Raw genomic sequence first — 72,089 nt, 5'->3', positions numbered from 1 at the left:
AATATATCCAGAAATATCTGCAGAAAGGAAATAATGTTAAGATAAATGGCTATAAGCATGGAGATGTGTAATATATGCAAACAAACTGCATGCTTTTTGAAATAATATGGTTTAAACAGACATTTATTTGGACAGGTTTGGTAGAAACTGACAGAACAGATATTGAGTCTCTTGTGTTAAGAAACAGTAAAGGAAAATTGCCAGATTTATACACTCCGATAGAGGAGTATGAAGTAGTACAGCAGAGCTATTAAAATCACGAGTGGCATGCAAATGGCAAACAAGGGTTAACTGCTAACTTTTATCTCACAACACAGGAAAGCATTTCTGAGACAACAGCAAGCACTTCCGAGTACAATGCACAGTTAAAGGCTGACCCTTTTTTGTCACAGGGATTCAAAAAGGTTTCCTACAAACTCATTTAGGAAAAACCCAGCAAGGGCTACAAAACACAAAGACCTCAGCTGCAGATTCCCTGAGCTCCAAATCACCTTAAGGCAACAAACTGCAGCTATGTACCAGAACTACAGAGGTATGATAGCTAAATGTCATGGCAGCTCTTAAGATCACAGTATCTCCTTCACATTCAGCCTTCAACTACATCAGCTTCTCTACTTTTGACTGAAATTGTCACTACACCACTCTTAGCTCCTAATTCTTTAAACATCACTATAGGTCTATAGCCCAAAAGTCATTAACATCTCCTATAAAAGCAGCTCACACCATTCCTTGCTTGCATGTACTTGCTTCTGTCTTTGATGAAGACCAAGGCTGTGAGATGAAATCTTTGAGTTTTGCTTTAGGAAAAACAAGGAAGCAAAAAAAGCTACAGATTAACGACAAACTCCAGTCTAAGACTTCACTACTAATTTCCTGTCACTCTTTCTCCAAGATTTTCTATACAACTGAACAGTTTAAATCACCTACTTCCTATTACCCCAAGTTTGTTTGCCTGTTTGATATTGGCTTTTTTGGTCATTTTGGTTTTGAGGAAAAAAATAAAAAAAACCAAACAAACAGCAAGCTGGTGGACTTTCAAAATTAACCGTCATTGCTACAGCTCCTCAAAAATACAGCTTTCCAGTACCTCCTTTCCAGACAATAGAGATTTACTTGGGCCACTCAGCAAGTGCTCTCTCTTTCACAGAGCAATCACACTCCAGATTTTAAATCATCATTTTACTAAAGAGCCCTGTTCTCTTTGCAAAAAAAGTTAACCCATGGTGAGTCAACCTAACTACTTTGTCAGCAGTGTCTACCCAAGTTGTCATATACAGCAGGAAGTTACGTGCAGTGAAGCCTAGCTGCAATCATTTCAACGTCTAAATTAATTACAGTGCTGATCAGAAAAATCAAGAAGATCATATTTTTGCAGAAATATTATATGCAATATTTCACTGAGGCATCAGAGGTATATACATTTCACCATATAAATGCCTGTTTCCCTCAAAGCATTTAATTTCACATCTATTCTCCCAAAACTTGCCTTTGCAAAGAAGTATAGCACCAACAGATTTCAAATTATATTATGGGTTTTAAACATACATTTCCTTATTCAAGTGAAAGAATAAGTTATTTATGCTGAATGAATACTTATATTAGTTCAACTGCAATACATAATTCCTGCATTAGAGCTGAGCAAGCTAAGACAGATTTACTAGTTACAGTGAATGAAACTCCCTAAGATATTTAAGTTAGTTTTCAACTACTTCATGCAGGCCATGGTCCAGAGACATTTCTCCCGGAAACAGTGACAGCTTAAGCTGCACCTACCCTCTGCCATTTGCCTCCGACTGATCCCATACCACCTCCTAAGCTCCAGTACAACTGCTTGAAGTGTCACAGCAGGACCAGGAAACTCCTCGGGGTTAAAAAAAAAAATTAAGCCAGCAGTGCCACCAAGAGAAATGTCTGTGGAACCACAGTCTCCAAAACCTCTAAAAATGCTGCCATGGGAGGGTCAAGCTAAAAGCCTTAATGCTTACCCTGCACCTTCTGTGCCCATGAAGCTATGAATTGAGTACATGAATTAGGTCAAATCCAGTTTCTCTATGTAAAAGGAGGAAATTTCCTCATGAGCAGATTAACATGCTCCATTCCACTCAATTGTGAAAGTCAGTAACAGCTGTTTAAAGTAAAATAATGATATTTTAAAGAAAATTACTAGAAAGCAAAACACATCAAAATCCACAAGGTCCTTCTAGTTCCCCTGCTCTCACTCCTATAGCATGAAAGTTGGTTGATGTTAAACCCACATACCACTAAAAAGAGTAGCTTTCTGTATGAGTCAATATAATGAAGCAATATAGCATTAGCTTAGCTTAGAATTCGTCACTATCGTCAAAGAAGAACCTGGTTACAAGCAGACCAGGCTTAAGACACTACCTAGTAGGGACAGGAGGAAAACCGTCCTTGCAGCAACACTGAACGTCAGTGCCCAAAGCACGAAAGTGGCCAATAACAGCACATCATAGCAGTGTGTCTTTTGAGACAAACACCTTGGTGTCAACTTGAGGTAAACTTCTCATATGATCAATACTTACTTTGCTCCATCAAAAGCAGAAGCAGCTTACCAAGTCCTACGAAAAGGGAAGGTCAAGCCTGATTCCAGCAGAGAAACTCAAGATCACCAGTGGAACTACGCATCTCTACAAATCACTGACAGTAGGATCAGAAGAAGGTTGAGCTTATTTTCAGCCAAGTTTTAAAAGGACCACATTTAAAATTCATTCAATTTGTCATTAAAGAACAGTTCTGCTGTTCTCAAGCAGGTTTTGAGATGTTGGTATGTGCACAGAAATAATAGCTTCTTCTAAAATAACTACTCATTCTTTAAAACTCTTTACAATGCCTATGACCTGCTGTGTGTTGTTTTTTTGTTGATTTGTGTTGATTATTTTTTAAATACCTCCAAAGATTTACACAAAGTTCTGGACCAAGAGAATTTTGATGTAATGCAAATCTGGAATAATACACTGTTTGTATGGAAGGCATCTAAAAGGCAAAAGCAATTATTTTTCTGATTAAGAAAATACTTGATATACCTTTCTTAGAGCCTCCTGAAAGACGTAAGTACAAGATCAAACTTTGCTTTTCCCGTATTTAATTTCCTTCTGCATACTTTGCAACTATGCAGCAAATTAATAAACTGATAAATGCCTAGCTCAGGACACCTAAATTCTGTTTGCAATCTTGACATTCAAATAAAATTTCCTCAAAATCCACCAGTGTAAGTATGTATTTACTTGTTGATCTGCATCATATTCAGGATTCTATTAGTATAAAAGAAAAGAAGAAGGGCGGGCAGAGAATAAACCATTGAATCCTTGCAGCCAATTACATCAGAACACTTGCCTGTTTGATCTTATTGTCAATTACTATGAAAAAGATGCTCTTTCCTGACCACTAACTTCACTTGGCAACTTTGGAAGACAGATGAAGTGACATTCACAGGCACAGGATGACAAGCTCAATCTTATTAGAAACACAGAAAGGAAACAGGAAGTTTTCTTCACTCCTGAGCCAAAAGAAGATTAGTTGACATGCACCAAAACTTGCAAGACTCTTGTTGGCTTCACTACTGGTACAGAACAGTAGAAACAACTGAAAATTGTCTAAATCCTTGTTGCATTTTGAGCTTCTCCCAATCCTTTCAAACCAAATTCAAAACACATACAAAATGCATCTTACAACATCCCTCCTCTGGATCCAGAGGCAATACTGATGTGATAAATTCTGGCATGTTTTCAGCATCATCTCCAATTGCTGGAGTCAATAACATGACAAGCTCCTCATCAACAACTTGCCCTTCATCTTTCACCCAGATGCTGGTACAGAAACATGGAGCATTTTAAAATTCCATTACCCACCACCACGTTATGCACAACTAGTTTAAAGCTTGTTTCTGTATTTACTTTGTACAGTATTTTTACTGGAGAGTTTTCCACATCTTCCAGTTTATTTTAAGGTTAACAAGTAAAAGCTGCACAGCATGTACTTCTACAATAAGGAATGAAAAAAACAATTTAATTTTTAATCAGATTAGCTCAAATGTATTAAGAACATTGTTTCTCTTTTTAAGTGGAAAGAAAAAGCACGCTGCACTAGAAATTAATATATGGCAGAAAACAAATGTAACCCACAGAAGTGCAATTCTGTGCCTGTATGACAAAGCCATATGCCATTCATAAAGTTTGGGAATGCAGAAGCAGGAAGGTTACAACAATTACAAGTCAAAAAGACTGCACAAGAGCAGATCCACACACAGTGAAAGCAAGTTTAACTTCATCATTTAATGAAAAGCTATCAGTGCATGCAGTACTCCTCTAAAATATCTTATTTCCAAATTATCAGCAATTATTTCAAATTATTTTCATGTTACGTAGAATGGAATACTGATTAAGTTTCCATTACATTTTGTGAACTTCCATTTTACTGTTAAGTGAGGGCAAATTCAGCTAAAATAGGCACACAGTCTGCAGCCATTCTCTTTAAATGTTTTTAACAGAAATACTAAATATTTAACAATTCCTTGTCTGCAAATTAGCAAAGATGAGATATTTAAAAAATACAGTTTACCAAAACTGTTAATGTCCTGTTTTCTCTATTATATCTTAATAATTTTACTGCAAATAAAAACCAAAAAACTGCTTCAATCTATCACTAGTATTTAGTGGTTTATGAAGGATATCTAACACGATGATTTATTACTATAATGTATTTCCCTATGAACAATTGCTATATGTTACATCTGCCTATCATAAAACATTAAAGACTACCAAAGTACTCACTTCTTAATTCTGTCTTCCAATTCATGAATATCATGGCAGCAAAGTTCCCACATCACTAAATACACAGTTACAGATCACTGCAACTTATAGCTATACTTTTTATTAAGGGTTGCACATTATGTGTGTAGAAGCTTATTTCCATTTTGTTTTTCATGTGGAGAAAATATACAGCTGACTATATGATTATATTCAATGTATAACTGCAGGACCACGAAAAGTCACACAACTCTGAAGCACTTCTGGTAAGTAAAATCATTTTAATAATTCGGTTTATGTTAAAAAAAAAAACTACTCCTCTAAATAATCACTTCTTAAACACAGTGTAACACCTCTGCTATTACCATGTCAAATCTCATCAGCAGTGATTAAATACACATTTTGCAATGTGTGATCCAGAAAGCAATTCTTTTTGGGACAGCAAACCCAGGGAGATCATATGACATTGACTCCACCTCTTTCCTCCTGTCCCTTTCTTTATTTGACCAGAGTTATCACTGCAATCAGAGAGCACACAGGCTTTTCCAAGCAGTTAGCAGCAGCAAGACAAAACAGAGTTCCCAGCTTCTTCTAGCAACACCCACTGTTACTTAAGCAGAAAAAACAGTTATGAATTCTCACAACGACTAGTGAAACACACACACACACACATACACACACAAATACATGTACATACGTTAAACTTCTTTTTGCTTGTATTTTTATTAATAGACAAATGTTTTTCATGCAACAGGAATGTTCAGGAATGGAAGAGCAAAAGGTCTATCAAGTTGTGACTCAGACCATGAAAATCATCAAGAAAACTCCTGGATTAAATTTTATACATTGTACATATTCTATAGGTAGAGCAGGTATTTTAAAACATCTGTAAACATTACACAGTGACTAAGAACGAGGCATGGGTTCCAAATCCTAGCAAGAAGTATCTGTCTGTAATGGCAAGGGCATTCATCTTCAGGAAGACCAACAGCACTCACACTCAGTGACAGTTGTTCTCACCATATTCCTAACTAGTAGTACATTAACAGGAAAGCTGAGGAAAGCAAAATTTCAGTAAAATAGTGGAAGACACTTTGACACTGTTCTTCTTTAAAAAAAAAAAAATAAAATCAATCAATAAATCCTTTTTACAATGAAACAGAGACCATACATCAGCTATGTTGCAATCATAAAACATACAAGTAAGGAGTCACTCAACATAATTTCATGGAGTAGGAGAGACCTATCAGGAAGAAGATACTAGATAACTGAGTTCTTTTCTATATTTTCTTACCACAACAACAATTTCAACAATTAAAGTATTAATTACTTTAGTTATGAAAATCACAAAGCATACTTAGGAGCATATGAAAACTGGAGTCTTCATTTGCCTGCTCACAAGCAGAAAGCAGCTAGTCCAGCCTTCAAGTCTGGAGTTCCCAATTTAATGAGTAGTTCTATTTACAGCAGAACTAATGAAGCTCCATTTCCTGCAGATTTGCTCTTACAAGCTCTGTGGCCACTTAAGATTAATTAAGTCAGTTGCTTCTAACCTTGCCCATGTCTCGGTAAGATCCTGCACCTCATAAAACTCTCTATTCATCCATATATTCCCATATCCACACTCATGCCTGCACTCATGCTTTTGTTAACACTCAGCTCTTTCTCATGCCTTTAAACCCACCCTCACATACCATCAGTTCCATCAACTACTCTGTACAGTGCTAAGCAAGAGGCAGCATATGCTGTGGCTGGTTTGAAGCTTGGGACATGCTGGTTGGCCAGCTGGAGACCACCTCTTTGCCTTCAAGAGGAGCACACAAAATGCCATAACCTCCTCACCTTTGCGGGGTTTTTATGGGAGGAGAGCTCTCACGTCCCCTCAGATGTCAGCTTTCACAGACTGGGGGAAGATAATCTTTCTCAGACCTCTCCTCACTCTTATGTTGATTGAAACTGACTAGGGGGGTTCATACTTATTAAGGAATGAAAGACACAAAGACAGTGTAATGATACTTTCTTCCAAAGCCAGGATTAAGAGACAACTTGGTTTTGGTTGGTTGCAAAGCAGCTTGAAAATGCCCACTGCTGCCCTACTCCGTTTCTGCAGCTGAGGGCATATTCTGTACTTCTGCCATGTCCATCCACTCAGAGGGACCAGATATACACAAAATAGACAAAAAGTCAATTTCAAAATTTTTATGCTGCATCCTATGGCAGCAATGAAACTGTCAAAAGAATTACCATTTCACTCCACTGATGAGCAGCAGAAGGGTCTGAAGCTATTCATAGGGAAGGCCACCTCCAAAACAAAAGCCACAAAAGGATAAGAGCAGCACTCATCTATCTCAGATAGTGCACATGGAGACAGGGCTAGTGGAAAAAAATTATCTTGCTCTCCATTGGGGGAAGGAGAAGAGAATACTCATGTTAACCAATATCAACTAACAAATGCAAAAGGAGAGCCTAACCCACAGAAAATACCTGTTGCTAGCAGAAACCTTATCATTTCCTCCTCTATCCACTCCCTCTGCGATTTATGCTTGTTCATGCCTTAGGGACAGAAAACAGGTAACACAAAAACCAAATATTGCACTTAGAGGGGCAATGACGCTCCAGTAGGTAAGTACTAATCTGTGACTCATTAGACCTAGATAGTATTTCCAAAACCTTCCCAGGCTTACAGCACTCCTAGGTGACCAGAAATTTATCTACACAGCATAATGCAGCACTGTGTTGCTAGCTTGAATACCAGAAGGAATATGGCCACAATAGCACCGCACTGCACTCAGGCTGAAGTGCAGACTGGAGCATTCATGCTGCTCCTCAGGTAGTTTGGATCTATCCAAATAGCACTCTACTACAACATACAAACATACCCTTAGTCATCCTGCCTCAGAAAACAGCTATAACGCTACAGCTCTTCCTTAAATTACTAAGAACTGTAATGAAAGAGTATATGAAGATAAAAGCACTGAACAAAGTTAGGAAGAGGAGCAAGTACTTACGATAGGCAGTGAACGTTATCCATTTAACATAACAGATACAACCCCTGAAATGCCTTGGTTTTAATGCTCTTTCTCTGTCAGCTCTGCCCCTAGAGTTTACAAATTATGGCTCTCACTTGTAAATGTTAGTAAACAGCTCCTTAAACCTTACTCAGTGTTTCCATAATTGTATATAGATTCTAGAGAATACTACCCTGCAAGAACAGCATCCAAAATAGGTTCTAAAAATAAAACATTCTAGACTATTCTCACATATAACCAAAGGTTGAAAACACAGGCCATTCTATAAAGAAGGGCACGAACAGCATGCTACTTGAATTATAGCTGGGGGGAGAAGGGGACATAAACAGCTCACAATATAGCAGAAAAAGTAGCATTTCAAGTGTCACATACATTCTGATTCTAAAACAAGGCTTAAAGCCTGGGATGTATGAAAACAAAGAATTCTTCATTTTTGTGAATCGCACTTTCCACAAGCAATCAATAAGCTCCAAAACCAGGCAATTGCTTGCTTGATGAGTTTGTAAAAAAGGCAACATTCCACTCCGAACTGTGCTCGGCTGTGAACGCCTCCCCCTCACCATTAGCAATACGGATTGCCCAGCACAATTTGGTGATTCCTTTTTTCAGCCTAAGGAGTGCCCATTTACATAGTCGTGATATTTTTAAATGTGCGTTCAGAAGCACCAAATAATGTAAAAATCACGGCAGAAGAGAGCCACAGCAGTAGCGTAGCACTCGCTTGACCACAAAACTCGCAAATGAAATAACGACGAAGTCCACGGAGCACAATAAAACTCCATTTTATAGATTATGCATTCAGAACACTAACCCAAGGAAATCCTGGTCGTGTTTTCCCCCCAGCGAGAGTGTCTGAGCACAACAGAACACATCCTGGTTCCTTCACTCGCCTCCACGCACATTCCTACACCCCTTAGTAAAACAGTGACAGCGGACATAAAAGGAAGGGAAACAATGACATTCTTTCAATAACAGCTATCACTACCGCGTCCAGCACGTTAGCCCCCGTCGGTCAGTGCTACGTGACGACGCTTTCTGCATTCCCCTAGAACAGGCGCATGAGCCCTCAGCCCAAGCCCCGCTGCTCCAGGAGCAGGCTGGTTTTCCCTCGCCGGCCAGGCATTCTCCCTCTCAGTGCCACCGCAGCCGGACGCAGCAGCAAGGCCAGGGGCCGCATCCGCACGAGGGGCACGGGTCCAGGGCCGGCGCCGACCCCCGCGCCGCGGCCGCACATGCCATGCATAAACACGTCTCGCCTCGACCCCCGGCGGCGGCGCGGGCTCCACGTCAGCCGTCCCCGCCACCAGAGCGCTGACACGCATTCTTCCCCCGCACCACCGCCCCCCGGGCGAAGGGCTGTGTCACGCCGGACCCGCCCGGGGCGTCCCACCGACCTCCTTCGCCACAGGCCCCGCGCCACCGCCTCGGCCCCACCGCAGCCCCCCGGCCTGGCATGGGATGGGACGCAGCTCTTACCGCCAGGTCGGGGCTGTGGGAGTCTCGCTGCGACACGGCACGGATGACCCCGGCCCGCCAGCGCCCACTCTCCGGCGGCTCCTCGCCGCCGCCGCCGCAGACGCACAGGAACCGCTTCCCCACCAGCTCCGGCCGCGTCTCCACCGCCACCGCCATGGCCGCCGCCGCGCAGGCACCGCAACCAGCCACCGAGCCCCCTGCTCTACGGGCCGCCCATGGCGGGAGCGGCGCGGAGCGGGGACAGGCGAGGGGCTCTTCGCCTCAGAGGCGGACTGGGTGGGCGCCCCTCGGCCGGGCCGGCGCCACGGGGCCGCTCCGCCGCTGCCTGCAGTCTGACACAAACACCCGAGGGGCGGGAGAGGGCCGGGGGCGCTCGCTCGCGCTCTCGTTCACCGACGCGCTGCGGCCCCGACCACTCCGCCCACGCAGCCCACTGCCATGGAGACCGTCACCACGCGCCGTCTCCCTCCGCCAGGCAGCGCGCGGGGAGGGGGCGAGCGGTCGCCGCTGCCGCACGGCAAAGAGTCCGACCGCGGCGGCACCGGCACCCGGAATGGGCCCGCATCGGGACCCTGCGGCAGCGCCTCCCGCCACCGGCAGGGCGGGCTGGGGGTCCCGGGCGTGCGCGGAAGTTCTGGCGCTGCAAAGCGACTGTCTCCCGCGGAGGTCGCCTCCCGCCAGGTGAGCCCCGGGCTGTCGCCCCCTGCCCAGCCCCACGGAGGGGGAGCACTGCTGTCACCTGCAGACCGCGGCGACCGCCCACTCCCACCGCCCCGTCTCGCCGTCTGCGGCTACCGGCACCTGCACACCACCGCCCGGCTCCGGTCCCGCGGCGGGGCTGCAGGCACAGCTTCTCCCAGGTACGTCCTCCCAGGTGGCCCGGGGCTGATCCTCGCCCTGCTCTAGGTGCATCGCTCCGAGAGCTCGGGCTGGGGGGACAACTGCAGGAGCCAGGTACCAGGAGCCCCATAATTCCGGCCCTCCACGGGTCGGGAGAGTTCGGAGAGGCACTGCCCTTATCTGCAGCGCCTTCTTCCCCCAGTTTAGCTTCTTATTAGCTAAACAAAGACAACCATCCAGCTTTTCCTATTGCAAATAAGGCCATGCAATGCTACGAGAACACAGTGTTTGTTTGGTCCATCATAAATAAGCCTTTACAGGTATGAACAACACTTCAGAGACAGTAGACATTATTTAACACTGAATGCAAGTGAACAGAGGACATCAGAGCAGCCAGCTCAGAGACTCACATGTACTTCAACCGAGAGAGCTTGGATTATAACACATAACAAAGCCATGTTCTGTAGCAGTTGCTATCACCTTACTGTTTTCTGTATTGAATTCTGCAGTCATGCTGTAGTAATGCTATATTTGCTTTCTGAGAGTTTTTCCTTCATGCTATCTAAAGGAGTAGCTTTCATCACTGCTATCCTTGCTCTGAGGAGAGCAGGTTAATGATCTCTCATCTAGCACTAGAAGGCAAATTTGAATAGTGCATTTTTTAAAAATAGGTTATGAGTCTAAAGCAATAAATCAAGGGTGCAAACTTAGCACATTCCCATATATTTCAGTAAAACAACTTCTGGTACAAGAGAAGTTAATTAACAGGCAAAAAAGGATCATCATTCACCATGACAGGTTTGTTCACAGTATTCTAATAGCTTATAAAACATAACATTTATACAAGAACCTAAATGTGCCTGTCATCCCATTGGCAGTAGACTAGGGATGCAGAGGTATGCTCTTTAGCTGTAAAAGACACCACAGCACATTTGAGCTATATGAGATCTTCATCCACATGTGAAAGGTAATGCTACAATCAACCCAAGGCCCTCATTTTGCAGAACAAGCAAATATTAGCTAAGTACAGAGCAGTTATTCATAAAGGGTATAAAAAGAAGTTAACAACTAAATAAATATAAAACTCTTTCAAACTAGAAAGATTAAATCCCCTCTTGTTTAGCCAAAGAATAGTTTGAGATTACCAAATTATACACTTAAATAGCGTGCAAACCATAATATGAAAAAGTTACCCAATTCTAGATTGACCTTGTAAATTTGTCACGGAACACCAACATGTTAATACAGTATTTTTAATTTGTTCCAAAAATTCATGTCACAAAGTGATGATACCAGAATCGTGTTTTACAGAATCATTTTAGTACAGATTAGAATTCACTAAAGGCTATTGTATCATTTTGTAGTTGTTACCACATTTCCTGAAATTATCAGTAAGATCAAGTAACATCAACCTTAAGGTGTAAACTCCCACGGTTGGCTGTCAGTTCACAGATGCCTGGTGAGAAGGGCGAGACCTTTGCCCAGCTCCCTGCCGCAATGCTGAGCACAAGGCTCCTCAGCTTTCCAGGTAGACCAGGAGAAGCGAGCTTAAGGGAGAGCCTCGGCATACTGTCAGGGCAGCTGCACTTCCTGGTCACCCTGCAACTCAGCTTTATTCTGTCAGTTATTAAGTTCTGGAGAGCTTTTGTTACCTGTATGTGCTTTAAGAAGGTCAAAATTCCTGTGTTCAGGTGGATCAGCACACAAGAGACCCATAGGTTGCTGAACACATTTCCCACCTTCGGCAGCTTACTTTCTTAGCCTCTGTTCACCATTTGGTCTTTGCTTCCCCCTTTTCTGCTTGTTTCTCTGCAAAGTGCTGGAAAGGGGGAGAGTGGTAAGAGTTGAGGATGTGAATAAGTCAGCTCAGAACCCCCAGCTGCAACAGAACATAAAGTAATGGCACTGTGGCCCAAGGCCTGAAGAGAATCTAGAGACTAACTTTTAGATAATCTGTGCTCTATCACACTTCAGTAGGATTTCTTCTTTTCTCAGAAGTCTTCGCAGGTATCAAACCAACACATTAATTCCCCTTTCCTTCCTCCTCTATTTCCTTGATAAGTATTATGCAATACTTGAACTGAAAATTCCGAACACCAAAATTCACAGGATTAAAGGATTAGGGATGGTATGAATTGATGCATCTTCTTAAGAAAGTGGCATAAGGAAGCTTCTTCTCATAGATTACTCTAAGAAGGCCAGAGGAATCATCCTTTTGGAGCTCAGGGGCAATGCCCAGAGGCAGGCACCCATGGACAACAACAAAACAGAGCTGACATTTTTGGGCTGAAGAAGTCCAGAAAACACCAATGCAAAATGCCTCAAGGCTGAGCCCCAGGGAAGGAGGGCTCTTCTTTGGAAATGGACTGTGAGGAAACTCTGCCATTGCATTCCTATGTGGCCCCAGTGCAGCTCTGGCAGTAAATATGATGAATATTCAACTGAGTCACCAAGATTTACAGGTAAAGTAAAAAAGTTCAGCCATCCAAACAATGGAAAACCAACAGATACTAAATATGATCTGCTCGGTCCATCCTCTCACCCGAACTGCACATCAAACTGATGCTAACCACCTGAGCCCATCTGAAAGAGGCAACCAGGTCATGGCAATAGGAAGATGGGTGAAACAAGACTGTGTTCTATACTTTCAAGTGTCAAGAAGAGATTTACATTATTTCAAGAATCGCTGCATCTTCCTTTTCTTTTTTTTTAATGTAAGTGAAAAAATATTGATGGTGCTGTTTATATCTTCAAAAATGGCTTCTATGACCCCACCTCAGCTGGGCATTTAATAATCTGAAAAAGCTGTCATGCATATACTGTATTGACAGCAGCCTTAAATTGCACAGATTGCTAAATAAAGGGTTGGGGTTTTTTTGCAGATATTTTCATTCCCACTTCTCCAAAAGCATACATATTGGTCAGTTGGTCAGTTGCAAAATTAAGGTCTTTACTGAGAGCTATTTCTAACTTTCAGATTAAAATTCAGCACAGCCTGTATTGACAGTAATTGCGTCTTATCCATATAGATAAATACTGCATTTAGAAATAATTATTTCCACTTTGACAGAGGAAGGCAAAACTGTCACAACCTTTAAGCAGAATGAATATTGAACCAGCTCTTCTTAAAATTCTATGCTATATACTTTCAGATCTGTTTTACCTTTCCTTGGGAGATAGCAAACATCAGTTTCCTCTAAAGTCATAATTCCTCAGAAATTTGGAAAGTCATATTTAATACTTTCCAGAGCTCAGTATCAGAAATTAAGAATTTATATTTAATAGAAATTTGCATAATTTGGTTCAAAAAGTTTTCTAACGTGAGAATTCATAGCCAAAAGAAAACCAGTTTCCCTCAAACATCAGTTATTTCTACTGCAAAGATAATGTAAGACAGTTGGAAATCAAAAGTTACCTTCTACATTGAATCCAAGGGCTTTTCTTAATGCATCCTACCAAAACCATCTTTCTTGAAAAGAGAATTACTTCAATGGTGAGACAGTCCTTGAGAACTGAATGGGGTACAAGGGCCAGTGGGAAAATATGATTAAAGACAGCTATTTAATGCAGGTGCAAAGTTTGCATTAAACACCTGGGGGTACAAAGGTAAGTAACAGTAGGAGTCATGGTTCATGGGATTATTTCCCCAGCTCTACCACTAACATCCCGTATGGTGATTTACTATTACTTGCATCACTGCCTACAGCCACAACTCCATCTGGGGGTGTCAACTGGCCACTAACTGATCTTTTCCTGTGTTTTGGCTTTCTCACTTGTAAAAAGGCTGTAAATTTACTGCTATATTTACACCACAGGTGAACAGAGCACCCACCATGCCTGGTATTGCCTTCGGAACTTCCTTGATACCATCCTGGCTGTTGCTGCAAGCACACAAAGGAGAAAAATTTAAGTTGATTGCATTTGCAAATCATTCCAGCCATACCTGCACTAGAAAACACTGCAGTTCAGAGGGTGCTACTCCATCAGTGCTTACAATAGTAAGGAGCACTGCTGAGCTTCCATGTGATGTTTCACAGTGAGTTTATAGCCTAGAATAGATAAGCACTCACAGCACACTCAAATTCCTACATTACTGTCTGTTCCAGTTAATGATATATTACTAAAAGGTGTCTAAACAAATTAAATAAATATGGTTTTCAATACATCCCCTTCCTCAGAAGCTTGCTGACATCTTAAGATATTAACCTACCCATATTTCCTCTCCCTTCACACACGCTCCCCTTGCCCCCAAGCCCCGTATCATTCCCAATCACTTACCATTGCCTCACACTTGAGCTGGTAAAAGAGCTCACAAACATCCCACATCTGTCTTAAATACGCAGTCAGCCAGCTTAGCCCAATGAAGCTGCAAGGGCAGGTTTTCCTGAGCCTTAGGACTTCTACCCTGGAACTGCTGAGAGGCACACACCCCTTGTCCTCTGCAGTGGAGGTGACCACCTTCCTCCACATTTAACAGCTGCCACTGGTTCTGGAAGTAAGTATTTAACTGCAGCCTGAAGACAGAATGTTACTGGTACTAAACGTCTTTCCTACTACTGATGTGTTTATACTCTATGGAGGTGAAAAGTAGAGGGTGGGGAAATAGCAATAACAAAGCTGTTAATCTCCACCTTTTCCTGAATATCTCTATGCTTAACTTGTTACATGAAACTTAAGGACCCTACCTTGGCATTATCAGATAACGTCTCCTTCTAAAACAACCTCTTTGAATTTGCTTGGAGAAAAATGTTCTTAGTTTCTTCCAACCACAGATGGAAGATGCCATTTCCTAGTTGACTAATGGTCACTCAGCAGAGGTGCAAGTACTGAAAACAAGGATGATGCACAGGCCGAAGCAGTATAATGTTTTTGTGTCTTTTTTTGTGGCCATCCTAGTAATGTGAGATATCCATTCAAGTTTCTTCCTTACATTTCAGCAAGCTATTGATACCAGCTTGAGGCTTTGGTACTTCTTCTGAACCAGACTGAGCTTTAGGCATGTCTGTCGGCCCCTAACAGAGCTTTCCTGGGACAACACACACTGCAACACCCAGAACAAAGAGTCAGAACTGAGAACAAATTCTTACTTAGCTGAGGGGATCTGGCTACAGAACAGAACTCTAGGAGAGGTTGGGCATATTCAGAGCCTGAGCAGTCTCAGCAATGCTGATGTTCCTCCTGAAAAGGCCTGCCTTCCAATGGATTGCTCCCAGCATTGGTGCTCCTTTTTCCTGTCAATCTGAAACCATCATGCTTAAAAATGAATTAATCACTTTCCTGGGAACCTTTGCCTCCAGTAGTGCTTCCTCCCACTTGCACCTGTATAAAGGCCAGTAAGTGCTTGGTACTGCTGGTAGGGTATTAGGTAGCAGTACTGTTTGGTATACAGAAATGCCTGTTTCTCTCACAGAGGTCTCTAGAGCACAAATTTTTGTGGATTATCCAGTGTGTGAGTGCATTTTTACCTAATGTTAAATGTTTGGTTATTGTTATCTCTCTGTTTTTGCAACTAGTAGGTTTATAAGGTTAGCAGATGGGCAACAGTAAAAACGACAAAAAAACAACTCTGAAAATATAAGTAACTGTGAAGGCAGTTATTACTTCTATGCTAAAGTCTGCTAGAATCTCATAGAAGAGCTACTTACTGTTTTGGATGAAAGGTGTTGAAGTAGATCACTTTATGAGTAGATACTGTTGCTGATGGAAAAAAAAATAGCACATATTCAGCACTGAAATAAATATATAGATCGTCTTTGAATTAACTGGGAGCTGGATCATGACTCTTATCTTCATTAGAGATCACTGGTGTATTGTGTAGTAAAGATAAAAAAGGGAAAATGAGCAACTCTGCAATCTTCTATTCCAAGTGCTTCAATCCACCACATGTGGGGTACCATAAGAACCTTCAACCAACTCTAATTTAGGAGGCAGAACCATTATAATCTGATTAGTACTCTGTAGGTAACTTTCTCAATGTTTCTATCAAAGCTTCTTACTTATCTTTAAAAAAATCACTATTAAAAGCTGCCATCCTGGTGATTTCTTACCTACTAAGCTCTAGTTTCTATACGAATTGTGTTGGGGTTGTGCCCCCTTCAGAAGCAGGGGCTCTTGCAAACAGCAGCTTTAGACTGAAATCACTTTGATGTTGATGTTACTTACTCTGACATAACTAATACAGGTTGTGGTTATGGTAAAGAAATTGCTTAGCATGCTGCTACACAATACACACAATAAAAAGCTAATGGGAACTTTTAGGGTCTAGAACAGCTCTAAAGCCTAGTTGAATTTAGCTATCATTAGACTACGCATTGCTAAGTGACAAAGATTTGACAATGTCACTTATGGCTACTTCCTTGTTCGGAAAAAACAAAACCAGGTGATTGGGTCTTTCTGAAACTGAAGTAGAAAGAAAAGCTCATAATCATTTAAAAAAAAAAAAAAAAAAAAAAAAGAAAAAGCTTTTAGCTAACTCTTCTTTTTGTAAGGTTCTATAATAATATTTATCCTCACTTTCTGTCTGTCTTAGCCTCACTCTTACTACTCCGCTATCCCAATTCCTTTGCATTTTCTTAATGCAAATTTAGTACTTTCCCTTTATGTTGATATCATTAAGCAGAATTGTTTAATATCAGCTTTGTCTAAACCAGTAACTATCACATGTGGTAACTATGAGTTTCTGTGTCAGGACAGGTTAACAAATTAGCGTTAATTGTGTCCTGCAATTCAGCAATAGCTACTATCTAACAATTTTTACCTCTTTGGTACAGATTGTCTTTATATTTCATAGTGTTGTATAGCACAGGATGTAAACAAATTGTGTTATAGATTCTGTGCTGATCTTCTTTTTCCTGGCATTGTTATCTCAATTAAAACTCACAAATTTTCTAGTGAGCCAGTAACTTCTTCGATTAATTTACTGTTCTCATTAGGAGTGTCCTAGGGTTTGTCTCGCATTTGTTAAGGCTATACTCAAAATTGGTCTTGGAAAGGGTTCTCTGAAAAGGCACAGACATACATAAACAGAGAGATGAGAAGGGAGTTGCTCAGATGTGCTTAGTCCTCAGCAGTTGCAGGTATCTACATTACTGCTATTTCCAGTGTAACTAATGCTCAATCACATTTATTTATATCATTATTTTCCTTTTGCATATGGCTTCTGGACCTGAATTTTCTATTAATTCGAATAAATTAGTCTCTTCAAATTTTTAGCTATACAGGGACTTATCTGTTTCTGTCCCATGCTATTTTGTAGTATGATATGCAGGAATCCTAAAGAACAATATCTGTAGATTTATAATATTCCAAAATGCTCTTACTATAACACCTGAAGTAATTTTAGCAAGGTACGTGTAGGTGGTTGCATGGACACAGACCTGAACGCAAATTGCACAGGTCTCCAGGAGACCAGCAGTTTCAGCGAGTGGTCTGAAGGTGGGCTTGCTCTCACTGTTGAGTCCTAAATCCAGTGGATGCCAGTTACTGCACTACCCTTTCTACATTTAGATATTGATCATGCTTTAAGAGTACTAGGCCATAATACTTGTTAGCTCTAATATTAGAAGTACCTGAAGTGAGGCAAAAGGAAGAACAGCAATTGAAGATAAGTCTCTGCATCTCGGTCCTCTATTTTTTCCCCTCCCTGTTATCTTTTCCCTTTTAATCAAAATGCTGTTTCAAGGTAACTTTGCTATTACTGAGTTGCAGCAGTAAACTATATTGGAATATTCATTATTTGACCACATCTAAAGAAAGATGACCCCAAATTACAAAACATTGAGTTGCAACTGTAACTGCATTAAGAGAATACAGTGTGCAGAAAATTCCCCAGCACAAGCTGATCTGTATCTAAAAGCACTAGGTGTAACATGGACTTCAGAAAAGGCCAGCAAGTCATTTCTGCTAGCCCTGTAATCCCAGTGGTGTTATTTACCTGGAGCAGACTTCAGATGACTGCACAGAGATTTGAGATGATTCAGAAAGGTGACGGTCTGAGACAGGTGGTGAGCCAGCCTGTGTGGCTGTACTGATGTCCTAGACTAGGGAGCCATGTTCCCTTTACAGGAAGAGGAGTCAAATGGCTCTTATTAAACCCATAATTTGTGACTCTTGTATACCCAAATGTAATGCAAATCTGCTGTCCTTCTTGTTTGAAATTACTGACAGCAGAAGACAGAATGGAAGTTCAAGGAAATGGTTATAATAAGCACCACCTCAGAGCCTCATGCTGACTTCAATTTTCTTATGTCTTTCCCTGCTTTGAACTCTCTAAGTTGTGTCCCAGCAATTTAACACTTGTGTTTTGTGTTAGGTGAAATCTTTTAATATAAAAAAAGTCTGAAAGTGCATGTTTGGTGGTAACTGCTAATTCAGTTGAGACTGAAGTCATCAATACAAGAGATTTTAGTAGTAGTGCTTACAGTTGTGATGCAACTCATTGAAAGGAAAATAAAGTAAGTGTAAATATTAATGTCTTCCTTCCAGCATTTGCATTAGCTAAAAGACTTGTTCTATGCCAAGGATGAGAGAACTTGTGTATTTGATTTATATTTGAGAGCCCAGTGGGTCAACTGCTTAAAACAACAAAGGTGACTTTAATTCAGCAGATCAACACAATTAATTGTTGATCATGCATCTTTGTGGAGTTAGTAGTCCTAAGTACTTCAGAGATCACCTGCTGAGGTTCCTGAGTTTTAGGTTGCACTTTAGGGATGGTGCTGGTGGGGTATTTTTTTTGCTGGTGATGGTTTGTGGTTTGTTTTTTTTGGGGTGGAGGTGTATGTGTGTTTGGGTTTTTTTTGTTGTTGTTTTGTTTCTAACCCTATGTGTTTCTTTGAGTTTCATGCATCTTGGTGGATTGTTTTCTAAAATGTGGGAGAGAAAAAAAAAAAAAGAGCATGTGGAAGAACTGTGTCCATACAGGAATATGGTGGGAAACGAAGGTATAAAAAACCAGCTTCTGATTCCTGTCTTTGACATGTTGGATGGTGCCTTTCAGTGTCACTTTTGATGGCTAACAGCTCTTTCTAGCAACTTCTGGGAGACAAAAGGTATGCAAAAAAGGGTAAACCTTTGTGGGAAGAAGTTTTGATTTGTCTAGACAGAGCTTCCTTGATGTAATGTAGATAATTGCTCCTTAGCCTCCTGCAGACTACCTCTACTAGCTCTAGACTAGCTCTGAGCAGCTACAGCAGCAGTGTATTTATGCCTATTAAACCAGAAGTTCTGCCTGTTGTTTTTCCTGCCTTCATCACTTTCCGCTGCTATAGTCCAGCTATGTTATACCAGGACATTAAACATTCAGCAAACAGAATGTCTAGACAGGCTGAAGACTGTCTGTGCTCCCTTTTTCAGAGTCAACTTTCCTAAGAATTAAAAGGCTATTTGGAAAGAGAAAATGGCAGAGTTCCTACTATGAAACATCTTTAGGCATCTTCTGAAGTGAGCATGGAGTAAGAGACTCTGGTAGGGATTTCTAGCAGTGCACAAAATTCCTGGGCAAACCTCCCCCTCTTCCCCAGAGAGGCTTCAAGCATTTGGTAGTTATTGCTAATGTCTTAAACAGCTTGCACTTGTGTTCTAAGGACACAATACTACATAGAAATGTACCCTGTTAGCTGGTAATGTCCTGTTTAAATAACAGAGGAAAGGACTAAAAGGTGACTTCCTTGCCACAGAAGACAGGAAAGATCTTTTTGAGGTAGAAACAAATGGTTTCCATATAAAGTACGGGACCTGTGGACCAACAGAAATATTTTGCTGTGCCTATATGCTAGTTTTAGCAATGCTACATAAGCAAGCAAAGTAACTTTTTCCCATATAACCTTTGTTCTCTTCAGTGCTGACCTTTAGTCACTCCGTATAGTAAAAAGCAAGTACTTGTTTCCTTCAGGGTGGAAATTAATGTTGTCTCTAGAAGCTTTGTAAACTGAAAGTTCAATACAAAATAAGGGCTGATGATCCTGTCACTGTTAATCTACCTGCACACTCTGTATGTGCTATAATGTCATAGAAAACTTAAGCTTTGATTTGAGGCCCCAGAACAAGGCTGGGAGGCTTTGCAAGAGGATGGAGGAAGGGAGGGCAGTTACCCTGTGCAGCACTGGCTGCTGAATCCTTGTGCTGCTTGCGGAAGGGAGGACACAAGGGTGCTCCTATCCAGCCATGCCTTTGGGATCCTCCCCAGCTCCCCCTTCCCTGAGCAGCTGAAGATTCCTGGGAAGCTTTGTGATAACCTTCTTAAATTCCAGTGAGGTTAGAACAGCATCCTTGTGTAAGTGCTTAGTAACCTGCACTCTTTAAAGCAAAGCAAATTTTGATGTGCTAAAAAAAGATGAGCCCTCCAAGAACAAAGCCTTCAGACCAGTGGCCAGGGTATTGAGAAGCAGCACACAAGATGCCCAGATGAAAAAGGACAAACAACTGAATGTGAGCACCCACTAGATGGAGTGATTAAAAGGTGATTACATTTTTACCTGTATTAATGACAATAAAAGGTAGGTGGCAGATTTGCTATCTTATGCCATTCAAAGTCATATAGAGTTAACGAAAATTTGGTTACAACATTCAGTACATGAAAGTACTGAAAAAGAAATGTGGGTTAGAGCTAGAAATCTACCATAAAGCATCTGGGGACTGAAAAAAGTCATTTAAAGAAGGTTGCAGTTTAATTTGTCAAGAGATTGAAAGGTGATTTAAGCATGCATAAATCCTTGTAGAGAGAAAATGAGTACAAAAGAGCTCTTTAATCTATCACTTAAGAGTATAGCAAGAACCAATGACTGGAAACTAAAGACAAACACAAAGTTTAAAAGTATGTGCCCTTTTTCCTATAGGGAAAAGCAATTCACTAATGACAATTAAGAAAACCCAAACCAAATAACAAAACCCTAAAGTTCTGATGCCTTCAAATTAATGGCAGCGCTGCTCCTAGAAAACAAAGGTTATCTGACACATTAATGATTTCTGGATTTCTGTGTCTTGGGTTTAAGTCATATGAAATGATTTGATACTCCCTTACAGTTTTAAAATCTGTAAAATGAGACCCCTTCCCCAACTCGGGGGAGAATGCAGAGAGAGGATAATTCTTGGGAGAAAAGAAACCCAAGCAATGAAGAGACAGAAAACATTGCTCCAAGAAAAAAAAAAAAAAGTATTGTTTTATAAAACAGCCTCCTTAAATGCATTTTTTGGTCAATAGTTTTGACTACACCTGTCATTCATAGGATGAACAAGGAAGGCATAGCAAAGTCAGCTGGCTGAAGACTAACTTTTTGTTGTACGTAGGAATTGCTATCCTGGCTCACAGGGTGGTCCTCCTGAGTAGCTCTCCCAGCTAATCATGCAGTTATGCCCTGGGAGGGTGGGAGAGGGAGAGAAAGAAAGGGGAACCTGACAGCTCAGTGTCCTTTGGCAGCCTTTTGACTTGCTGGATAATATATGATGTAGTCCTTCAGTTCTTGGTACTGATTAGGCTCCTCTGGAGCAGTGTATGGGAGTTTGGGCTCTGCATTTTGATAGAGGTGGATGTAATAGAGAGAATCTAAAGGTGTAGAAAATGTGCCATAAGGAACTTGTCTTGTTTCTTCAAGGGAATATGTAACAGCTTAAGTACTGGTTTCAGTTTTTAAAGTTGCTGCAAAAGGAAATTAACACTTTTCCTTTGACACTTGAAGGAGACAGGATTAAAAGCTCCTTAATATCCCTTAACTGCTAACTTCTTGATACAAGGCAAAGCTTCCCGGTAGGGTAATGAAGGACTAGTAAACATAGCTAAGAAAAAGCATGTAATCTCTGTTGAAAGGCTTCAGGAACAGGTAGGACAAAACATCTATCCAAATGACATGGGGTGACCCTGGTTTTGTTATGATGCAGTTAAACTTGGGGTCCTTCCTGGCTGTAAGATTCTTTTTTTTTTTTTTTTTTTTCCTGCTTCTTTTGGGCTGATGGCCATGGGGTGGTGTGCACTGTTTAGCTGGAGGCTATGACTTTCTGCAAATGGATATTGTGCTGAACAAGGTTCTAAGTGTTGCCAAAGAATGTACATCTCCTCCGGATTCTAAGTAATATCTATCAACCAGTTTAAAAGGCAAACATTGTTCCCTGATAAAATGCAGCTGGTGTGCATATGAGCTTAGTCAGCAGACTATAAAATAGCATAAGCTTTCCATAGTGATCAGAGACATCAAAAGCAGAAAGTGTATCTAAAAAAAAAAAAAAACAACCCTCCAGCAGATTTATAATTATTAAATGTGATGCATCACAAGTAGTGATAGAATACAGCTGACTTGATTTTACCCAGACAGGAAGAAATAATATGGCTTTGGTCTGTGACTCTGTATACAGATTTCAAAACTCAGAGAGAGCGTGGATCATCAGATACCAGAGTATGTGTAGCCCATCATTTAAAATGGGTTTGCTATCATAAGGGAGGCATATCTTTACTGTAACACACAGCTGCAACTTTTGAACAAATTAACAGCCTTAATACCACTCTACTTGGGAACAAGGGAAGATTAAACTATGCAAATCTGTTCAGTGAACTGCCTTAATGAGATGCACTGGTGTATAACCCTGGTGTGTGGTTAGACTTGCCTACAGAGTAATGCTTGCAGGTTCATGTGCAGTACCCGTCAAAAACCTTCCTGTTTAAAACTTAAAACAGAAGTAGGGGAGCAACAGGAACAACACTGCTGCTTTATGGGAGTCTCTCAGGTACTCTCGATCTGGAAATCAGCTTATTTGTTACCTCTGCTTGCCCTTGTGGGGCTGTATCCTGTATGATTTCGACTCCAAATGGAAGCAATAAGGTAGGATGGACATATGACTGCTGCCAGGAGAGCAAGTCTCGGATGGAGCTTTTCTGAACTTTCCCCTTCCTCTTTAGATCACATTTCCTTAAGAAAAAACCTAGGGGAGTGCTCTTCTGTGTCTGCTGAGGAAAAAAAGAAACCAGAGGCATTTAACCCATTGCAACCAGTCTTTAAAAACTGATAAACCAATCAACAGTTGCATGAGAAGCCTTTTCATAGCATGGTGAATTTTCTTAAAAAAAAAAAAAAAAAGAGAGAGAGAAGTACCGTTCTATTATTTGTACTTTTAATCAGATTAATTGGATTCTGTCTGAATTTCTGAAATGCCTCCTTCTATTATGCTGCAGTCAAAACACGCTAGTGGTGGAGTGATGAAAATGCTTTGACTTTTTATTGACAGGGCTGTTCTGGATTTCTTTCAGTGCTCTGTCTTGGCGTTACCTAGTTTCTCTGACCTATAACTTGCTGAAGTAACAGCTAGACCTGTCTTTTGTGGTCTGGGGGCTGGGAAACCTCTGGGCCTGCTCTTTCATTTGCTACTTTCTCTGCTTGCAAAGATTTCCCTCTACTATGTAGTTCAGTCATCCCACAGTGCCAGCTAGATGCCTTTTTTTATCTCCAAATTATGTACTACTAAAGATTAAGAACTAAGTGAAATTGTCAGGGCCCCACAAGTCAGGAAACTGGCTTCAATAAACTCTCCCCCAAACCATTAAATTTATTTTCCTGTTGCTTTTTGAGTTTTTGCAGGTATATCTGCTAACATGAGAGGAAGAGATTATTCAAAATCTAAGGATTTTGCCTATTAATACAGCAAGAAGTAATAATATTTGTATAAAGAAGCAAGAGCTTAAAAAGGAACGTGACACTGTGTGATAAAACTTTGAGAACAACAGTGGTTAAACCTACCAAATTAAAAAAAAAATGCAGAAACACCTAAACACCCATTTTAAACTTTTTTTTTCATTAATTTAGATGATTCATATCCTAATTGCACACAAGGATATTTCTGAAAAAAAAACCAAAACAATTTACAGCCTGTTGGTATACTGTCTGTCTCTGGATTTTGGGGAAAAAAAAAATTACTTGAGACACAGTTGTGTTAGACACCAACTGGCTTTGCCATGTTCCCCCGTGAGATGCTGCACTGGGAGGCTGGAACACACATAACAGCAAGAAGTGACGCGTCCAGAATTTTGCACAAAAGCTTTAGCGGCTTGATTTTCATAAAATGTCCTCAGTATTGCTCAGTGATCACTTTAAGATGAAATCTCATCAAGGCAGTAGGACTACCAGGCTGTTTATCTCATGATCAGAGCCTATCTCTGCTGTCACTTCATGCACAGGAAAGATCCATGAAGAGTTAAGTAGTGGAAGGTAGCATAAACCATAAATTTCAACTATATTCATTAATACTCAGTTATGAGAATCACACCAGCTTAGAGTATTCTAAGAAACAGTTATCTTCACCTGTTCTGTATTCTGTTGTCTCAACAAATAAACTGAGAATATGGAACAAATAATGTTCCATATTCTGGCTCCAAAAATGTCTCTGGTATGATTCAGTAACTGACAGAATTCTGTATTTTTTTTTTTTTTCCCAAACTGTTCTATATTTGAGACTAATTTAGAACACTCATACAAACCAGCAAAGTTAAGAAAAACCCAGCACTGACTAAGATACATGAATTTCCAGAAGCAGCATGAACGTGGTACTGTCTCTGAGGAACTCATCCTCCTAGTGCAGGGGGCCCACAGTCACCATTGAAAGCTGTCAAAAACTAGCTAGTGTTTTCCTAGATGTTGCACAATTGCCGTTTTTGCAGCTGCAAAGTAGGAAAAATGTTTGTTTACCTCTAAAGGTGAAAGTTAAACATCAATGCTTGTATGCATACACTGAATTATACCAAAGTTAAAATAAAATTGATGATAGGTGACCTTTACAAGTGATTTTCCAAACATTCTTACTATTACTATATTCTTAACATTAACTATAGGAAGTGGCTTTGGAGAGGGGGGCATAAAAATATCCTATAATGAGAGAGCTGTAGGTCTATTCCTTATATAAAAATAGACAGACATATGAGTAAGACACCCCAGGTTTGAATAAGTACATGGCATGGATTTAATTGTCATGCCGCTCCCTGTGTTTCTGCCATGCAGGAGCATGGATTATCAGTCTGTGTGAACTGGAATACAAGGAAGTCCATGTGGCACCCTTCTGCCTGTCTGCTGGGGGCACAGCAAACGCCACACAGCTTCTTCAGCTGCATTAAGTCTCAAAACATTCTATGAAATAAAGCGTAATCTTCATACCAAGATAAAATACTCTTAGGAGACACCTGGCTTTACCCTTTAAAAAATGCCTCTTTCAATGTAAATTTAGCTTTCCACCAGAGACAGTATTGCCATGGCAACAAATGCAAGAAAAATAAATGTCTTTATACAAAATAGAATGGTTTTTTTTTTCTCCTTCTAAAACACACTTTATATGAAATAAAGTATGCAGCTATGGAAGTAATGTATGCACAACCTCAGACAGTAAAAAAAGTATCAGTCTTTTTCTGAAATAGTTCTCTGAGATAGAATCAAAAGCACAACTGCTTGCACAAAAGAAACACATTGTGTACTTACTTATGCTATAAAATAGAGCTCTCATCTTGCAGTTTGCTCTACATGGACTGGAGTGCTACAGCCTTCAGCGGAGTACTATGCAGGCAGCAGCACCTGCCTCTGCACAAGTTTACAGAACTGGAGTCTAAGATGTAATCTCTCGTAAGTAATTTATATTTCAAATGCCTTGGTGTGCAAGTTTGCTTTGTACAGTCTACCACTGGAGAGGTTTGTTATTCAAGGGGCATATAAGTAGTAGTTCAGATTTCTCCTTTTATTGAATGCAGTTGAGGAATGCATTCAGGTTAGGTTTAAAAAATAAGATTGATGAGTGGTGTACTTTAAATTGCCCACAAACAAACTCCTCCACCTCTTCCTGCATCTGTTACCCCCTACAGAGGTTGAGGTAAAAAGAGACCCAAGATGGTTGGTATCATTACTTTCAAGACCCAAATCCCTGCATGGTAAAAATAAACTTTATTTTTATATTATTGTATCCTTTCCCATGTCAAGCTTCAAATGTCACAGTATAGAACTATAGTGACAGTTTTCAAACAGTCATTGTTGAAATGTTCCATGTTTGTTTACCCTCTTTTTACTTTCCCAAGTCACTTTTAGCCTTTTGACTGCATGTATTGTGTTTCAAGGCTGCAGAAGAGTTAAAATGCCTGTGCTTGGATTTTACCTATTTGAGGAGGTGAGGAATTCTGTGCTTGCCTGTGGAACAGAAACCATCCTGCGCTCACTTTGCACCTCTCATCAGAACAAGACAATAGATTACAAAGATTAAACCATTTCTTCTGTCTGTATGGCAGGCAGGAAAACTACGTATTATCCTCACTTAAATATATGTAGAAGAACTGGTTTCTGCTATAGATTGTGGTGCTGACCTTGGTATATCATTCACTGTGACGGAGTCAGCAGGAATGGGGTTGAAAACAGCAACCTCTTCTTTCTCTGCCTGAACTGCTGATTGGTATGCTCAGTAGCATTGGCAGCTATTGCTTTGGGTACCACTCTGTTACATTTGTTGGCATGAAAAGAGTAAAGTTGAATGTTTCCAGCAATGGTATGGGCAGAACATTCTACAATCTTCAGAGAAAAGATAAAGCAGTCTGGTTTGGAAAAATAATTGTCCTTTTACATGTACAAACAGTTACACATTACATGTAAAGCTGGTATGCAGAGTTGGATTGCAATGGATTAGCTAAGGCATCAGGGAGTAGTCAGTTTCCCCTGCGTGTCTCGGCCTGCCAGACCATGAGCTTGACAAGAGTATCTAGGCTGGGTCATGCTGCACACTGTCTTGCCCAGTGTCATGCCTTGGGCAGTAGCTGCTAACGAGGTGTCTAAGGAAGGAACAAATGTAATAAGGCACACTGGCACTAATCCTTCCCACATGTACTCTCCTGTCCTTACAGTTACCTGAACTTTTGGATCAACTACAAGTAGCAGTCTGCACAGCCTATGTAAGGATGTGTCCTAGACAGCCTTTGGGACTGAGTGCTTTTAAACAAGTATGGAGGAGAAGCACCTACCTGTGGCAGCTCATACTGGTGCTGCAGCCCTGGGGAGTCAGCCGGCTCCACAGCTCTGCTCTTAAAGTGAGGGCTTCAACCAGGTAAAGTGCTGTGCCCTTATCTAACCCCTTCAGCACACGCACAAGGGGCTGGGCATGCTCTGTCCCACAGCAGAGAGACCTGAATGTGTGAAATTAATGTTCTGAGACATCCTACAGCAAATAGGATACGAGCACACGGGGAATGCAAGTAAAAGGCAATGGTAATGGGTCCCAACCTGCCTTTCTTCTAGAGTTGGTCGCTGTGCTCCGAAGGGAAGCGATGAGGGGAGAAAGGGTACCTTATTGCGCTCTTAATTCATTGTATCTACTCCTTTCTCCTTCGTGGACAGGCCTGGTGGGTGCTGTGCAAAGCTCAGTTCCCATGGCAGTCTAAAACCAGGCAGCACTGCTGCAGGACAAACCCACCGCGCCGGCAGGCCAGCCACCCACCGGAGCGCGCCTCGGGAGAACCGAACCGAACCGTGCCGTGCCGTGCCGTGCCGTGCCGTGCCCTGCCCTGCCCGAGGGAGAACACACCACCCCTACTCGCCACTGGCAGAAACTCACCTAACTCCCCCCGCCCACAGCTCCCGGGCCCGCGCCGCCGCTAGGGCGCATGCGCGAGTCCGCCGAGCCAAGGGGGCGGGCTGGCGGGGGCGGGGCCACGCCATTCGAGCACGGCCGGCGGAGGGGACGCGCGGCTGTCGCGATGGTCTCCTGGATGATCTCCCGGGCCGTGGTGTGAGTGCTGGGCTGCGGGGAGGGAGACAGCGGCGGCCAGAGCGGCTCGTCGCCCGGGCGTGGGCGGGCCCGGGGCTTCCCCCGGCGGGGCTGGGATGAGGGTGGTGGGAGGGAGGCGGATCCCCTACCGCCTTTCCCCTTTTAACCCGTTCTCCCCTTCCCCCTGTCCCTCTCAGTTGGGCGCCCTGCTCCCTCTGGGTGGCTGTCGAGCCGCTGTTGGACCGCGGGCGATAGAGCGGCCGGCTTCGCCACTCCCGGCGCAGGTGGGGCGGCTTCCTCCGGTGCGGCGGGGCCGCGTCGTGCGGGGCCAGCTGGGCTGCGGTGAGGGGAGCGGGCGCCTGGGCCGAAGTGCCGCGGTTCTGCGTCAGCCGACGGCTTTAGAAGCGCTGTGTTTAAATAAACTAGTCCGCTTCTAGGAGTTTAATGAGGAGCAACCTATTCCCTGCCTTCTTTCTCCTCTCTCCCTCTCCCCTCCCCCCAAAATGGGCGAGGTAGTGGGCGCTGTGGTTCTGCTCGAGAGTGACAGTTGGACTTGTCTGGCAGCGGTTGGGCTGTCTGGTGCCTCAGAGGGTCGTTTCGCTCCCGGAAGCCCCCACAAAACCAGCACCGAGCTCCCAGAGAGCACAGGTTGTCCTGGTCACACTTTGTGTCTTACTGTAAGGGCATGTTTCCTAGGGCTGTAGAGGCAAGAAGCTTAGGCTGCTGGTGCCTGTCACATAAATAGTGAGCACTGCTTGTAAATTGATTCAGGTGAACCTATAAAATCTGTTTGGTAACTGTTTTTCTCTTTAACTTGTGCCAGAGCTGAAAGGGCTAGGAGAACAGTGGGGACCGGGAAATGGGTGTCTGCGGTGAGTATAGGTCATCAGCTGATGCAGAGGTAGACTGACAGTGTTATTGTGTCCTAGTCTTTGTAAAGCGGAGTTTTTGGCACCCAAAGGGGCAAACTTCCTTAGGTGAGAAGAACCATCTTATGTGTTGTCCAAGTTTTACTTGAGAAAAGGTAAACTCCAGTGCAGCCTCTAGTCTTTTTTTATGCATTGTACTGTTTGTTCATGAAACTGATGGGTTATTTTGCTCATTTGAATAATATTCCCTAATAAATGTTGAGTAATATTTGAGCAGCTGAGTCTTCCTTGTGCTCCTTGCTGAGTAGCTCTGTGACTGAGGGGGCCCAGTGCTTATTGGGTTGCTTGAGCTGAGATTTGCTGTGTGTGACTTTTTGCTAGGCAAATGAAGTGAATCTGCTCACAAAGCAGTCCTACAAATGTCTGAATTAGTGCAAAGTATGGAGCAGAATTGTATAACCCAAAGCAGGGTCTAATAGGGTTTCCCTGTCCTGTTGGTGACAAACATCCCCCTTAAGCTGTCTGGTGCAATTTCATCTGAAAACTTTGTTGTCAGGAAGCCTTCTCATACTGCCACATACGTTTTCCTTCTGTAATCTAGCTACCTACATAAGTAGCAGTCACTCTCCCTGCCCTCCCTGAGATTTGTCAGACAATTGAAACTTGTGAAAAGAGCATCATGTTCCAGGACTGGCAAAGCATGACGCTGGTTTGGAAGAGAGAAGCTGTGAGAAGAATTGCTGTTGGTGCAGTTTGTCAATGTGGCCTTCCCATTGCCAGTACACAAGTACTACAGGCAAGAGGCATACACTGACTTTCTGTAAATCAAATGTAACTGCTGAACCTGTTTCTGCTTTGTTATGTAAAAGCACCAACCAGAGAGGTTTTTATTTTAACAACTTAGTCTGTGTTGATTCTAAGGGTAACACCAGCGATGCCGAGTTATGACTGGATTCCAGAGAAGTTAGTTGCTTTTCCCCTGAAATGGATTGCCAAGGGTTGTATTTGAATTTTGAGGATTAAGTCCTCTGTGGGCCTGAACCAATAGACAGGGAATGAAGAGAATAGCTACTGCTATCCATGGGTTCACTGCAAGAGGCAATAAAGGACAATGTATTGTGCAGTTCTGTGTAGTTTGGTTTTCTGGTTGCTCTTGGTCAGTCATTTGTGTGCCCTAATTATTTTTGCTAAGAAGGGAGTCCTTAATATTATTTATAAATCTTTTCCACCTTTTTGTGTCCTTGTTTCGTAGCTGTGGGACTTAACTAGTTTGCCAGTGTTCAGCTTCCCAGGAAGGGGAAACTGTTCAGTGAGAACTTGGACGGCTTTGAGACTATTGTTTAACTTTGCTTAATAGGGCAAAATTCACGTGGAAAAGGAAGGTGGGAAGTAGCACAGTAGCTGTGGTGTGACATAAGAGGTTTTAATTTCAGTGGTTCTGAGGCTGTCCTCCTTGACCTTTTTCTTAGTGTCCACTATGTAATATTGCTCAATTTGATCTGATTTTTTTTCCTGGTCTCTTTCTAGACATACCTGTTCCAGTGGCTTTGTTTCTCTGACTTGTCATGAGTTCAGAAGGCATATACTACCTTTTCCTTAAAAGCCATAAGAAAGATAAAAAATATTTTTAATCACCATGTAGCTGCTGAGACCTGGGGTTGTCTCTTATGTAGTCTTGTAGTTTTGGTGTGGTGACTTTCTGTTGTATAGGAGAGTGATGGATATCCTACATTGTCCGTAGCAAGTCCAGGAAGCCCTATTGGGCAGCCATCAGGAATACCTATTGTCTATACTAGTGATTGGAAGGAGCAGCAGTTGTTAAGGCTGCTCCTGACTGACCTACTAATTTTCAGGGCGAAAAGAGCAGCAAAATATTAATTTGTAGGTGTGTCACAGTGCCCTCTGCTGACTTTTGACTTGGGGGATTTGTTCTGACATGCATGTCTAAAGCAAACTTGACTTCTGATTCAATTTGAGAGCTTGCAATTTTGGGTTAATCAACTCCACTAGAACAGTTTGGGTAAAGCTCTAAGGAGCTAGGTAATGGAACTAGTAGAGAATTACAATTCTTAATTGCATTGAATTGTCTCAGAGTCATGCACAGGAAACAGGCAGTTGTTCAAATTCACTGTTGCACATAATAATCTTGGGCAGAACTTCATCTTAATGATTTTTTTTTTTTTTTCCCCTTTGGATTATAGATGCTATTATACTTAGGCATCTAAACATGTGAAATACCTTGTACTAATTGCATGTCTTGTTTCGGTCGAGAAGCAGGAGACTTGAAGCACATAATTAAAACACCTTTTAATTTTAAAGCTTCGTGTGTATGGGGTGCTGTTGCAGTAGGTATAGGTTGTTACTAACTCTAAAACGCACTGGCTATTGGAACAATTTTCAGAATGATTACTGCAAGGTTTTTCATTTCTTCGCTTCCAAAACCAACAGATAATAATTTCTCTCAGAGGCTCAGAAAACTTCTCAAAATGGTACAGTTTCTCAAGTTCTTCGTTTTTAAAGATGGGAATAGCTTTTTAAAAACTTGTGCTGCCCATCTTGGTAACTTCTAATAGAGCCTTGCCTGACTTTTAGTCTGCTTTGATTACTTGTTCTTATCACTTGTGAGGTCTGAGCAATTGTGTACATGTCAGTTGCTGAGGCAGTATTTAATAGTAAACATGCCGAGTACTTGTCAGTCACAGCCTGGTATGGATGAGATCAGACTGTCCTCTTGTGCCAAGCAAAGATGTGAAGCATTCTAAATACAAAGTAGATGGCCATTTTGTTCTTGCAATCTGTTAAAGCAGACTGTCTGCTGTAATCTGTTAGCTTTTTTTTTTTTTTCTGTCCTCACTTAAAAATGAAAGTTCCACCATCTGTGTTGGTTTGTAACACTCTCTCTACCCCCATGTTTAAGTATATGTTTGGTTTTTTTTTTCCAGTAAAGTTGGTCAGTGGTCATGACTGGTGGGAGAGTTGTAAATGGTCCACAGGAAGTCTTGGGTACTAGTAGTTACTTTTCTGTCTGTTTGTACCTATAATGCCTGCCTTCCCCACCCTCATTTTAGAGCCTTGCAAGAAGCAAAAGATGTGCAAGTTAAAGATTTAGCAAGTGTTGCATGATTCTAATATTAGTTTGTAACTGTAACTACATTAAGCGAGTCAAAGACTGAGGCACGCAGGAGGTGACCTGAAGGTAGGTAGTAGTGTTAGTCTCTTTGCCACTTTAGATTGGAGCTGTTTCTTTCATGGTAGTTTCCAAGGCATCCTCTTACTCTACTTCTAATGCCTCTACTGTTGTTGTTCAACCATTTCCAGATGTCCAGCTGCTGCTAGAATTAATAGAAATCTGAGAATAGGTGGCTGAAGCCATAGCTTCAGTACTGATTGGATTGTCATCAGGAGTATCTGGCTTAGTGTGGTGGTGATGTTTTATGTAGGTGTCTATGCTTTGATTGTAAACCTGGAGGTGTGTCTTGCTCTTGGAATACAAATATTTTGGTTAGAAAAAGTAAGTACAAACCCACTTACCCTCTTGTTTGCTAACCAACATGCTGTCTTGAAACACACATAATTTATCAGATGAAATTAAATAACAATACCATCACATGCTGCATGGATGGAGCAGCCTCATCTGGAGCTGGATACAACCTCATCTTCAAGTCAGAAGGACCATTTGTGGGAAAGTTTGACTGTTTGTAGCCTGCTCTTCTCCTGGCAGGATGGTTCCAGCTGAAGTATGAAGGATGTCATAATCTGTTGGATGCTGAATGCCTGCTGGTATCCTTCCAGTTTAAAGGCCCATAAATTGCTGCTGCACCTATGAGGGAAAAGGAGTTGCTGTCATAGTGTGACTGAGATGGATAGATGTCCTGAAATGGCTGTCTCACCACAGAACTGCAAAGATTCAGTCACCATGTATGAGTTAGCCATGGCACTTCATACAATGCTTAAACAGATCTGGCTCATCTGTTTCTGGGATTGGCTATCCTGCCCTTCACCCCTGTCCTCATTCCACTTTTCAGAGGTTCCAAAAGTTGTGTCTGTTTTTTTTTTTTTTTTTGGCAACCCAAATGAAAATTAGCATGCTTGAAAGAGGTCAGTCTTTTGCTTGTTGCAGTGAACTGTGTCAGCTTGTGTAGTTGCTAGGTAAGTGCATGTTGAGAATGAAAAATTGCAGGACATAACCAGCATTGTTTCTGGCATCAGCATATTACCAGACTGGTTAACGTGTGCTCTGAAACTATATACTTCACATGCACATTGCTGCTTAATTTTTCTTGTGGTGAAACTAGTTCCAGTAATAAGGGTGCAGCTGCTGTAAGCTCTTCTAACCAAACAAGGTGTCAGATTTTTTTAAAAGGCCTTAAATTTTATAGGCTGAAATCTGTAAGCATATGTAAATCTAGGGATTAAGTGTATTGTCTCATCTGTGTGAAAGTTTAAAAACATTTACATAATTGAGCAGTGAAATCATCAGAGCACTTCTGTCCTGTAGTTCAGCTTCTCAGTCAGTCCTAATATGTACAGCAAAAAGGGTCTGCTCACTGAACTTGATTGGTAATACCTATTCTGCAAGTTAGTGCAGTGCAAAATGACTGGCTCTGACAAATTGTTAGAAGTAAGTGTCTCCACTGCCTGCCTAGCATGCCGTTTTTGTAAATTAATGTTCGCTATGCAGTCTAGCTGCTCTTTTCTCTCTCGTGTTTTGTGATAGTGTAGATTCAGAGCATGCGTGGTCAGTGTTCACAGCCCATGACAAGTGGGTGGACTAAAGCTCGCTCAAAACAGATGGAGCACAACTAGAGGCATACTGTGGAGTCTGACATTCTTTCTTAACGATCTTGGCGTATACTCTATTACAAAACGTGCTGAAATCCACATCTGTGTCCTATGTATTGTAGATAAAGAAATACCAAAACCTGCATGGTCTGGCACTAAAGAATGTTTCTAATTAAAGCAGACAACCTCCACTCTGGCAAGTCCAACAAACCAATGTCTGCTTCAACTGAACGTATTTTAGGCTCTTGAGCCTTTCTGCAATTTAAATGGAATGGCTTGTCTTCCCTGGTTATTTTGTATGTAGAGCCAACTCCTGCATACAAACATGTAAGGCTGAGGAAGATCTGAAGCCTAATTCTGATATATTAACCAAACAAAAAAAAAAAGTTATTTTGGCTCAATAACTTTTAATCCTTGCCAAAAAATTATTGAAAAATATATGTTAAAACACGTCTGGCAGAAACTTCTGGTGCTTCATGTGTAAAGAAGTTTTCTCTAACCTTTTTGAACCCTTTTATTCTGTTTTTGAAATTTTGGAATTTCAAATCCTGTACTATTATATAAATGTATTAGGTTTTTAGAGAAGAAAATATTACAGCTGAAAACAATACGATCTCTCTGTTGTGAATCTTTCAAATTTTAAAGACCCACCAAAACAGAGTCTTACAATTTACTGCTGAACGAATGAGATGAGGTATGTAATCTAGATAGGAAAGATTATTGCAGGGTTTTTAGTAACCAGTCTGACTTTAAACATGACGAGTCTTGATGGCACTGAAGAACCAATCTGATAAGATGCTTTTGGAGATACAGGAAAATAAAACACTCTGTTGTGGCTATTGCTGTATTGAGCCTTTGTCAGCTGTCACTGTCACTTTCTGGTTCCATGTTTCACTGACAAAATAATAGGGCATTACTTCTGTTTCTGTTGTGTCTCACAGCTAGTCTGCAAGCATTGACATGAAAGTGGGTTTAACCAGGTGAGTGCTTTACCTGTGTTTATCATCTTTGAAATATTGCTCACATATCCTGAAGACAGTTGGAACTTGTATTTGGTGTTAAAAACTAAGTGCAATTTCTTTGAAAAGCCTTTAATACAGCATTTAAATGAAGTGTGAAGTCTGGCATGATGCTTTACTCTTTTCTGCTAATAAGGCTGTAGGAACTTGCAGTGATCGAAGGGGAAAATCAGAGAACAGTTTGTGCTTGTGCCTTCCTACCACATTCTGGTTATGTTATTTCCTCCTCCACCCAGTTTTGTAAATCACTGATCAGAGCCATGGAAAGGAGAGTGAGGAAAGTGGTCACTGGGTTAGAGATACCTTGATTAGTTTTAATGGTATGGTAACATTATCTTAAAGAGTTATAGTAACAACAAAAAAAAAAAAAAAAAAAGGTTATTTATTTGGCTTTGTGCTGTTGTTCACTTTTGTCTACTAATCTTTTTCCCCAGACTAGAACTTTGTTCTAGAACACATGGTTTCCTTTATGTCTCAAAGCATGTCTAGTTGAAGTGTATTTACTATTAGACTTCCAGAAGTCAGAAGAATCTGACCTATTAATATTTTCCAGCAGCCAACAGCTGAAAGTTTACTTGAAGACAATATACCCACAGAAACATAAAATACATATTCATTTAAAATGTGTGTTTGTCAGTCATTAGTTTGCCATATATGCAGTTCTACATATATGCTGTTCATATATACTGTTCTACATACAGAACTTTGTTATTTTTTCTTGAATAAAGGTTAACCTTGAGAAAAAATGGATTTTACGTTTGTGTAAAGAGGGTAATGCGAAACAGGCAAATTACCTTTCACCTTTCTGGAAAAGCACACTTACATTTGCTCTTTATTTTCTGGTTTCTTGGCCTGCTTACATATTACCAATAAAATGTATTTGTTTTAACAGAATTATCTCAAAAATGAACTTTTGGTTAATTAGCATAGCGTGCATTATCTGGTTTTAAGAACAAAACCTACCTCTCAAACTAGTGCTAAATAAAAACCAGTAAATGATTTAGGTTCAGAAGGGAAGAAATGGCAGTATTTTTTAGCATGATATTTTTGACATTAAGGTTAAGTTACTAGTACAACTATATGAATAAGTTTGGTAGAGATTTAGTGTGTTGTCAGTTCCTGACTTGGTGTCTAACAGCATATTCACAGAGTTCTCTAAGTATGGGTTATAATTGAGGAAACTTGTATACTTCAGAATGATGTATCAGATCTTATCTCAGTGAGATCTGCTAAATACAAATTTCATAGAAGAAGCGTTTTCCTGTGTACAAGTTTGATTTCTGAATGCTTGAAAGAGGCTTCAGAAATACCTTTCTGGTTCATAAGAGTTAACAGAATTGTTTGGAAATCATTATCTTTAAGGCAAAACCTGAGATGCAAATAACTTGTGATGGTCAAAACAAAAAAACCCTGTTGTCTGGGGAAGAGGTAATACAGGCTAATTTTTACTTAGAGTTGGTGTTGTGCGGTTGTACTTTTATTCTTTGCTCAAATTCATGTAAATCTGTAGCCTTTTTTGGGGAGTGGCAAGACTTTGAGGCTGGTCTGCAACAACACCCTGAACTTCTAGGGTTTGCAGCCATTAAGTAGGAGCTTTCCAGGCCTTCAGCTTAAGACCTTTGCTTTTTTCTCTAAACCCAGCTTGTCTTTCACTTACAAATGGCACAAAAATAAAATGTGGTTTTTCTTGGAACAAGCAGAAGCAATTCTTAGTTGGGACCACTCCTATTTAAATGTTAGTTTCCTATAGCTAGTTATTTTGATTTTTATGTGCTTCAAGAATGTTGAGAGAAGATGCTCTCTTAGACCAGCAAATGATGGCGTGATTGTGGGTTTTAACTTGTGACTTGATTTGGGAGGCCAGGTCTGCTGGAGGCTGCTGGAGCTGGTCTGACAATGAAGGGGAAAAGTAGTTTTGGTAGGAGGCTTGCCAGTCTGGTCAAGAAAGCTTTAAACTAGATGTGTTGGGGGAGGGGGGCATCATTCCATCCCAGCTCTCCCAGTCAGTTGCCAGCACCTATAATTAAATGCTTGGAGCAATGTAGAGATATTCCAGCCGCTCCAGCCAATGAGCCGGTTTCATTTGGAGCTCAGCTCAGATGCCTCTATACAAACGCCCATAGAATGGGGAACAAACAAGAGGAATTAGAGGTGTGTGCACATCTACGGGGGTATGATATAATAGGCATCACAGAAACATGATGGAATGGCTCCTGTAACTGGAGTGTTGGAATGGGATGTTACAGACTCTTTAGAAAAGATAGGCCAAGCAGGCGAGGAGGGGGAGTTGTTATTTATGTTAGGGATAGGCTGGAACTCTGCCTGGGGACAGGTGATCAGTCAACAGAGAGTTTGTGGGTCAGGGTTAAAGGGACAACAGTGATGGGAGACATTACTGTGGGGATCTGTTACAGGCTGCCCGATCAAGAAGACTCTGTGGATGAAGCACTCTATAGACAGATAGGAATTCCTACATGCTCACTTGTTCTCATGGGGGACTTCAATCACCCTGACATCTGTTGGAGGGATGGTATGGCCTGGCACAAGCAATCCAGGAGGTTCCTCGATTGTGTGGAAGACAACTTCCTTCTGCAAGTAATAGAGGAGCCAACAAGGAGAGGTGCCATGCTTGCCCTCGTGCTCACCAACAGGGAAGGGTTGGTTGGAAATGTGATGCTCCAGGGCAGCCTTGATTGCAGCAATCATAAGATGGTCGAGTTCAAGATCCTCAGGACAGTGAGAAGAGCGTGCAGCAAGCTCACTGCCCTGGACTTCAAGAGAGCAGACTTTGGCCTCTTCAGGAACCTGCTTAGTAAGGTTCCATGGGATATAGCCCTAGAGGGCAGGGGGACCCAAGACTGCTGGTTGTTATTCAAGGATCACCTGCTCCAAGCTCAGGAGTGTTGCATCCCAACTAGAAGGAAGTGCAGCAGGAGGGCCAGGAGACCTCCTTGAATGGATAAGGAGCTGCTGAGGAAACTTCGAAGGAAAAAAGCAGCTTATGGAAGGTGGAAGCAAGGACATGCAGCCTGGGAAGAGTACAGGGATGTTGTCTGGGAAGCTAGGGACCAGGTTAGGAAGGCCCAGTTAGAATTAAACTTGGCTAGGGATGTTAAAGATAACAGGATTCTATAGGTTCATTGTGAATAAAAGATAGACTAGTGACAACGTGGGCCCTCTCCAGAAGCTATCAGGAGAACTGGCTACCCTGGATTTGGAGAAGGCTGAGGTTCTTAATAACTTCTTTGTCTTGGTCTTCACTGGCAAATGCTCTGACCACACCACCCAAGTCTTGGAAGGCAGATGTGAGAATGAAGACCTTAGGCCCACTGTAGGAAAGGATCTGGTTTGAGACCATCTTAAGAACCTGAACATACACAAGTCCATGGGACCTGACGAAATCCATCCATGGGTCCTGAAGGAGCTGGTGAATGAAGTTGCTAAGCCACTGGCCATCATATTTGAAAAATCGTGGCAGTCACATAAAATTTCCAGTGATTGGAAAAAGGGAAATATAACTCCCATTTTTAAGAAGGGGAATATGGATGACCCGGGGAATTACAGACCAGTCAGTCTCACCTCTGTGCCTGGCAAAATCTTGGAGCAGATTCTCTTGGAAGGCACGCTAGGCACATGAAAAACAAGGAGGTGCTTGGTGACAGCCAGCATGGCTTCACTAAGGGGAAATCCTGCCTGACCAATTTGGTGGCCTTCTATGATGGGGCTACAGAACTGATGGACAGGGGCAGAGCAGTTGACGTCATCTACCTGGACTTGTGCAAAGCATTCGACACTGTCCCACATGACATCCTTGTCTCTAAATTGGAGAGACATCAATTTAATGAGTGGAGCACTCGGAGGATAAAGAACTGGCTGGATGGCTGCACACAAAGAGTTGTGGTCAATGGCTTGATGTCTGGCTGGAGACCGGTAACGAGTGGTGTCCCTCAGGGATTGGTGTTGATGACAACATCTTTGTCGCTGACATGGACAGTGGGATTGAGTGTGCCCTCGGCAAGTTTGCCCGTGACACCAAGCTGTGTGGTTCAGTTGATAATGCTGGAGGGAAGGGATGCCATCCGGAGAGAACCTTGACACACTTGTGAGGTGGGCTGATGCCAACCTTATGAAGTTTAATCATGACAAGTGCAAGGTCCTCCACCTGGGTCAGAGCAATCCCAGGCACAGCTACAGGTTGGGCAGAGAAGAGATTCAGAGCAGCCCTGCAGAGAAGGACTTGGGGGTGTTGGTGGATGAGAAAATGAACATGAGCTGGCAGTGTGCGCTCACAGCCCAGAAAGCCAACTGTGTCCTGGGCTGCATCAAGAGGAGCGTGACCTCAGAGGAGCAGGTCGAAGGAGGTGATCCTGCCCCTCTACTCTGCTCTCGTGAGACCTCACTTGGAGTATTGTGTGCGGTTGTGGTGTCCTCAACATAAAAAGGACATAGAACTGTTGGAGCAAGTCTAGATGAGGGCCACGAGGATGATCAGGGGACTGGAGCACCTCCCATATGAAGGTAGGTTGAGAAAGTTGGGGCTGTTCAGCCTGGAGAAGAGAAGGCTGCGTGGAGATCAACTAGCAGCCTTCCAGTATCTGAAGGGGGTCTGTAAGGATGCTGGGGATGGACTCTTCATTAGGGACTGTAGTGATAGGACAAGGGGTAATGGGTTCAAAGTTAACCAGGGGAAGTTTAGATTGGTTATAAGGAAGAAGTTCTTTACTGAGAGGGTGGTGAGGCACTGGAATGCGTTGCCCAGGGAGGTTGTGAATGCTCCAGCCTTGGGGGTGTTCAAGGCCAGGTTGGATGAGGCCTTGGGTGACATGGTTTAGTGTGGGGTGTCCCTACCCATGGCAGAGGGGTTGGAGCTAGATGATCTTAAGGTCCTTTCCAAACCTAACCTATGATTCTATGATTCTCCAAAGTCTCCAGGAGATCAATGTAAAGTGAAAAAGAAAAGTTGAGAAAGTAAAAATACAAGTGGAAATCTTTTTTTGTTAGCTATATGGTATTCTGAAGTATTAGAGGAAATGAGTCTAGACCGTTAAGTGATGGCTGAGGCCAGTATGGGGAAACTCCAATGCAGTGGCTAGGTTTAAGGCTATTTTCCAAAGCTGAAGAAGGCTTTAGGTTCCAAAACTGGTTGAGGATGACCAAAATTTTCTAGTCTTACTAAAAAATTGTTTTTGAAGGTGCTAGACACAAAGCTAAGATTACTAAGTAGGTAAGTAAGAAAGCTGTAATTTTTTACTTCAGTTTATCACAGCCAAGAAACTAATTATCAAATACATTATATAACTTTAAAGCTCATGATAAAATTAAACACCTTGTATTTGTAACGTTCATGTTGCTCTTGTTCAGCACTTCATCTGCATTAAATTATTGGTGTCTTAGGAGCTCATCAGAAGTATCCTAAATTTGAGAGGATCATGTGGCTCATGGAAACTCTATGTGTAGAGGCTGTAGTGCCTCTAAGAATAGGAAGCATAAAGAACTTTTTCAAAACCACGGAAGCTCATAAATGTTATCCTGTGTCAATTACCTTTATTATGTAAACTTTTTTAAAGCATACTCACCTAAAATGAAGTTTATGCTATATGATAGTTTCTTTAAACATCCATGGTAGGTTTAGGCTTTTGTCTTTAAAATAAAAATAATTTTTTATATATTTTCATATATAAAATATCATATATTTCATATATTTTAATTTATAAAAATATTTGTGGTTCTAATTGTGTTCTTTTTCACCTGCTCCAGGGAGTAAGCTTATTCATGCAGGTACTAAATACAAATAGAAAATATCTGCTGAAACCTAGAGTTGGTTTGGGTTTTTTTTATCTTTTTTTTTTTTTTTTTTTTTCTCAAATGGAAAGTAGCAAATTAGTCAGTTTGTCTCTTCTGGCATCTTTACTCGAGCTGTTTCCTTGGTGATTGTTAAAAGGAAAGCACATATGATTTTCATTGAACAGAGTCATACCAGGTTCTTTCAAGAGCTATGTCAGTTCTCAATGTTCAGTTGTGGTCCTGCCTGATGCCACAGGTGTCTGTTGTGAGACCACAAGTACCTTTCTTCCACTTGTAAATGGTCATAGCAATGGGTGAAATCAGGGACTGTTTAAGGTAATGTGAAAGAAGATAACTTATTTGTGGTTTAGGAAAGTGTGTGCAGTTTACTTCTAGAAGTAGGCTGGAAATACTTCTCCAGCAGGGATGAATGTCTGTGATTGAGCTTGAGCTAAGAGCTAGGCAAAATATTTAAGTTCTCTAATAAGGGTTACTCTGTATTGAAAGCCTTCAATGTTTGCTCTATGTCACGTGGAAGTGTTATAGATGAATTCTGTTTCAGTTCCTCTGTGGGGGTGCTGGAACTTAGGAGCTCACTGCTGACTGCTCCACACATGTGATTGAGCTTAGTAAGTCTGTAAACAGGAAATGGTACTGGGATACTCAGAGAGCTATTATAGTAGTTGTCAAACATGTATGTTAAACTAAATTAATGAATAGATAGGCATGCAGAGAAGTGACTAAGAGTTTTATAAGGATTTTTATTCCTACTAGGTTTTCTGTTTTGCTTTCCTGTACTAGCTTTTTGGATTTTTGTACTACTGGGTTTGTTGGGCCTTTTGACTGTACATTTTTGACACGGTTTAAGAGCTGGTGTGGTTTTTTGTTTGATTTTTTTTTTTTTTAATGACATGGTGATGGCTTATACCCTTCTGTTAAAATATGTAACCAATCTAGCAGCACAAGACAAGTTGGTCAGTCCTGAACATGAGGTTTGTACACCATCTCTAGACATAGGTAGCCTGAATTTTTCTTCAGGAGTTGTTTTTTGGCAGTATCTTGTTCCAGACTGCCACAGGCTGCTGAAAGAGGGCTGTTATGACATGCATGCATGAGGTTTGTTACTGGAAGAGTGGAACCCAAGGGGGCTTGAGTTTGGTGTATATTGTTTACTGATTGAACTGGCCTAATAGTCTGCAAGACGCATGTGGGCTGTGAGCTGGAAATTGAAAGTTAATTCTCACTTAAAGAGGTAGCCTATCTAATGTGTGTTTAGCTGTGAAGGTAATTGTTAGTTAAAGCTGCTCTCTGATCTTTACTGTGTTACACAGGATTTTGTAGTAGCAGGTAGAATGAGTAACATGCAACCTAGAAAATGCTATGAAAGTTTCCAGTGCTTTCAGCTTTTTTTTTTTTTTTTTTTTAGCATATGGAGAAAACAAATGTGAATTCTTAGGAGGATGCATTTATAGGTGAATCCTGCTTGAGATAACAGCAGGAAATGAAAATCTTCATTTTAAACTGAAAGAAATCTCTTTGTAGAGGAAAGGGCTAAAGGCTTGAATATTCTCTTGGCAACTAAATCTTGTTTTCTTGGAGAGAAACCCAGTGACCCTGTATGAATAAGCTATCAATCTTACTGATGTATCTTGCCTGTAAGTATGTCGGTACTTCCGCACGGATTTCAGTACACAACATCCCTTACAGAAGATGATATTTTCTAATTGTTTCGGTGTGCTCTTTATGGACTTCTTTCTAGGTTCAGGCAGGGCTATTTCTGTACTGACAGAACTTGAAGAGTATCTGTCAACAGGTTCCCTATTCTGGGAGTAAAGTAGTGTTCCATACATACAAGTGGATAGGATACATGTAATGGAGCCTGAAGCTCTGCATTGGAAAAAAAGCTTAATTGTCTTCAATCAGACTGCTTGCAGTTACTGTACTTAGGACTTATTAAATGTTTGTGACAGAGGAAAGTTCAGCTTTCTAGTGGGATTTGTAGGAAGGTCACTTTTCCCCTTAAAACTTTAAGGTGATTTCAATGAGTAATTACTTTTGTTTATTTTGTGCTTTGCAAGAATCTGGCAGTTACTTTGGAGAATTCCAGCTTCCTAAGCTGGAAAGTTAATAGCCTTCTTGCTGTGTTCAAGAATGTGCTTTATTCAGATCTGTCAGAGCTTCTGGGTGTTTTCTATGGCTTTTTGGGATATTCTGTATGTAAGAATGCTATGACGATTTTAACAGACTTGTTTCTGATGGCATTCCTGCCTTCTGGTAACTGTAATCTGCTAAAGGAATTTCTGAGTTTAAGCTTTGCTACTCTTGGCAGGTATATTCTTTTAGTGGGATTTACGTGATTTCTCCTGCTTCTTGCTCAAGGTGAGGGCTGGAAGAAGAAGTAGAATACAGTTTGGTGTGAGATTCAGGATCTTGTCTTCAGGCTGTCCTGTCCCTGTAACAGATTAGCATTTTGCTCTGAATGTATTTGTAAGTACTTGAATACATAATCTTTTAGTGTAGATTATGGTTAGTGTTGTATAGTTGTATGGTAGCAAAAGAGAACTGAGTTCTGTCAAGTGCTGGAGAGAAAAACTTTATTTTTGTCTAGTGCCTTTCAAAAACATTCAGGACAAAAATGGCAGGGTGAGAAGAATTGAAAGAATGTAAACCCCACAGGTTTAGATAAGAACAGTCGAATAACTAAAGTACAGTATAATGATAGTAATGATAAAGGAAATAACAAGGAAAGAAAATACAAAACCAAAAGGGGAAAAGGGAAAAACCAACAATAAACCCAAGTGATGCACAGTACAATTGCTCACCACCAGTTGACTGATACCCAGCCCAACCTGAGCAGAGATCAGTCCCTTCCAGGTAACTCTTCCTAGCTGGGCATGATGTGCTGTGGTATGGAATACCCCTTTGGCTAGTTTGGGTCAGTTATCCTATCTCTGCTCCATCCTGGCGTCTTGTGCCCCTCCTCACTGGCAGAGAATGAGAGACTGAAAAGTCCCTGATCAGGGTAAGAGCTGCTTAGCAGTAACTAAAACATCAGTGTATTATCAACAGGGTTCTCAGACTAAAGCCAAAGCACAGCTTGCACCAGCTATTAGGAAGAAAAAACCAACTCTATCCCAGCGGAAACCAGGGCATACTGACAACATCAGGCTTAACTTCTGCATAGATACTGCAGTACCACAAACAGCTGTGAGTCATTTGTGTAACTTCTGGTGTTTTCATGGTGGCTGACCAGCTTTTAGAAAAGCTTCTGTGTGTATATGGCAAGAATTGAAGATGCTCCTATCATAACTTGCAGTAAAGACTAGTATTGGGAAAAGGAACTGGGCATGGTCAGCGAAGTAAGGAAGTGTATCAGATGTTGGTATTTATATTTGTTTTGTGTAGTTGGGGAAGATTCTTTTGTTCTCCAACCTGCCAAATGCTATCTGGTGGTACTTCAGGATGTAGGTGCATATTTCCACTGTAGATGCACGCATTAGCAGACATCTGGCTCTCTACTGGTTTGTGCCACGATGGTCTCGCTGTCAGTGGGTGGACAAATCGGTGTCATCTCTACTGCCAAATTTGTTAAGGAAAGGGAGCTTAGCAGGGGGATACTTATTTCCAAAGTATCGCTTACTGAACAGTGTTTCCTGAATGGCTTTTACTGCTGGGAAAACTTGTGGCCCTTGTCTTTTTGCATTTCGGAGGAACAAAAGAACTAAGTGCCAAACCTTATTTCTTACTACTTGGCAACTCTGGCAATGAGAACAGACTGAGATCTTAAATGCAGTGTTACTTTAATGGCTTAGTGTTTTGGGAGTCTGGAAGCAAGTAGCCCTTTTGAAGACTTGGTGGCTTTCATTTGTCTTGTTTTTTTCCTTTTGTGTTTTTGGTTTGTTTTTTTTTTTTTTTTCCCCCCCTTTTTTTTTTAGCATTAGCTTTAGAGTTTTTTACTGTCCAGGTTAAATGTGCTCAGTGTCTGAGTAGGGTTTGTACAGGTGACTGTTTTTTCCAGTTGCCAGTCAAATTCCAAACTCAGTTGCTTTGCTTCAAAAACGAGTTTCTCAAATAGTTGTGCACTTTAAAGCTGTTTAAACTGTGAGACTGTAGATTATGTGATAATACAGGCAGTAGGCTATGTTTGTTTCAATACAGCTATACGGATACACAAATACATTGTTTTATTCAAATATCAAGGCTTTTTGATTTTTTTTTCTTTCATTGCATTTTCATTTTAATCTTCTAGTGTATTTGAGAAACATTTCTCTTTAAAGGAGCAAGATGTCTGTAGAGGAAGGGGCTGTACCAAAGCTGGAATGCTACATTAGTTGCTGAGTACAGCTGAAAAAGTGAAATAGCTAGGCCTACAACTGGCAGTAAAAATACATTGGTAAGCAGTATTATTCATATATCTACTAGTAAAATAAAGTGAGTGACATCACACTCAGCTGAAATCTGTTTCTGTCTGTGGAAACTGGCCTTGGTTTTGTCTGCTACGTTAGTGCGATGTGCAGATACCCAGTGTGAAGTACAAACTGCACTTTTAAAAAGAACACTTTAAGCTTTTAAATTTGGCAACCCTTGGAATAGTGGGCCATGTTGTATGGTTACTGTAGAAATACCAGAGGAGAGATGAACTTACAATGCGTAGCAGCAGGTGTTGCTAACAACATTGACATTTTTGGGGGCATTGATGCAAATGAGAAAACTACTAGAAAATGCTCTGCTGTTTTGTAGCTATCTGTGTCAATGATACTGACGGTGTCCAGGCTGGCTGCTCCTGTTGTATGTGTTTCTGCTTCAGGCAGCTGCAGTGATGTCTCTTTTGCCTGTATGCTAATCTGTCCTGTATAGGTTGAGTTTAAAAGTGAATTTGTTGACCTTCAGCTGCACTCATGGGCTTTTCCACTGTTAAGTTTCCTGGTAGCTTTAACTAAGGCTAGATGATTTTGCCCGTGTGAAGGAGGTAGTGATGTCAGAGCTGGCAGCAGCATCATGTCACACTTCAAATGTCAGATCTGGCAGTTAGGAAGTAAAACTTTTGGATACTGGTTCTTATTATTGCTGGCGAAATGTGCTGATGTTTTTCATTTTAGTACTGTTTACACACTTCTAGTGAGGAAATGACACTTATCCCAACAGTTCTGTGTTACAGCAGTGTTGAACACTAATAAGTCATGATATATTGTGGTGGTAAGTTTCTTCCTTTTTTTTTTTTCCTCTTTTGTGGTTAAAAAGTGATTTCTAGAATAAATTTTAAAAAAGAAAAAAGTGCTAAAATAGGGATCTTACTGACTCCTGATTTAACCACTATTAAGTAACATAAAAATTAAACTACTTGTGGAGAACCAGATCCTTTTATTGTGTTTATCTTCTGCTAGTGTTCTCATTTAACTTGAAGTCATCTTAGCTTCGTCTTGTGATTTTTTTTTTTTTTTACTGTTACTGTAGTACACTTTCTGCTTGAGAATTAATTGTTTCCAAAGCAGTGTTCTCAAAATTCTGTTCTGTCCTATTTCTTGTTTCTACGAGTTTTGAGAGGGTGGCACATTCAGAGGATAAATTGCAGTTTAAATTTAAAAATATGATTATTTTTTTTTTTCCCCTTTCTCAGTAGAAGTGATGCCACTAGATGTTAAAGTGACTGGAAAAGTACAGACAAAAAAATCTGTTAAGTGAAAGATTCAAACTGTTTCTATATTGTATGCTTCATAGCGAAAAACTAACATGTGCAGGCCACTGGTAGCTATTTAAATAATTTTGGACTGTTTTTTGACAATTTGGGGATGTACAGATGATCAGTAACTGCTGGCATGTAATTATGTAGCCAACTGACAGCTGATAGTGGTTATGGTGTTCAGGAACCTCTTCTATATCTTTTTGTTGAACAGGTAAATTTGTTCCCTTTATGAAGTCTGTTATGTTATTAGGATTATCAAGGCTTTCCTTATCTCTGATACTTAATGGTTATAATTTCAGCCAGGAGAACAGGGAAAGGTGAGAGCTGTTAGAGCTGATGGGTTGCTGAACAGGATATTCCACAGGAACAAAAAAAAAAACCAAACAAGGGAAGAGCTATTGTCTAAAGAATTTTATTCAAATAAAGGTTGTTTGGTCTAATTTTCCTTCTGTTTCCAGATCTCCTGTTATTTGGGTGAAGTGAGGTTTCTAACCTGTGTTGTCAGGCTTTCCTCATAGTTGGGAATAAATCCATTTGGTGTTTTCTGACTCTTGTTTTTCTTGGCCTTAGGAGGAGAGGTCTTTGGATTGTAGTAAGGCTGTATTTGGATAGGCTTCTACAGATTAGCTGAACTGGAATTCAAGTCGTCTGGACTCTTTCAGAGGGCATTTCAACATCTGATACATGTAGGTAAACTCTGCTGCAGTGGATAGCAGCTTGCCTATACATAAGAGCTTCAGGATCCATCTTCTGTAAACTCCAGTTTACTGTGATTTGTGAAAATCTGAGCTTTGAGATCCAGGGTTTAAACTGCTGGTATGGTAAACCAGTTACACTTTTTCGTATCAGTATTGTTTCAAGTAATCTGCAGTGCATTGCCCCTTCTCACTACAGAGGAATCTTCCCTTGTGGAGGACTGCTTGAAGTGCCCTTCAGCTTCTCTGCTGCTATCAGCTATAAAAACTCTGTTGTATGGGTAAAGGCCCAATGTATGCAGAAATTGCAAATGTGCCCCAGAAGATATGTTCTCATCTAGTCTTGTGTTGTAGAAGAGAATGCATCCTAGAAAAGAGCTATGCATGATTAACTAGCTTTGATTCTTACTTATAATCAGGTACTAATTTGTTTATTGTCCTAAAATAAAACAAATTATTTTTCTTATAATCTTTTTTATTCTTTATAATTAAGAAAATACATGCTTCGGTGTTTGGGGATTTTTCTGAAGTTGAATTTTATAATAAGATAATGAGGAAAATATGAGGAAAATATACACATACGACACATTCAGGAGAGGATGAGGACATAGATGTGAGGTTTTATGCATTTGACTGTGTCCAGCTTTGAGCTTCTTAGTGCAAGAAAGCTTTTAATTTATTTGAGGAAGTTCAGTGGAGGCCACCAAGATAGTCATAGCAGATGGCTTCTGAAGGGGAGTCTGAATGAACTGAGCTTGTTCAGCCAGAAGAGAAAAGGGAGATTTGTTAACAATCTTATATAAATTTTTTGAGTTTACAAGAGCCAGGCACATTTTCTTGCTGTGCTACTCAGTCAAGAGAGACAATGGTAACAAACTTCTGGTTCTGACTGGATATAATTGAAACTTTGCACTAGGAGGCTCATTAAGCATTGGAACAGGTTGCCCAGAGAGGATGTGAAATATTTTTTCGGAAATCTACAAGACCTGAGTGGCCGAAGCCTTAAGTAGCCTGGTCCAAATCTGATGTCAACTTTCACTTGAGCAGGAGATGGGACTATATGACTTCACAAGGCCCTTTCAAACATAGAGGGCTCTGCAATTATGCTTCCATAATTTCATCCTCCTTCGTCACTTGTGGCATTTATAGCTTAACATTAGTACCTCTGCCAGTGTTCCCCTGCCCCTGCAACAGGCTTCCTCCCATGTGTTTGTCTTGCACTCAAGATGGAGAAATGTTTTCCATGGTATCTGTGATGTTGAAGAAAGTATCTCGCCTTTGCTGTTAACGATTCCCTATTTATTTTTTTTCCTCACTTGTGTATATAAGTACATGGAGATGACTTCAGTACTGTAAATTGGTTTCCTACAAAGCAGAAAACTTCTGCCTACATAGCAGTGGTGCTTGGAAGATGGTGTATATCAAACAGGTTGAATTCAGATCACACTGATGTTTTGCTTACTGGGGAAGTTCTGTGGTAGTCTTTGCAAATAACATCTTATAGAAGATGAAGGCTGTTTGAATAGTTGCTTATAAAAAGCAAACAACAACTAAACAGTAGAGTAGGCTACAAGTTCTTAGAATTCTTCTCTGGATTTAATAGTAAAGCTTGGTAGAGTCATGCGGTCTTCTGCAGTAGCTCTGTAGGTAGAACCACTCTTTTAAAGCTACCTGACACAAGAATAAAAACTTTAAATTTAGTTGATTATTTACTTTAGTAAACTTCAACCATTTGAGTTGAAATCTCACATGTCAGGTCTGTCCCAGGTGGACTCTGATCAAAATAAAACAAAGCAAACAACAAACAAAACCCCAAACCCATGTGATGCACCTTCATTTGCCTAATGGTGGGAAGTTGAATTACTTAAGAGTTATGAATTCTCTTAGATCTCTGGGTATCCGTACAAATATAAATTTCTTCCACATAATTCCACAGTTTCTTCCTGAGCAAGTTGTAAGTGATGCTGCAAAGATGCAGCCGGACTTTCGCGTAATTGCTGCTTGCTGGAATTAAGGGCAGGCAATTGCTTGACTTTACAAAATGTAACAACCTGGTAAAATAAAAGGTGGGGATCTTGCATTTGTCAGGGATATGCCAGCTACTGCTGTTCAATTTCTCATGAGAACTGTTCCACAAGTCTGTATCCAAAACTTTTAACTAGAAAATTCTGTGTTGTAACGAAGTTGTGTTAGAGCAGATCTCTTTTTTCTGTTCCCTTCCTTTGTACGGATTGCTTGGCACCCTCTCACCCTGCTCTGCACTTTACTTTTGATTAATTTTAGCAGAAACTTTGTTATCTGAGCAAAACTGGTTTAATTCCTACTTGCTTCCATTTCCATGTGTTTTTGCTGCAGAGTTCTAGCAAGTGGAGGTTAAATAATGTAATTAATCTTGTCTTAAAATTGCTTTTGAAGAGTCTTCTGATAAAAGTAGGTGATTCTGGTTACCTGCCTATAGTTGTTAGAGCTCTTTAAGTCTGAGAACACTGCCAGTGTGTAAACAGTCTTTCGGTATGGAGATTGCAGGACTGGTTTTACTTGTGCTGAACCAGAAGAGCTACTAATTTTACATTATCTACTAGAGGCAGTCTTACGAAACCATTTGTTGTTTTCAGGGCACACAGCCTCTTTCTGTTCATGTTGCTCTATTTTGTGTATTGCTAAACTTCCTCCAAGCAACCTGTAACTGTGGTTTTTTTGTTTTGGTTTATCTTGGTTTTGGGGTTTTTTTTCCAAACTAGACAATGGGATTCCTTTTTATTAAGTTGGCTGCATTGCTCTAATAATGTATTGTCACTGTTTTGTCATATACAGTATAACAGATTCTGAATGCTCTTTTTGTTTTCCAATAGGCTGGTGTTTGGGATGCTGTATCCTGCATACTACTCATACAAAGCTGTGAAGACAAAAAATGTGAAAGAATATGTAAGTCATACTCCTTTTAATTGCTTAATTACACACCTCTGCTGACATACAACTGTGAAATTTTCATTGCACAATGCAATAAATCACATGAAATCTTTATTTGACTTAGTATTAGATACAACACTTGTGTGAGCCTAGTGTTAATCCTGGGATTTTGTCTGGAGGGCTAAATTTAAGGTAAGGTGTCTCAGACTTTCTCACAGACTTTGCTGAAATGTGTCCAACACATTATGCTGTATATGTATGTTCTTAGGAGGATTTTTAAACATAATCCTTAAAGCATTGACTACATTTCAGTGAAGTGGCCAAAATAATGCACTTTTGGGCGGGAGTGGAATAAAGGTTCTCTGATTCTGCTAACACCTATAGTATAAGCAATGGCAAATTGATTCTCAGTGACCACTTGAAGAATAATAGGAGTATAATTGTCATTTTTATAGAGCTCAGTAGGGAATTCAAATCCACCCAAAAAAAGGGTGGCTGTGGCTAATCTGTTGTTCTTCAAAGAGGAGGAAAAAATGTAACCAGAGAAGGAAAATATTTGGGTAAGGTGATGTGGAGGAAAGAAGAACAGACAGAAAAGTAAGGTGGAGAAAAACACAATTACTGTAGTTACTGCAGTTTAGAATTAATCTGTTAAATTATTTACTTTTCAGTGTAAGCAATGATAGATTACCACAAGAATGTTACCCAGTTGCAGTCACAAGGAGCTTTTGGTCATGGGGTTACTTCCCTATTTTAAGAGGCAGCCTTTTGGCAACTAACCTATATTCTCTCCTGAACCTTGTTCTTAACTTGGCTGCCTGACTCAGGATGGAGTCAGTGCCATCACTTTAACTTGGCACCTCTAGCTGTGACCTAGTGCTGCTGTCTGGATGTGTGATGTCTCTGATTTGTACGTGGTTGCAATAGTAGAATGCAGTAGCTGTTGTTGTTCCCCTTGTATGTCTTGCATGTAGTCTGATTGCTCCATCAGGGCTCCAAAGTGTACATCGTATTCATACTTCTGGTTTCTGAGTACAAGCTGATTAGAGCTTACTTGTGCATGTAGAGTTGGTGTGTGCCAGACCGAAGCTTCTGGGAGATTAAAAAAAAAAAAAAAAGAATAATTTTTTGTCTCATGCTTACTTTACCCTGTCAGGAAGGTACATAATGCAAAGAATTTATAATCTGCTTTTACTCCCCACTCCCTCAAGAGGGATCCACAGGCTAAGTAGGGGATAGCAGTTTCAAACTCTTAATAGAAGAAATCACTTTAAGAGGTTACCATTACCTCTTGTAATATGTTTCCTAGGAAAAAAAATAATGTTTGTAGAATGCTCAGATTTTTTATTCTTACCTCTTGTCCAGTTAGCTGTGACTTAGCTGTCTTTCTTGGGCATTCTTTTTTAGATATGCCTGTCATTTACACAAGAGGTTTAGTAGGACCTGGAAACATATTTTTCCAACTCTGTATTTTCACTCAGTGTGAAACACTGCTTTTCAGTCATATGTGGTTTTTGAGCAGTCCCTGAACTTGCAGTTGCATCAAAATGTTCATGGGCTGAGTTGAATGACACCCATCACAGTGACTTTTCCACAGGCAGGGAATGGCACTGATTCATCAGTGAATTGCCACTCTATTGCTGGTTGGGTTGAATGTCCAAATATATCTTGAGGACAGTCCTTGGCTTTAATCTTCCCAGCTGAGTCAATTTTGGGTCAGGGAGGTTAAACTGCAACCTTCCAAATGGCACACCTCTGCTGCCAGCCATGTAATGGGCCGAGCACAGCTTCCTTTCCAGGGTTATGTGTGGCTCAGGAGACACTTGTTTTTGTTTGCTGGATTGCAAGAGCTTTGTAACAGTGAAATTATTTACTTACTCACTGCTTCCACAGGTAAAAAACAAACATGAAGTGCAGATATCTTCACTTGTTGTGTAGGTCATGATGCCGCAGATTGTTTAAAGATTATTTCAGGCACATGAAAAACAAGGAGGTGCTTGGTGACAGCCAGCATGGCTTCACTAAGGGGAAATCCTGCCTGACCAATTTGGTGGCCTTCTATGATGGGGCTACGGAACTGATGGACAGGGGCAGAGCAGTTGACTTCATCTACCTGGACTTGTGCAAAGCATTCAACACTGGCCCACACGACATACTTGTCTCTAAATTGGAGAGACATCAATTTAATGAGTGGAGCACTCGGAGGATAAAGAACTGGCTGGATGGCTGCACACTAAGAGTTGTGGTCAATGGCTCAATGTCCGGCTGGAGACCGGTAACGAGTGGTGTCCCTCAGGGATCGGTGTTGAGACCGGTCTTGTTCAATATCTTTGTCGCTGACATGGACAGTGGGATTGAGTGTGCCCTCGGCAAGTTTGCCCGTGACACCAAGCTGTGTGGTTCAGTTGATAATGCTGGAGGGTAGGAATGCCATCCGGAGAGACCTTGACACGCTTGTGAGGTGGGCTGATGCCAACCTTATGAAGTTTAACCATGCAAAGTGCAAGGTCCTCCACCTGGGTCAAAGCAATCCCAGGCACAGCTACAGGTTGGGCAGAGAAGAGATTCAGAGCAGCCCTGCAGAGAAGGACTTGGGGGTGTTGGTGGATGAGAAAATGAACATGAGCCGGCAGTGTGCGCTCGCAGCCCAGAAAGCCAACTGTGTCCTGGGCTGCATCAAGAGGAGCGTGACCTCAGAGGAGCAGGTCGAAGGAGGTGATCCTGCCCCTCTACTCTGCTCTCGTGAGACCTCACTTGGAGTATTGTGTGCAGTTGTGGTGTCCTCAACATAAAAAGGACATGGAACTGTTGGAGTAAGTCTAGATGAGGGCCACGAGGATGATCAGGGGACTGGAGCACCTCCCATATGATGATAGGCTGAGAACGTTGGGGCTGTTCAGCCTGGAGAAGAGAAGGCTGCGTGGAGATCTCCTAGCAGCCTTCCAGTATCTGAAGGGGGCCTACGAGGATGCTGAGGATGGACTGTTCATCAGGGGCTGTAGTGACAGGACAAGGGGTAATGGGTTCAAAGTTAACCAGGGGAAGTTTAGATTGGATATAAGGAAGAAATTCTTTACTGAGAGGGTAGTGAGGCACTGGAGTGGATTGCCCCGGGAAATTGTGAATGCTCCAGCCTTGGGGGTGTTCAAGGCCAGGTTGGATGAGGCCTTGGGTGACATGGTTTAGTGTGGGGTGTCCCTGCCCATGGCAGGGGGGTTGGAACTAGATGATCTTAAGGTCCTTTCCAATCCCGACTATTCTATGATTCTATGATTCAAGGGGTGAGAAGAGTTACTTCTGGTTTTGGTAATCTAGAAGACTTACAGACATTAGTTCTAGAAATTAGGATCTGTGCCTTTTAAAAGATGTATTTGTTCTTGTAATTGCCCTAGTTTAATGGCATTGATTAATACCTTTTGAGGACTTTTCTAACTGTATTACACCAAAGTGCTTGTAATAAGCCTCTGAAATGTAGTTTTGAAGTCTGAACCACCAGTCTTCTCAAATCCTGGCTTCAAAATCCTGACTTGGAAAGATGTGCTTCAACCAAAGCCACCAAAGATGAGTTTAACAGTTGGATGGTGGAAAAAAAAGCTCTACTAAACAAATTGTAAGCTCTCTTTTGGCATAAAAAGCAGAGCTCCATCAAAGCTTCTGTAACTTCATCTTTAAGAGTTAAGTAGATGATAGTCTGGGCAGTGTCAAATAGGACCTTCTGGTTTTCTTGTCGTTTTCATCATTCTATATGAAAACCCTGTAAGTCACTCAGATTGTTGTCAAGGATACTTCAGTACCTAATGCATTAGTTGAACTACAATATGATCTGGCTTGTATTTTTGAGAACCTTTGCCCAGACCTCAGCAGGACTCATGATCTCATGTGCCCTTCTGCAAAGCATTTCTTACTGTTCCTAGCAGCCCAGGAGAAACTTCACTTCTGGTATTCCAAATTGGATAAATAGATGTTGATTCAAGAATTAATGGCCTGGATAAAGTATATTGGGGTAGGGGAAGAAATCAGTCTTGCATGGCATTCTAAAAGTTGCATTGCATCATGCTTAGGTTGATGGAGCAAGGGTGGATGTTAATTTTATCTTTGTTCAGGTGTTGACTCTGGTTCATGGAAAGGTCACCAGTCTAAATGTCACATGTCATGTCAGAGATGACTTCAGCTGTTGTGTATGCTTGTCTTAATTTATTCAAGCCTGAAATATCTAAATCCTTTGAGAGATTGAAGTGAAGAATGTCATCACATGACTGAGCTTCTTTTCAAATTGAAATGCAGAAAAGCATTTAAGATAAATGGGTCTCAAGTTGTGGCAAAGGCAGTGATTTTTAAAGCATAATGTACAGCTGTGAAACAGGCAGCAGCGTAGCATTAGGTTTTGAGTACTTAAGTCCACTTCAAAAAAAGATTGCTTTAAAAATGAAGGTTGTCTAAACAGCATCCTCTGTAGAAAAGTATGTATGTTCCCTCTTTTAAAAGAGGGTACCATGAATTCAACAAATATGGAGTTTAATGCTTTGTGGGTATACCAAAGAGTTAGTAGTCTGTATATTACAAATGAAATGATGGTTTTTTGGATGGTGGTTTGTTGGGGTTTTTTTTGTTTGTTTGTTTGGTTTTATCTGCTTTGGTTTTATTCTAGCATAGGTAGTGTTGGAATTTAAAGAACACATGGGCGTTCAGTTAGTATGAATAACTAGTGATGGTTTGCACTGACCTGTTTTGGAAATACATTGTACTTGGCCACTGATGTCATAGAGAAGACAAATGCATGGAACTACTACTATAATATTTATTCTGGAAGATGTTATCAGTTTAGACAATCAGATTTAAACAAATGTTCAAGGAAAATGAATGATTTAGTTAACTGCTAGAAAACAAAGCTAGAACCTGTATCTTAAGAGCATTGTCTGATCTCAAAACAATGATGTATAGAGTAAATCTTAAAGCCAAAAAGCATACAAATGTAACCCCCTGAAGCATTAAGATGCTTACATGTGAGCTCTCCTATTAACACAAATTTTGTGGTTCTTGGCATATGCATAGAATTAAATCTCCATTAAAATGCTTTTTTCCTGCCTTGCCCCATGTTAATACCATAATGCTAAGCACACATGTAGACCTCAACTGCAGAGTGTAGCTGAATAATCTATATTGTGAAATGAAAGCAAGGCTACCTGACATACTAATGCTGACTTGTGTGTGTGTAGTATGAACATGGATGAGTGTGAAATATCCTTTAGTGCTATAGTGGGAATTGCATTGCGTACTTGTGATAATACAGTGTTCTTTGTAGTGGTTTTTCTTTTCTTATCACTGAAACTTTATAAAGACAGAATAAAATATGTGAAGCCAGCCTAGGTGAGGTTGTGACCCAGCCATTTCACTTAGTTTGTTGCAGTTGCTGCCAGTTCTACTTAAGACCGGAAAACCCTTAGAACCTTCATAAGATTTCACTTCAAATCCAGTTGATGCAGGCTGAGATACTGTTGAATGTCTTGTTCTGGCAGCTCTGAACTGACTGTACAGTATGTAGTGTATTCTGTATGAAGATGAAATCAGAAATCTTACTGAAGATGATATTTTTATTTTCAGGTCCGCTGGATGATGTATTGGATTGTGTTTGCTCTTTATACAGTTACTGAAACAATAACTGACCTAACAGTCTCTTGGTAAGAGCCTGATTTTTATGAACTCTGGATGAAACTCTACTAGTTTCTGGTGTTTTTTAATTTGCAATGGCTTAATTTTTATAAAGAAGTTGTGCTTGTTGGTAGTCTTTTTTTTTTTTTTTTCCCCCAGGAAAAGATCTTGGTGTTTGTGAACAGTAACATCTGTTTCCAGGCTTGGTGTACAGTGTCACTGGAAGTAGGGACTATAAAGCTTCCACCTTTGCTGTAGAAACTGAATAGCAGAATGAAACTGTTATAAGGATGGACTGTAATTTCTCTGTGCAGGAATGTATAATGTGAAGCAAGTATATTAACTGTTCCCATTTATTAAATGACATTGCAGTCAATTAAAACAATTAAATCCATATTTAATTTTTGTCTAATGTAACTTCTTGTATGTGAAGAACCCTATATGCTAATATGTAATAGTGTTTTTTGAAGAAACCTCTTAATGGTGATTAATTACCGTGCATTTTCTTAATGCAGTTGTTGATTTCATGCAACCTTTAACTTGTCTGTAGGTTTCCACTGTACTATGAACTGAAGATAGCTTTTGTTATTTGGCTCCTTTCCCCATATACTAGAGGGGCAAGTTTAATCTACAGAAAATTTCTCCACCCGCTTCTTTCTTCAAAAGAAAGGGTAAGAAATAACTTCTCACATTTTAATGCCTAATATGGAAATACCAGATGCTGAAATACTAACTGTTGCTAGATACATGATAAAAGCTGATCAGGATGTTACTAGTTTGCCAGGCAGCATAAACGTGGGCTAGCAGAGACAACTGCATATGTCTGTCCATATACGTACTTCAGTTTGACTTGCATGAGCAGACAATGTCCTACTTTCTACTGACATAGCTTTGGGTTCTCTGGCCTCCCTAGTACACTTTGGGAAGCCCAGTTGAATGGACTGAAAAAATGGACATTCAACTTAGCCCAGTTGAATGGATTTAGTTTGACTTTCTCCTGGCATAACATGCGCAGTACTCGGTGAAGCAGGAATGCAGTTTTAACAACTGTTCATGTTACCACTTTTCCCAGCGCAACCTAGTGATAACATTTCTCAGAACAAATGACATTGACTTCTCTGGTGCATGAACTGACAGGATAGGAGGAGAGACTTTCTACTGAGGTTTAAGGGAAGACCATTCAGGAACAGAAAATAGCTAAAGGATATTTAGCTTTAGCCAAAGTATTACAGGGCCACCGGTCTGCGTAGCTCTTTTTCCATATCCTGTTTGCATATGTGGAAAGAGTGATTAGCAAAAGTGGTAAGACTACCACTGGAAAACCTCACAGGACAAAAAATAGCATTCATAAATGTCAGTGCTGGGCTTGGCCTTTATTAGGTGAAACAGGTAGTTACATGATTGCCACTGATATGAACAGTAAGGTCATCTTGACCTTCTGAAGGTTGAACTGTAAACCATTTGCAACTTCATAAACTAAATGGATTTTTCCCTGTAGTCTTCTAGCTGTTGTGAGCTGCCTTGAAGCCTTTATCTCCAGCTCTAGCCATTTACCACAGCTGGGGATAAATGTCGTGACCACTTGGTACTTAACTATGTCAGAACTCTGGCTTCAGAAGTTCTCTGTGAGCCAACTGTGCTTTCTAAGGAGCTCTCTGATTTCATCTGAAGCATTTCTTGAAGACCTTTTACCTTACAAGTTAAGCTTACTCTCTGTAAGAAAGTTGCTATGTAACTGCCAAGTTTCTGTACTGGGCAGAAGCGATCCATTTTATCTTCTTCTTTGACCACACATCCTCTTTTAAATGAGAGATCATAAGTGAATGAAGCATCAGTATACAAAGGCAAGAGTAATTGTCCTATTAAGTATTTTCTTAAAGATACCTTCTGTTCTTTGTTGTGGAAAAATAATACTGTGGGGTAATGTGACTCTCTTATGCATAGGCCTCTAAAATTTAAGTATGTTTTGCTTTTAGGAGATTGACGAGTACATCGTACAAGCCAAAGAAAGAGGCTATGAGACCATGGTGAATTTTGGAAGGCAAGGGTTGAATTTGGCAGCAACTGCTGCAGTGACAGCAGCTGTAAAGGTAACTTTCTGCTTGCGTTAATTGCTTTGCTCCTTGATCTAAACCAGTGTAATTACATTGAAGATTTGCCATTCCTTAACAAAAATATTAATTCTGCTAATGTATTGAAAACCTGGAGCACAACTTAAGGGTTGCAGTCCTCTACTCCTCATCCTATATTTGTTTTTTAAGATGGCTTGTAGTTTGTTCTTCGATAATGGGGATCAGTTTACTGTAATTCAAAAGATACCATGGAGATTTCTGTGCAGGCTTTTTGTAAAGATTACTTGTTTCTTTTTTGTCTCTTTTGTAAAGATTACTTGTTTCTTTTTTGTCTCTGTTATGCTTTCTTGTTTGTAAACAAACTATTTAAAGGATTTCTGGCTTTTCTGCTGTTTTTCTCCAATCAACTTGAGGTAACTCCACATATGAAGTAAGGCGTGAAAGCTTGCTAGCACAGATAAATTATCTTGACACAATTAACTGGTTTGCAACTTGTTGGCTGAATTATTAAATTAATACACTAAGTTTAAGCTTGCATATTACTCTTTAGCATACTCTTGCTTTGTCCAATTTCCATGAAATCATGAAGTAACCTGTCATTGTTCCTACAAAACTCATGGCCTTCAGTTGAATCTCAGAGAAAAACAAAATACAAGCTTACAGGTAAGATTGTAAGCACCCTGTGGCCCACAAAAGGGGTATAACGTCAGGCAATGTGTATCCTACCTAATATTCATTTAAACCAAAACACAAAAAATAAGTGTGGAAAGAAAGATTAGTATAATTAGTTTTAATTAAAAAAAAATATATATATATATTAGTTTTAATTTAAAACTATAGATAGTTTTAAGGTGATCAGGATAAATTTCTTCCTGGGGATTAATGAAACTGCTGTGTTCATAGTAACAGGGCTGGAAACCTGAACACTGTTAGTAGATGACAGAAAGCAGGTCTGTGTAGAGGTCGCTGAATGTCAAAATAGGTACAGCTAGCATTTAACTTGTATTTCTGTGCTTGTATGTGAACTTCTTACTTTACGAATCGAAGACATCTCTAAAACCTACATTTTCAAATGCTGTCTCAAAAATGTTTGGAAAAAGTCATGCATTTCTTATTTGCCCATTCTCTCTTTTTTAAAGATATACGTGGGTGGCAACATAAAATGGCACTTTATGGCAGTTTAAAAGCATGGACATAATGAGCCTAAAATACTAAGAATATGATTCAATTTGATCACCAGTTCTTTGTTATTCGAACTCTCAGGATTGCCTTGGTATGAAATAATTTAGAATGAAATAGAGCACACCTCTAAAGGAATAGAAGTATTAATAGTGAAAATAAGCTATTAAAAAAAAATAAAAGGACACCCCTCCCCATGCCAATGCAAGCAAACCTAACAAACAAAATCTTAAAGTACTCTGGGGAAGATGTTTAAGAACTAGGCTAAATGCTAAAATGCAAATCATAATTTATTACAGTGTGCACCTGTAATTATACTTACGTTTTCCTTGTGTCTGGCTGTCTGGCTAAGGTTTCTATTTCTTGTTAATCCTTATGGTGTTACGTAAATATTGTTAAATAAATAACACAAATATCTCCTCCCACTTTCTACTGAAATAATGAGTAACTTTTTCCTAAATGTGTGTGTTTAGGTTTCATTGCTGTTCAGCTGTGACTGGCAAGATGCCTGCCCTATTTGTCAAAACTTGTTAAACATGCTCATGAATATTTGTACAGAATTAGTTCAGTGCAGATGAGATGCTTGGGCAAAACGACCACCACAATACCGAAGACCTAAAATAGACATCGTATTTAAACAGTATTGAAAGAGGAGACTCTCTCAAAATCTGTATTTTGGCATGTTAAACTTCTCTTTAGCTTGTCATTCCAAAAATCTGAGCGTGACTGCTCCATGCAAGCAAATGGAGACAATGCATGTGTTCCTGATTTTGTTCCCTGTTTTTCAAGAGTTGCCTGCTGCCGCCAGCAGGTGAAAAGATTATTCCTTCTGCATGAGCTGGTGGAGCATGCTATAGGATTTCAGGAATGGAATCCTACTAATGGGATCAGTTTTGATGGGAAGGAGACACACTTTCATCACTTTTCAGGAGCAGGCATGCTTATTCTGGCAGATCTTAAATTAGGAGTAGAGAATGTGGGAGGCTAAACACAAGAGCTCCAAAGAAAGCTTCTGTTCACTCAAGTGTCCAAGGAAAAAACACTACAATGTCTGCTTATGCTACTTTGGAGAGTGATAAAATTGCTTGAAATTCTCTGGAATATTTTCAAGATCAAGTGTGGGAAAGAGTGTTTTACTTCAGGGGCTGTTGAAGGAATTAAAAGGCTAGTTAGCTCTGTAGGGGAGGCTGGAGCAGACAGCCAGGTCAGTCTACTGAAATTTGACATAGGTTTAAATCTGCTCCACTGTAGTTAAGTTGAAATGTAATTGGCAGGAGTCATGGCTTATAACTTACATTCCTATACTGGCATTTTTAGCTGGCACTAGTTAGCCACTGTTCATGTAAAATTTAGTGTTTCAAAACCTGCTAAATAGCATGCATTAACAAAATAAATTGTGTTACTTAATTTATAGTGACAGAAAACTAATCTTTGTAAAATCCCACTTTCAGAAGTTTGAGATGAAGTATGGTCTGGGCTGACTTTTCCTGTTTATTAATAAAAATTTTCTTTGGGATATAAAATAACAACAAGATGCCTTTAATGACAGGAAAGTTGTTGGAGCTCTTTCAGCTCAATAGTATATGGATATGTGGAAATTGTATGTACAACACTAAGTTCCGCTGATTTATCTTGTATTTTGATGCATCTGCTTTCCAGATATTCTGAGGTTCTAGTTACCTGTACATTCCAATTTTTGCCAACACATAAATTCTGACTTCTCAGGTTACTAGCAAAAACTGGTTTCTGTATCACCACATGTGGGACTGCTGCTGATTAAGCTGTGACATGCACTGTCCGTCTTAATGAGGCCACACAATTATTGTTCATTTGTAAAGTAGTATTTGGTGGTGGTGATGATAATATATTTTGAGGGTTGTGTTTCTGCATGTCTTTGAGTCATCCTGAATCTGCTGGTTGAATATTAGTCTAAAGGCCTTGTACAGACTTCCTCTCTTCTTCCCACTCAGGGCATGGCAGGGAAGGAGGTATCTTGCAGCCAGCTGTGGCACACAGCCAGTATCAGTACAAACAGCTGAGCTCACTAGCAATACTGCTTTCATCCCTTCTCCCTGCTGGAACTGCTTGGCATGCTGCAGAGGTCATTCACGGGACAGCAGTCCCTCTCCAGGTTGAGAAGGAACAGAAGTCATTCCCTGTCAACTCTGATTGGATCAGGGAGAGAACAACTGGGAATGTGGGTGCTGCACACTGCAGCTCTGTAGCCACGAAGCTCCAAGCATTTCTGTGCATGCAGAGTCCATTGAGAACTTGTCCAATGAAGGCAAGCAGCTTTATTCAGTGCTCCTGACCACTGAGGGGGTGCAAGTCCAATTTAAGCAACAACAACAAGAGTCCCTGCAGCAGAGGCTTTATGGTGTCTGGTTAGAGCAACTTCCCTGGGTTAAGCATATAGACTATAAAAAAATACATGCTCAGTAACAAAATAGAGAATGGCATTTCATATATGAGGGTCAGCTGATGAGACTGCATACTAATAGTTTACTAGAGTCTGAGTAGTCTCAAAAGGAGTCTCTTAAGTAGGCTATATTTATAAAAAACTGGATTTAGAAACCTATTACAACTTTAATTAGTGTTTCAGGTTGGTCACTTCTAATGAATGTGGTCTCAAAAGTGTTTTGTATGTTTTAGGAAGTACTGTTGAATAAATAAACTCATTCTGTAAGACCTGCTTTTTGTTTAAGCTGACACAAATCTTGTGGTGCATCTTGAGCATTCACTTACATAGATACTTGAGCACTGAAATTGTTCTGTGCTTTTTTTTGCCTGCATTGGAATTGTAAGTGTGTGTCTCAATCTTTTGTAGTGTAATTTAGTTGGCAGCCTCTGGGCTGGATGCAGCCTGCTGTGTTTCTTCCTTAGTGGTAGGAGCTGTTGAAATAATTGGACACCAGTGCAGGTGTGGCAACTGATCTGTCATCTTCTCGTGAGCGGCATACTGGGGCTCTGTATATGGCAGGGGAGGGGTGATTGCTGCTGTCATACCCATGGCATGAGTGTAGATGTGGGAGATCCCCTTTCAGGTCCATCTGCAATTGGATTGCTCTACTTTCTGCTTAGTGGGCAAACATCTTCCTTCCAAGCTCTGACTAGTAACTCTCTCAGCTTTGAAGCAAGATACCAAATTTCTTAATGCATTAATATTCTAAATGTGAATGTTAACTTTCACATTTCGTGCAGGAGAGGGTATTAAATATTTTTCAGCCATTCATTCTGAGCTGATGGTAATCCAGATCTGGAATGCTTTGTTTCAGCAGAAAGCAGTTATCTGCTGCTTCTGGGCATGGAACATTGAAGAATCTTCGTAAATCTTAAGTGCTGTATGAGCGTAGTGATGTGTTGGGTTTTGTTGCAGCTTTTTTTTTTTTTTCTTTTCATAATTAAACCACGCAAAACACCTTAAAATGTGGCCTCCAGTTGATCTGCAGTGGTGTGAAGTAGAAATCAGTATTGATTTGGCTAGACTGGATCTTGTAGGGTTGGGATGGAGAGTGCATTCATGCAGGAGACTGGGGGAGACTGTAGGGAGTACTTGCATAGGAATAGTATAACGTATGACCATGACTGTGCAGTACAGCAGTTGTTATGCAGTCCCCATTCCTAGTGTGACTCTTGGGGTGTGTGTGTGCACATCTCTTATTTGTATATGTATCCTTTCAAACTTCTTAACATTTGCTGTGTGTAACTTGAGTAAAACCTTCCATCCTGGTAAGCAGTTTTAGAATGAAGGGCCCATTGTAGCAATCTGTTTGTCCTCCCTGAATGAGGCAATGCACCACAGGAGCTCTAGCCTCAGCAAGAGTGCAGTGTGGTTAAGGAAACAATGTTATTTTATGGCGCATAGTTGACTTTTTTCCCGGTCTTCAAAGAATAAAATCCTGTATCCAAAAGCTGCGCTGAAAAATAAGACTGAATGTTTCTAGCTTGGATCTAGCCACTATATTTATAATGGAATAGGAAATACAGGCTCATAATGTGACTTCTTGGCATGTTAGTTATCATAATTTTAATTACATTATCTGGTACAATTTCCACGTCTTTTTGTAGTGTATTACATGATGAATGAACTCACTGTGCAACTGTTAGGCAGGTGTGTCTTTTTATATTTCTGCTTCTGGAAGAATCCAGGGTTATGTCCACACTTAGAGAGTGGGGCTGTGCCTTATTATTTCTATGGATTCTGCTGAGAACCAACTGAATCCATCTTATGCTTTCATAAGTGTTCAGTGATGGAAACCTGAGTCCAGTTGTTTATCTTCACGCAGTGGCTATAGACTGATCAACTGTCTTATGTGCTGTAGCAGATACTGTAAGCTGTTACTTGTTGTCAAAAGCAGCAGTCCTGTCTCTCCAGTTCTCTGCTATAGTATGCTAGCAGCTGACTGTAAATTCTCAGGCATAGCTAGTTCCTGATCTGGTTTACTGTGAAAATGCTTTTCAACGCAAGAGGTGGATTAGTGGAAGGGCAAGATTACTGGCTTAAGGCAGGGCAGACCTGCCCTAAATAAGCCCTTTTAGGGAATAAATTTAACTTAAGAATTTCTGCAATAGTTTATACACAGACTGTATGTTGCCCATAGTGCATTTTAACTCAAAGGTGAGCTGTAGTTATGTTCTTGAGACCTGTCAGTCATCCTACATGTATGTAGGAAGAACTAGAAAAGTAAAGGCTTCCACTTCTCTCATACAAAAACCTTCTTTTGTTATTGCTTAATGGCAATATGAATGGTTTTGCAAGAATTAAAGTTCTTATGGCCTGTGTAGCACACCTAGTTTTACATGCTGTACTAATTACTAGTCATTAGAAAACTAATATTAAGTTCCTTTCCTCCCCCTGTCCCCGCTTTGATAGCCGTGCAAGCTTAAGGAGTATCAGTACTGTCTCTTCACTTCACATAGCTATTTTTAACATGGAATAATTTAGCGTGCTGGTCTACCATGTGCAAACAGTTGTTGACATGAGGGTGGGAACAAATGGCTGTGGCCGGTGGTGCAAGAACTGCTTTATGCTTGTACTGTTGCAGAGAAAGGTGTGTGGATTGCTGCTGCTGCCAGCTAACGTATTGCTCAAGTGAGGATTTTCACTTAAAAGCTTAATTTGTAAGAATGAAATGAAATCTTGAACCCTTGCTCGAAGGAGAGTTAATGCATAGGCATGTTAAACTTCTTCTGAAACAGTTACTTTTTTTTACTCATATGCCAGAAAGGAAAGAATTAAATGTTATTTTAACATGACATTGAGTAATGTGCTTGCACTTTTAGTTGCTTATACAATAAACTAATCTTGAGTGCTTTAGTAACAACATTATCTGATGTAAGACGAAAAGCTGCTTGATGACCATTCTTTCCAAAGAGGAACTTTCTTTATGTCCCAGGCAGAAAAGGTGTAAAGCCAATCAGAGAAGGAATACAACACTAATGTCCGAATGGGGTCATCTATTCTTACCTCTAGCATTAGATTTTGGGCTGGGATTATGCCAGTATAGCTACATTAGTATGAGAACCTGCTAGCCTGTAGTCCAGGCAGAACCTCTTTGGTTTGTGGTTTCCAGTTTCTGACAACTAAAGCTGTTGTAGTGCTGCCGGTTTCTCAGTTACTTGAGTTAATGTTGCAGAGTGTATTTTTAAGACATGCATATTCAGATTTGTGGAGTGTAAAATATGAAATAAAGGATATCGTTACCTTCAACCACACTTCTTAAAACCGGAAGTGTTGAACACACTGTCACAATACCTAGCGCTGCTGGAGAAATACCATGTTTGAAGTGAGTCCTATGTTTTTGATGTGTGCTGTGTCCTGCCCCTCCTCATCCCCATTGAAACACTTCCCCTCACCAAAAAAACCTTTAGTTGCTCAGATTAAAGGAGTGAAATGAGACATCTGTAATGAAACTGCTAGTTTCTGTAACCTTTTCATCTAGGAGCAATATACGGTTAAGCTTGAGTTAAAGCAGTAAAGCAAAGGCAAATCTGTAGCATGCTTATGTTAAATGATTTTTGTAGTGCAAAAGGAAGCATGGGCTTAAACATCTTAACCCAAATTGAATAGCAAAGTTAAACCTCTGCTTTGTTTTCAAAGATACTGTTGCTGTATTTCAGAGTCAAGGTGCCATAACTGAGAAACTGAGAAGTTTCAGTATGCATGATTTGACTACTATACAAGGAGATGAGCCAGTGGGACAGAGACCATATCAGACATTACCAGAATCAAGAAAGAAAACCAGAGCCTCTGCAAGTGAATCTTCAGGTAAGTATCTGTCTTTTCTTTTCCTAGCTAAAAGAACAATTTGCTGAAGGCAGAAGTGGGAAAGCAGAAATACATTTATTCCTTCTAGAAATGGAAAAGGCCTCTAAGAATTGCAGTACACTTAAACAGTTGACTTGAGCAAGATATATTGTGACAGTTGAGGAAATCTTCCCTGAATTATTTTCCTATTGCAGCCACTAAATTGTGTAGTCGTACCATACTCGTTACTCCTAATTTATGCCAATTAGTGGTGAGAATTCCTTGCCAAAGCTTAATTGGAAGTAAAAATATATGTGATAAAGTGGTGTTTCTGTGACAAATGTACAAAAAGTTAACATGAAAATTTATGGAAGATCAATAAATTTTGAAGAGAAAATTAATGGAAATTAATTCAGTAGGTCTTAATGGTAGTTCAAAAGGTGAAATGGCTTGTGATGATAGGAATAATGAAGGCATTAAGATGTCATAATGGACTGATGAACATCAGTGCTCAAAAGCTGATGGTGCATTGTGTGGTGAGCAATATTTTTGCAGATATGCTTTATTACTAGTTTTATTTTATTTTTACATTTGTTATCATCACTTTGCTGTTGAGTCTGTGATCTTTGAAGGAAGGTTTCAGTGGAAGGCTGTCAATTGTACTTTTTTAAATGGTGAAGCTACACTGTAAAGTAATTATTTCCCACAAAAGAAATAGTTCTGTTTCTTTTCATCTAAGCCCATCATTTCTTCTCATTTCTCCTTTTTTGGAAGGAGTGATGCTTGTAGAGTACAAGGAATTCCAGGAATTGAATGGTATCCCATGGTGTTTCTGAGGAACAAACGGCCACCTGAATGGCCCTAAGCTGCATAGTTAATTGAGCCCAAGGTATCCTGTGCAGGTCAGTGTAAAGGCAGGGGGCATTAGCTATGGTGTACAGCCCATGAATTTATCTAGTACATTAGGGATGATGTCACTGCAGCTGTTTTGCAGGGGCTATTCCTCAGTAAGAAACCATTAGTTATCTATCTGAAATAGCTTGGAAATGCTCAAAACTCCATTAAAAAAAAAAAACCAGCAACAACAAAACCAACCAAAACCTGGTAGTATATATGGCGTAAATAACCGCTGCTTGTAAGGTTCAATCCCACATGTCAAAATGTGAGCTTAGAGCTAGTTTAACTTGATTGTTTCTGCTTCTGGACCTGAATCTGGTGTATGCCTTTTCTGATTTCTTAGAATTTTTTTCAGCATTAGAGATTTAAGAAAAGAACAAACCACGGACAGAGTTAGGAGCACTGTGTAGCAGTATTTTGTTGTGCTTAGCAGAATGTTGGGTGTTTTTGTCTAAGCTGGGAGGTCCTTTGCAAATCAGTTGGAAAGACTTGGTTGTAGAAGGACATTGATAAAATAGGATGACCGAGCTGCCAGTGTGCTTGCTGTGAAGAAGGCAAATATGATTTTGATGCACCAGAAGAGGTGTTAGATAGAGAGAAAGCAGTACTGGTGTCTCTGCTAACATCCTTAGTCAGGATGCAATTTAAATCTTCCATATTGAAAAAGATGGATTGAAACTGTATTGGAGGCAGAGACATGTTGTCTCTACAATGGCAGAAGATTTAAGTCTCTGTGAAGTAGCTGTGAAGTGGGTGATTGTCATTCCAATTTCAGGAAAAGAATGGAATGACCAAAGGAAAAGAATCTAAATAAGCCTAAGGGAAACTGGCTTAAGAGGAAATGTGCCTAAATAAAGTTGGGTTTGGAGTCTAAAAGGTGTCCCTGACTGTTACATCCTGAAGGTTCTGGCATGGCCTTACAAAAGGAGGGCTTGGCGAGGGGGAAAGAAACAGGCTACATTTGGGGGCTTTATGATATGTCTATGATGAGGATTCAGGGCTTTTGGATCCCACGGATCTTCTCAGGCCGTGTTTTTAAGTAGTTTGCGCCCTCTAGTGAGAAGCTTTGGTACTAATCTTGGTCCTATTTTCGCAGGATGGCAACAACCCTTACTAGTAAGTACTTTGACATTGTATGTATCTGAAAAGCACTTTGGTATTAAATAACCAGAGGTGTGCAAGTGGAAGAAAGATTCTATGAATCGTAGAACGCTTTGAATTGGAAGGGACCTTTAAAGATCATTCTGTCAAACACTCCTCCTGTTGGGATTGTGGCCAAAAACCTTAAGTGCTTGTCAAGATGGCCACTGAGGTTTTTGCAGTTCAGTGTAAAGCAGAAGATGGTAGCAGGCTGATGGTTTAAATTTTGACAATTGGGGAACTACTGCATCACGTACCTGTGGCACAAAGTGGCTTATTACTTACAAATGGCAGAATTGTAAGTAACAAGCTCCTGGCAGACAAGGTGTTTCACTGTTTTAAAACAGTTGGCAGACGGACCATATTGTTTAAAAGAATAAAGGATGTGTGCTAAAGATGAAACTCCTGGCTTTCTTAGAAATCTAAAAGTTAAGTTACTTCTTCTAAAACATTGTTATAAAACTGTTTTTTAAAGGTTACAAAACTCCACTGGAAAAAAATCCTGGAGATGATAAAACAGATGAAGAGATGGAGGGGACACATTCAGAGGATGAAATGTTTGCTCAGAGAGGCCTTCGAAGAACTCAGAGCATGAAATCTGTGAAAAGTATTAAAGGCCGTAAAGAGGCAAGTATAATCTTGATTAAGTATTGAGTCTGGTTTTAGCAATGTACCTTTTTTTTTTTTTTTTTTTTTTCCCTAAATCTTAGAGGGTTTATCAATGGTAAGCAGGTTGTAGAATGCTAAATGCAGAAGGAAGAATGTGGTAACAATATCAGAGCTTGGAGCTTTTGTACTTTGGGGTGTTTACAGGAAAAACATGAACAAGAAGAGCTAAGAGAGGAAAAAGGGTGAGGAGATGAAATGGACTCTGAGCTTGTAACGCTAATTCTGGCATCACCAAGCCCAGACTCCAGGAACTGCTTACCTTGAAAGGGATGTAGATAGTGATATTGTCATCTGGATTCGCGTGTCTTGGTTGTGCCCGCTTTAAACATCTGATGGTAAATTGGATTATTGAAAACTCAGAATTTTTTAGTTCCCATAGACATATAGCCTGCTTTGGCTTTAAGCCACAAAGAGAAGATTCTATGTAGTAGGTTCTATGTAGATTTAAAGTGCTTTATATATTCACATGTGTCACACGATTTAAGGATACTTGAAGATAAATCTCTGTGGAATCTTATAAAAACTTTCAGGGTAATTCTAGGAAAACAGTAGAGACTTACCTATCTTGCCCAATTCTGTTGAAACTATATCTTCAGTCAAAGGCAGATTCTTTTACTGAAACTGTGAAGTGTCCAAAGCACATTTAAAGATGTTTACTAGATTGGATTAGCAGAAAGGTAAATAATATTTCTGCCTGAAGTGATCTCAACTCTTTGTTTTAATTTCTATTTTCCCTCAGATACGGTATGGATCACTGAAATACAGAGTAAAGAAGAGACCTACTGTATACTTCTAAGTGTATTGCACAATGCCTGCAAGACAAACTGCTGTATAACTTGAATTCCGTGTGTCAAGTGATAAAGATCTGTGTATGATTCATATAATGACTATATGAATAGATATGGTAGGACTTGGTTTTACAAACCTAAATGGTCAGATAAAATGTTACTCTGCTTTTCTGTAACTGCTTGTTGCTTAGACTTAAATCTGGACAAGTTGTAATACGGATTTCAGCACTTCTTAAATAGGAGTTAAAGGAGTAACAGGAAACAGTCTTTTTCCAGAGGTAATGAACAGACAAAAGTAATTACAACTCCAAACGAATTAGCAGAAGTTGTAAGTATTTGGAACTTGTAAAAATTGAACCCAAAGTGTCCCCAAGTTTATGCAGAAAGATAGGCGTATTTGAAATATTTTTCTGAGCTACAATTCCTGAAAAGGCTTTTGTCTAATTTTAAAATGTTCAGTTTAAAGGATAGTCAATGATGGTAGGGAAGGGAGAGGAAAGACGAGGTGGATATGGTACATCTTTAAGATTATAATCTTTTTGCATTGTATTGCCAAGCTTAACAAACTTACATAACACTAATAGGTGCAAACTGAGGGTACATTTAGCACTTTATGCAAAACTGTATAGTTTTGCACACTTACAGATTTACAGCTGCACATGTCATTTTAATGACTTCTTAGGTCAGACTTATCTTTTGAATGCCAGCAATTCTTGTATTTCATGATCTTACTTTAATTTATCCTGATTGCTTATGTACACTTAGGATGCTGTAGATAATTGCTACTAACAACAATATTATCAGGTGCCTTTCTATATATTACAAGGCTGTGTGGTTTTTTGTCTGTGTGGGTGGGTTTTGTTTTGTTTGTGTCTTTCTTCCTCCTTTACCTAGAGATATGTTACATGATTTAGGTCAGTTTTTGGTTAAAATTGTGGTAAGTAAAACTAGTAGCAATTCCAATGATAGACCTCAGGGATCTGATCAGCCCATCAGCTGTGTATTAGAAGTCATGCTGACATTAAGTCATATATGATAGATATTCAGGCCCTGGTTTGGTTTTACTTAGCATTGCTTTAAGAATGAATATATGTATATATTAGAACATGTATGTGTGTATATTTCATATATATACGGAGTCTTATATTGGCTGTGTAGTACTTTTATTACTAAAGTTATTACTAAAACATTTACATACAAATAGTCCTTTCTAAAAGACTAGCTAATTTAGACAGCTGTTTTATAACCTACAGGCCCACGGCATAAGCATTTGCACAGAGATTAATTTTGGAATGTCATTCAAGGCAGACACTTGTAAAAATGACTTTCTGAGGTCCCCTTTGGTTCTATTTTCTGCAGTTCTGAGAATTAGGCTGACTTAGTTTTCTGTTTGACTACATTTCTGCTGTGGATTCAGGAGAAAACACTTTTCATAGATAGCATTTTATTACTTGGCATGAGGAGAGATGGTGTTAACTGTTCTTGAAGAGAAAATGGTGTGTGACCCTTCTTATCCTTGGATCTTGTAGTCCTTAAGCCTTTCCCCAGGTATGACAGTCATCTGCAAGTCTACTGCAGTGTTTTTAAACATACGCCTAAGGCTTGGGCCTGCCACTGTTCTTGTTTGTATTACAAAAAAGCGGGTTCACTGTTGGTACATGCTTAATGGCCTATTAATATATACTGGCTTTTGAAGTAGTCTTCTGAGAGCTTTGGGCCAGAGTTTGAGTTATATGGCTAAAAATGCAGCTGCTCTGTATCGGCATTGTGTAACTTGCTGTTGTAGGCATCTGTAAGCCTAGTGCAAAGCCTTGGTCAAATATAACAATAATGATGGTGCAGTGCTTTTAGCATCTACAAAGAAACTAAATGCTTTATCAAGAAGGTGCAATGGTCCATGTCTGATTAAAGGCCAAAGCTTGTATTACTTGACTCGAAGACGCAGTTTCATACCAGAAGACAGGAAGGCTGCTCTCTGCAAAATGAATATAGTGCAAAAATCCTATTCTCTAGCCAAAACTGCAATTTGTGCAAAACTGCAAGCTTTTGTAAAGAGCTGTTGCCTGTGGGGAAGGCAGTGATGAGATGAAGTGGTTTATCACTTGTGTCCCAGGAATGTTTGTGCTTCTCATCTGTTTCCCTGAATGCAGGGAAGGGCTATCTGTGTGTTAAGGTATGTAAGACCTTAGAGGAAACTGAGGCTTTTGTATTGCATCTCACCCCGCTCTCAAAATGAGACTGACCTGGGCCTTGTGTGGTATCCCTTAACCCTTACTATCTAGCTGAGCATCCTCCTTGGGCACATGTTGCCACATGTTGCTTTAACTCATGGTGTCTGTTTTATTGGCAAGCATGGCAGTGAAATTGTCATCTTTCTACAAATCAGAATCCTGCGTAAATGAGCAGGGTAAGCCCTTCTTTCAGAACTACAGTTCCTGTTACAGGTTTGCGTAGATCCTATTTCAGGGCTCATGTTCTTCTCACGTTTCCAGGACTAGAGATCATTTGAGTAGTTTAGGCTCTACCACACTCATGGTCAGTACATTGCTCTGTGTGTCACTATCTACTTGAGGCTATAACTTCTGGCAAACTTAACTTGCTAATTAAATAGTGACAAAGGCTAAATAAACTCTTTTTTTTCTGAACTATGCATGGAACTAGGAAAGCTGGCAGTATTACTCATATCATTACTGTTTGCATATAAATGTACATGTGTTCTTTCAGATACTATCTTAAGTGATAAAACTTCCAGTGTTTTCCTGGTGGGTTTTTTTGGGTCTAATACCCTACTGTAAAATTCTCTTGATGGCTTGATTTTGTTCTTTAAACTCATCCTGAAACTGGTTCACTATATTATCTTAAGGTTTGGTTTTGTTTGTGTTTTCCTTTGTTGTTGATTGTCAGCTGATGCGTGGCAGGGCACAATGGCATGATTAGCTTTCATCCTGATGATCCTCTATTTCTCTCTGCTTGTTGAATTTAATTTGGCTTTGAAATATTACACTGTATTTTAAACTTTGTGTGTAAGGAATTTTCAAACTTTTTTACCTTAGCTGCAAAAGTCTAGCTCTTGTCAGTAAACTTCTTGGAAAAATGTTAAACAAAAAATCAAAATTTAACTTAACATTCTTTTTGGTTTTCAAGTGTAAAATGTAGTTCATGTCAAATTATGTAATCTTATGAACAGAGCGTTTCCTGAGAAGTAACTGACTGCCACTAACAGGACTGCTAATATAGTGAAAGAAGAACTTAGAGGTCAAAGGTGCTTTAAAAGAGAATGTGTATTGCTTTTTAAACCATATGAAGGTTTCGAGCCTTTCCAAAATACATCTGAACTAGCTCAGATTTCTTAGCAAGAGCCTGCTGTACGTGGTAAAATACACATTTTGTGATGATGATTAAATCAATGGCCTCAGTTGCAAGTAAGCTTTGGTCAGACTGATTACAAGGTAATTGCCAGTATTAGCTACTTGATGCTAATTGCTTTGTTATCTGAAAATAACTGAATATTTTCCAAGACACTCTTTTGCAAACTAATTTAAAAATGGACAGAATATAATTTGGTTAAACAGACTGGTGGAGTAAATGCTAGATGCATTTAACACGCTGTTCATGACAAAAGATGTGCTTTATTTTTGGTGTGGCTTTTATTAATGGGAAGTTGGTCTTGTAAGTATTTTTCTACAAAAAATGTGTATGTGCGAAGATGATATTTTAACATTTTTCAAGAACTCATATTTTTAAATGCTACAGACCAGAGAGACTGTCTACATTAAGACTAAAGTTAGTAGCTTTACAAAATGCAATGTAAGCTTTAATTTTTATATTGTAATAATAACTTGCTGTCAACTTGTTTACATATTTGTAGGAGGGAAAGCTTCATTATGCA

At 40.3% G+C, this 72,089-nt stretch overlaps 1 protein-coding gene across 2 annotated transcripts; it reads left to right on the top strand.

Annotated features, from left to right (window-relative positions):
* Positions 1–27,782: 27,782 nt before the first annotated feature.
* REEP3 (receptor accessory protein 3) lies at positions 27,783–68,208 on the top strand (the record flags this gene model as incomplete). 2 transcript variants are annotated; one of them, XM_080621587.1, is made up of 8 exons in its annotated part: positions 27,783–27,838; positions 49,502–49,574; positions 55,161–55,237; positions 55,759–55,879; positions 57,185–57,298; positions 64,580–64,727; positions 67,219–67,370; positions 68,152–68,208. In XM_080621587.1, 8 exons carry the CDS (start codon positions 27,807–27,809, stop codon positions 68,206–68,208), a joined length of 774 nt encoding a protein of 257 aa, XP_080477713.1. The 2 variants fall into 2 exon arrangements, with proteins under 2 accessions (XP_080477713.1, XP_080477712.1); XM_080621586.1 differs by having other exon boundaries at positions 27,807–27,838; positions 64,580–64,731; positions 67,229–67,370.
* Between the last annotated feature and the right edge of the window lie 3,881 nt (positions 68,209–72,089).

The sequence above is a fragment of the Psittacula echo genome (genome assembly GCF_963264785.1).
Source record: "Psittacula echo genome assembly, chromosome: 6".
In the NCBI taxonomy this organism is placed as follows: Eukaryota; Metazoa; Chordata; class Aves; order Psittaciformes; family Psittacidae; genus Psittacula; species Psittacula echo.
This window is presented reverse-complemented; position numbering and strand designations above follow the sequence as displayed.